Consider the following 72,089-nt stretch of genomic DNA (forward strand, 5'->3'; position numbering starts at 1 on the left):
AGAAATGATGAAATCCGGTCATTTGTGACAACATGGATGGAAATTGAGGGTATTATGCTAAGCGAAATAAGTCAGAGGGAGAAAGACGATCACCACGTGATTTCACTCATATGTGAAATATAAACAAACACACACATCAATATGGAGAACAGATTGGTGGTTACCAGAGTGGAAGGGGGAGGGAGGGGTGCAAAAGTGGTAAAAGGGTACATGTGTATGACAACAGACGGCAACTAGATTTTTAGTGGTGAACATGATGTCGTCTATACTTATGTTGAAACATAATGATGTTTAACTGAAACTTATATAATGTTATAGAGTAACCCCAATAAAATAAATCAAAATATAAAAAAGAAATGTGTAGTAGAAGTAGAAATTAGGAAAGAATTTAGAAATGATAAAGAAGTGCTAAATGCTAATGACAATTTACTAGGAAGAAGGAATACGAATAAGAAGTGCAAAGCTCTCTCTTGAAACAAACCTACAGGGAAGATCTAACAGAGTAGAATATGAGCAGAAATTTAAATACAAACCTGATTTGAAAGTGAAAGGGCACTCACCTGGAAATCAGAGGCATGGTTTCTGATGCCTGGCTTTCTCTGGTGATTTCTCGTTGCGTGCCCTTGGGCAAATTACAGTCACCCCTCAATCCCTGGGTTTTAGCATGTGCAACTGAGTGACTAAAACAAGTGGTGTACATAATCCATCCTAGCTTTAAATGCTAAAATTCTAACATAGGATTAACAATTTCCCAGATTGCCAGATAGAAGAGCCTACCAAGGAGGCAAAACATGTAGAAACTGGGGAAATAAGAAGCAAACAGAGTTGGAACAAAGAGAATTAAAATCAAGATAGTTAGGTAATAAGTAGATGAAAGATAATACAGGTACGTAGTTTGTCTATCAATAGAATAATCTAACATAGGAAAAAGATAAAATATTATGAGTTGTTCAATTACATGGCCATCTCCTAGACTGTGCAGGTCACAAAGAACATATTGATTTGGTTTTAAACACTTTGATGTACAAAGTATTAAAGGATGACATCACTTTTAATTTAATGGTGAAATAGACATGATAAATTAATAAAGAGTAGATTCCTAGGCATATAACACTGCCTAATCTTGAGTATTTCTCTGAAAATGCATGTCTTTTCTGCAGCTAGCATAAGGGAGAATCTATAGTTCCATGTCTTCACAGCGATCTGTTTACCAAATCTTCTTGTAATGCACAAGATGACCACACAATCTGCCCATTGCCACTTTCATCTGTTTGTTGCTGAATATATCGATGACCGGATCCAGAAAAAGAGTGATAAGTACATCAAAAATAGAGCCCACCTAGTGGCACAGTGGTTAAGTTCATGGACTCTGCTTTGGGGATGGGGTTTGCTGGTTCCAATTCTGTGTGTGGACCTGGACACCGCTCATCAAACCATGATGTGGCCTCATCCCACTTAGAAGAACTAGAAGGACTTACAACTGGGGTATACAACTATGCACTGGGGGTCTGGGAAGAAAAAAAAAAGAGGAATATTGGCAACAGATGTTAGCTCAGGGCCAATCTTCGTCATCAAAAAAGCAAAAAAAGAAAAACTCCCCCCAAATCCCAAACATCACAAATAGCAACATATTTATCCAGGTGTTATTGGAGAATGACATGTGTAGAAAAACATGACTGTCCCAAAGAACAAAACCACCACCATGGTATGAGCTGACAAAGTGGATAGGGCCTTGGATGAACCACCAGAAGAATGTTTCCAAACAGTGAACAGAATGAAGATGTAGGAAACGACCAGAAAGACAAAGGAGCCCACAGAAATAAGCCCACTATTGCCAGTGACCATGCACTCTAGTTCTTGGCTGTTTGTTCAAGCAAGTCTGAGGAGCTGGGGAAAGTCGTAGTAAAAACTGTCACATTAGGGCCACAAAAAGGCAAATCTACCACAAAAACTAATTGAACCAATGAATGGATAAGGCCAATGATCCAGGAAGTGACTAAAAAGCATAGACACATTCTTGGACTCATGATGGTCTGGTAGTGGAAAGGCTTACATATGGCCACATGTCTGTCAAAGGCCATGGCTATGAGCAGCACCATCTCAGTGCCCCCAACAGCACAACCAAAGAAGATCCAGGTAATATAGCCATAAAAGGAGATGGCTTTTTCCTTCTTGAAAACATCGCAAATCATTTTAGGGTCTGTGACTGAGCAAAATAACATATCAACGACTGACAGCTTGGCCGGGAGGAAATACAACGGGGAGTGCAGATGAGCATCCAGGGTTACAGTGACCACAATGACAAGGTTTCCCATTGTGCTTGCAAAGTAGAACAAAAAGGAGAAACTGCATCTCTCATGAACTTGGGAGTCCCAGGAACACAAACTCTGACACTATGGAGTGATTCCTTACATCCTCCACACACCAGGATCAGTTTTCATCTTACCTAAAAGGCAATGCAAATGGATAGGAATTGCCTAGACAAGTATTAGTGTCCATGAAAGAAAGCCTCCAGTCCATGAAAACAATTATCATATTAACATCTCAAACAGCCAAATAATCTTCATCTCATGCATATCTGACTTCTACTTAGAGGAATCAGCTGATTCCCAAATGGCATTATCATTCACAAAATTACTGTTACTAAATTAATTACTTCTCTGGACCTATTTTCCTTCTGCTTTCTTCTAGTATTACATGCGTATTTCCTATTTTTTCCTGCTTGGAGTGTTCAACTTCATAACACGTAAGGTCATCTTTAAACACTTTTGGCTTTGATTTCTTATGAATGGATATGATTTCAGCCATTATTTGAGCCATGTAATAATTTCACATACACAGCATACAGTTTTCAAAGTCCATGTTCTGTTATTCGTATTGCTCAATTAAATTTTCAAATTTTCTTTCTTTCAACTTTCAGAATTTCTCTCATTCAATTCTTCAATTCACAAAACCCAATTCTAAACATCTCAGCTCAGGTACTTCCTCATTTGTGAAATCTTCCAAACCTGCCCAAGTCTCTATACTCCCTCTGCACTGTTAGCATTTATCTTACTCTGCATCTGATCACTATATAAATTTACATATTTTCAATTAAAATGTAACTTCTTCAGTTTAAGAATCATGTCCAGTTCATATGAGTAGCTTCCCCTCCATCACAATCACCAATAGTAACTAATACAACCAGTTATTTAATGAGTGCTTCACACTTGTTGAATGAAGGATGAAATTAATGAGATCGAAGAATGACCCTGGAGTCAAGAGAGTATATCATAACTCAGTAAAGTTCAAACTAATAGAACGTTTGTGTTGCCAACTAGGAGTTATCAGAGGACCCCAAGACTCATTCCCACAGTGGTTTAACTACACAAAGTACAATTTGCACAGGAAAATTCTGTCCTAAAAAATGTGGAGTATCAATTATTAAAATAATCAATAAAAGGCCTTTGATATATTTCAAAATGAAAAAAAATTTATTTCATAAATGATGCTCACTTTTCCCCCAAAATTTCAATTCCTAACATAAAATATGTGATGAGCTGAGACAAATAATGTCCTCCTCTAGTACGTATATGTACATATATATATATAAATATACACCCACACATTCATTGGATCTCCAAAGATAAGAACTCTGCCACATAAAAGCAGTTTCTTTTCTTTTTCAAAATACATTTGGAATGGTTAAAAGAGTGACAGAAATAAAATGCTGGGTAAAAAGAGCCAGACAGTGTCTGTGTCTGTAACTGAGAAAGACTGATGATTGAGTTATAAAGTCCAGAAAAAGAACAAAAAGACAGTAGAGAGATCCCAGCATGGGGAAGTAAAGACAAAACTGCAATTCCTCAGGGATAAAAAGTTGCCAGAGATAAGCCAGGGGTCCACTGTCTCATGGGGGGTTCCTGATTTAGCACAACATCCATGCTTTACCAGTGAAATAATTTATATAGAAAGAGATTTAAGAAAGTGAGCTGCTCTTTATCGCAAAGGTAACTGGTGGGAGAGTTTACACTAGGACCAAGAACCAACCCCTGGCTCCCACTGAAAGTTCTTTGCATTAAATAGACTTTGTATTAGTTCCCTATTTTCAGCTGTAACAAATTAGAAACTTAGTGGCTTGAAAAAACTCAAATATGTTATCTCACGGCTCTGGAGAAGAGAAAGCTGAAATGTGTCTTCTGAGCTAAAATCAAAGCATCAGCAGAGCTGCATTCCTTCTGGAGGATCTAGGAGAGAATCTGTTTCCTTGCCTTTCCGAGGTTGTCTGGATTCTTTGGTTCATGACTCCTTCTTCCCTTTTCAAAGTACATCAGTCCAAATTCTGCCCGTGTCATCACATCTCTCTGACTCTGACCTTCCTGCCTTCCTCTTTTAAGGACCTCTGTGATTACATTGGGCTCACCCAGATAATCCAGGATAATTTTCTCATCTCAAAATTCTTAATCACATCTGCAAAGTCCCTTTTGCCATGTAAGGTAACATATTCACAGGTCCAGAGATTAAGACATGGACATCTTTGAGGGCCATTATTCTGTGTACCACAACTTTCTTACATGAGAAAAAATATTTTGGGAGAAAAAGGAAAATCTTAAAACTAAGCAATGAATCTGACAGAGGGCATTTCAGATAGCCTGTTAGGAAGACAGAAGAGATATTGAAGGAGGAAGGATAGATAGTGCATCCTGACTTGTCCCCTGAAACTACATGACTTCTGACTCCAGCTATATTGAAGAACAGGTCTGAACAACTAATGTCCACTGATGATAGGGAACCTATGATAATCAGCCACCCAATATGTTCTTGGACAAGTAGGTATACAATTGACTCCTGAGTGGTTCTCTGAATGTTTTTTGTTCATTAATACAATAAATATTGTTGAGTGCCCAGAATCCCAGGCACCATTCCAGGCATTGGGATACAGCAGTCACAAGAATTCCTGCCTTTATGGAGTTGATATTGATAATGGAAAATGCAATTTTTGTCTGTTACATGCAGATCTTCCTTCTCCAGAAAAGATAAGAACACTTGAAAAAATGCTATAGTCATCAAATCCCTGGGGAGTGTCAAACACTGTGCCTGCTTCTAGCTGAGTTTCCACCTTCAGGAAGTCTCTTCCCGCTATTCTGACTTCTTCCTTTATCTGAAGTTTTACATCTATAATTTTTATCACACTAATTTTTTTCAGTGGTTTTCTAATAAATATGCATGGGTTTTTTCCTTCTCAAATATATTATCTGACACTTGGGGAAGGCTTCATATATGACTGTAAAGCAGCTCAAAAATGATGCTTGGAGGATTTCTTGGTTTAGTCACTCATTCATTCAACAAATATTTATGCAGCCTCTATAAAGTGCCTTGTACCCTGCTAAGCCTTAGTTCTGCAGTTTACAAAGTTTGAAATTCATTTTCCTCCTTGATTTCCTGCTTTTTATTAATATAATATTCCAAAGGTTCTTCTTTACACAAAGAAAATTTCTCATCCTTTCTCTTAAGCCAATGTCCACTTAAATCTTACTCTGAATATAAATAAGTTGTCAGCAACTCTTTCAGATGAATGTTTAATGTCCGTCAATTTAGTAAAAGCAAATATGATAACTCATCTGTACTCTCTAGTTTTAATCATGTCAATTACTTCAGCCTTTTCTCATAGCTCCATTTTCTATCCCTTTATCTTTGTCACTCTGTCTAACTACCCCCATTTCACCACTAAACATCTCACTGTTGTGACATAGAAAAAAATTCTAATAAATAATAAATGCTTAAAAAAACATAAACAAAAATAGGAGGGGTGATTGTTAGTTTTCAAACATTATGTATTTAGTTTCTTACATTTTTTCTTCATTCTTCCATCACCTAATTTTAACTGACATTATGTTATTTTCGTTTATGGTGAGTTCGATCCCTAGAAATTTTTCTTTGAAGTAAGTTTTCAATCATCCTTTCTCCATCTTTATTCTATGTAATTAAAGGTTTATTTTTTAAAACTTCACTTATCACTAGTACCTAATGTACTTTCTCCTCTTTATATCTTAGTTCTCTAAACATGGAAGTAAAGCTGACAGCAAGCTTGTTATGAGGACAGTACATATATTTGTCTTTACTTTTAGTGCTAATAAATTTCCCCAAAAATCCCTAGGTACAGTTGACAACTCAATCTGCTTCCTAGTCTTGACCGCAGTGTGGACTCCAGACTCTGCAAAGTATCTACAGTTGCACCTTTGGCTCTCCAAGTCATTTCCACGTTCTAGTTAAAAATTAAGGTTAATGCTTGTTCTCCATATCCACAACCACTCATGTTTATTCTCCTGTGTGCTTGTGATCTCACCACGACAACCTGTTTCCTCCTGCCTCCAGGATGAAGCCTAATTGATATATACAAAAAGCAAATCATTATGTGTGTTTTCCTTGTCGCTAAGGTTTATCTAGTTTAATATCTTCCTCCTGTTGTCAGCTTACCCCAGCCTTCCCTTGTAGCTATTCACAGCTAAGCATACAGAGGTATATATGTCTATAAAGAGAAAAAGTAGCTAATTAATTACCCTGGAGGATAGTGACCAAATAAATGCTATAGTGATGTAGGACTGTAAAACTAAAGTGAATTGGTCAAGCAAATTGTCTTCTAAAAATATATTCATTATGATCGAAGCAACAAGGAGAAAATGTTGATAACGAGTACAGGATGGAGGAATGACACTGGAATCTTTAAGAACAACCCTATTTGTCATTTTCTTTGCCAAGTTAAACTGTATCATGATGAATGAAAGCATGCCTGGGTAATTTTTCTTCTCCCCAAAACCCCCCAGAACGTGGTTGTATATTCTAGTTGTGGACCCTTCCAGTTTTGCCATGTGGGACGCCACCTCATCATGGCTTCATGAATGGTGCTAGGTCCCCGCCCAGGATCTGAACTGGTGAAACCCTGGGCTGCTGAAGCGGAGCAAGTGAACTTAACCACTGGGCCCTGGGGCTGGCCCCATCCTGGATAATTTGATATTCGCTTTCTAAGAGATTCATATCAATTTTATGGAAGAGACTTATAAACATCAGTTTTCACTACACATAAATAAACTAAGCAGGTGAAAGAATAAGCTACAGGGGCTGGCCCCGTGGCCGAGTGGTTAAGTTCGCGCGCTCCGCTGCAGGTGGCCCAGTGTTTCGTTGGTTCGAATCCTGGGCGCGGACATGGCACTGCCCATCAGACCACGCTGAGGCAGCGTCCCACATGCCACAACTAGAAGGACCCACAACGAAATATACAACTATGTACCCGGGGGCTTTGGGGAGAAAAAGGAGAAAAATAAAAAAAAAAAAATAAAAAAAAAAAAGAAAGAATAAGCTACAAAAACTTAATTTAAAAAATAGCTTATAATGTGCCTTTTATAAATAATAAATCTACCACATTGTATTAAGTACTTTGAAGATACAGACTTTGTTTGACTTATATTTATTTCTTCCAAAACAACTTGGATAGTTTCTTGCAATCAAGGGGGCCTAATATTTATTTGTCGAACTTAACAAAAGAATCCATTGAAATAATTCCATTGTCCCTTACTGTGCCTATCATTTGGAGGTAGAAATAATATGAATAAGGAGGTTCACTTCAAAATATTGAGAGGAAGTAACAGGTTTTGTTTGCCTCTGTCATTCTTAGCCTCAGGTGCAGAAGACTGAGGTGACCATATTCCTCAGTCCATGGTACATTATCTGTATTGGTTTACAGAGGGCCTCTCTCTTATTTACTGGTTTATTTCCTTTAATCTCCAGTCTCCATTTCCAGTTTCTTTCCCTCAGAGACAATCATTCTAGTGTTTTTAAAATGTATCCTGGTGTTGTATGTTTTAACATAAAACATGTATATTATTTTGTGTGCATATACATATAAAATATTATTAACATACCATTTCTATTCTTTTTTTTTTCAATTATCCCATGTTGCTACCTGTACATCTAGTCTATTATTTCCATGTGCTTTGTAGTAATCCATAGTGGGTATGCACTACTTTTTTCCTGTCTGATCACCTAAGGGCTGACACTCAGATTTTCTCCAGGTTTTTCAGGGCCACTGCATATGACTGTACAAGTATTGGATTACTCTTCAACTTCGACTCCCTATCCCAATAATGTGAATATTCAGCTGGAACACACACAGCATGTGATAAAACTGGTTGTTCAAATTCTAAACTATGTGCACACTGGTTAGAATATAGCCACTGTCACAAGTCCCTTGAGGTTCCACTTGACACCCAAGTTCTTTCTCCAGAATTCTTTATGAATCAGCTACTAAAAGTTAATGCCTGTGAAAGCGGGGGTCTGCAGGACCCTGCTCCAACTCTGTGGCAAGCATCTGCTCTGATGGATCAGTGCTTAAACCATAGTTATTTCACATTTGGAATCTTTCCCTGTGCTAAAATCAGCACTAGAACGAACACCATAATACTTGTCTCCCTAAAGTTGAGGCATGCCCATGATCATGTCTCTTGATGCCTTAAGAAGTAGTGACTTTTGAACTAGAAATCACTATTTTATTAATCACTCTTTACGGCATAGAAAAAATAATACCAATAAAGCAAATGGCTGATCTAAATAGGGAGTAAGCTCCAGCCCTAGAAAAATATCCGGGAGGAAAAAGACAATTTTCCTCTGCACTGCCCTGAACCCCAGCTGAGGGTCATTAATTCACCTGTGTTGCTGTGGTCACAGTTATGCATCAAAGATTCATGGCAAAATATTTAAATGCTCACTCAAGTAGAATTAGACTAGAGAGTTTAGATAAAATGTTGGGGCACCAGGAACTGGCTAAGGCAATTACACTACAAAAAACATTCCAATGAGAAATTCTGAGGAAAACAGATGATGGACAGAGGTTTGAGATACAAACATCCATTCTAAAGGCATAATATCTGGAAACTCAAAAAGAGAGCGATCAAGAATTCTGTATGGATAGAAGCAAAAAGAAACTGAATCAAAGAAGGAATAAGGGAAGAGGAACATAAGCAATTGTGTACACAGCTTGCCTTTATAGTCCAGCCAAGGTGGGATGGGGTTGAAATTAACTCCTGCTTAGACTCCCAAGAAATATATGTTACATACGCAAAAATCATAACAAACCATCGTCAAGCCCATAGATAGCTTGGGGTAAGGGATTGAGTACTCAAGTAGGAAGAAAGAATGCAAATGGCAGAAGTAACATCTAATAAGTCCCGTCTCTTTTGTTAGGATCAGATAATAAAACAACTGACCAAATTTAACATCATTTACAATGACATGTGAATATTATGTACTCCTGATAAGTGGAACAAAAAAATAGCCGCTTCACCTCTGTGGTATTCATTACAAAAACCCAGAATGCCAGTCTAATTATGAGGAAAAACTCAACAAAGCCAAATCGAGAGACATTTTACAAAATGCCTGACCAATACTCCTCATAGCCATCACCGCCATGACAAACAAGGTAAGACGGGGAAACTCACAAACCAGAGGAGACTAAGGAGACAAAATAAATAGTGTAATGTGGTATCCTGGATCCACTCTGAAACAGAAAAAGAACAGAATGGAAAAACTGGTGAAATCTGATTAAAGTCTAGTGTTTAGTTAATAATTACATACCAGTGTCGATTTCTCAGTTTTGGAAACATAAGATGATAACATTAGAGGAAACTGAAACTAAAACTGGGTGAGGGGTGTATAGGAACTCTCTGGACTATCTTTGCAACTTCTCTGTAAATCTAAAATTATTCCAAAATAAAAGCTTCAATAAAAAAATAAGATGATAAAAACAAATTTAAACTAGGATTGAATAGATTTATTAAGTGAAAGTCACTTACAAATATTTGTTGAAACTCTATTTGACAAATGGACATTCAAGGTACAAAAGGCGTAATATAATGATGCACGTCACTGAAAAATTAACAGTCCAAGGGAGACATGACACTCAGCAACTGAGGGAATAAGATCTAAAATGACAGAAGACAGCAAATGACTAAGTCTGTTAACCTAGATTTGGATCTTCCATATATTTGTTTTATGATCTTGAGCTAAGTAGTTAATTTTCCAGTAGCTGAGTGTTTCTAAAATAGAGAAACTCTGTGAGATGATTTATAATTTAACATTCAAAAACTGGATGATCTTAATTAAATTTTAATAATTTTCTAAGCAACTACATGTGCTGTATAAGCTGTATAACACATATGCTGTATAAGCTTTGCAAGTACATGTCCTATATTGTCTTTCAGCTCTAAAGTACCTGTCTACGACGCTGTGTGATGCAGGAACTGGGGCTCTGCAACTACATTTCTTTTTTGCCAGCTCTACCGTTACAGGGCACTAGAGGGAGATTGCAAGTCTGGAGGAGGAAAAAGGGACTTGCTCATTCCTGTTTGCTACCTGTAGGCTTTCTCTCTGCTCACTGAGCCTGTGAGCATTACACAGCCAGGCTCTTCACCTCAGCAACCTTGGTTTCTTTTCAAAGCAGGAGCTGAATCCAGTTACCATTTTTCCAGCACTGGAGGAACTCCTCTCATCACACTCTCCTCAGGAACACCTGTGTTACCCAGCGGCACCTCTTCCTCAGGGGTTGTGTCCCCGCCCCACAGGCCCTCCTCTAAGCTCAGAGACTCTAGCACCAGCCAAGCAGCATTCCCTCCTCAAATATTTGAGATTCAAGTCCACAGGTCCTTCCCTCAAGCTTTGAAAAATTTTTTTGTTTAAAGTTGTAGTAAGTCTAACTTCTTTCTTTATTTTCCATCCCTAAGGGTGAAAGCTGCTTCCTAAAATGCTATGTCTGTGACATCTTAGAGTTTGTTCTTTTTTTAAATAACTAGTTAACAACTTTATATTTAGTTAATGATTCTTTATATCAAATTTTCTCTGTTCAGAAAAACTGGTATGGTTTCTGTCTCCTTACTGGCCCCTGAAAAAGCCAGATTAGGAATAAAACAATGAGGGAAGCTAACAGATAATGAGCTGAAAAGATAGAAAACGAATCAGCTGTATGGTAAGACAAATCAGATGAAATAAAATTTAACACTATTTTTAAAGTAAGATAGTTTATTCAACATAGGAAAAATAGAAAATAGATAATAAGGCACATATTGATATTCAAAAGGGGTTGTTTAACATTTATACCAGTTCTATTTGGCACTATCTTGGTGTAAGACCACTGGTGAGATAAGAAAGCCACGACCTTTAGTCTTTAAGTCTCTTCTATAAGCAGAGTCCAGAGATTGATATCACAATTCAATTAGAGGAGGGAAAAAAAATAGGATACAACAAATATTAGTATATAGTGACATTCTGGTTAAATTTAACTACCTTATTCAGTACATATCCATCTGAAATTCTGGTATACTTTTTCTTTTTTATACATCCTCTGTATATCTAAGAGATTTTACTGTAATTGATGACCTGAGTGCATAGTCTTCTCATTGCCACTTTCATCTCTTTATTCCTAAAAGTGTAGATGACTGGATTTAGAAAAGGAGTGATAACTGAATTAAAGATGGCGAGGAATTTATCCAAATGTGATGTGGGAAATGGCCACACATAGAAAAAGATTAATGGCCCAAAGAACAAAACAACCACAGTGACATGAGCTGACAGAGTGGAGAGGGCTTTGGATATACCACCTGAAGATTTTTTCTGAACAGTCACCAAAATAAAGATATAAGAGATGATCAGAATTAAAAAGGAGGCCACAGAAATCAAGCCACTATTGGCAGTAACCATGAATTCCAGTGTGTATGTTTCTGTGCAAGCAAGTTTCACAAATCGAGGAAGGTCACAAACAAAGCTGTCTAGTTCATTAGGACCACAGAAAGGCAAGTCTACAACAAAAACCAATTGAGTCACTGAATGAATAAGGCCAATAACCCAGGAAATGACTAAAAATATAATGCACCTTCGTGGGCTCATGATGGTCAGGTAGTGAAGAGGCTTACATATGGCAATGTATCTGTCAAAGGCCATGGTGATGAGCAGCACCATCTCAGTGCCCCCAGTTGTGTGGGTAAAGAACATCTGAACTATACAGCCCCAAAAAGAGATGGTTTTGCGCTTCCTTAAAAGATCATAAATCATCTTGGGAGCCGTGGAAGAGCAAAATATCAAATCCATGATGGAAAGGTTGGCCAGCAGGAAGTACATGGGGGTCTGTAAATGAGGGTCGGAGGTCACAGTTAGCACAATGAGGAGGTTTCCCATCAGGCTTGCCACATAGAACACAGAGGAAAAGAGGAAGAGGAAGAGCTGGATCTCCCAGGAGTTGGAGAGTCCCACGAACACAAACTCAGACACAACAGAGAGATTGGCTTCATCCATTACCTCTGCCAGCAGTGACTCTCATGCCACCTGAAAGAACAGAGTAAGGAGAAGCTGATGTAAAAGAAATGGCACCAATCTTAATCTTGGGAAGTTCAACAGTTGTCAGAAAACTAGGCAAAGGCCGATGTATGCTTTTGGAGACCATTTTAATCACAAAGCAATATACATATATTCCTCTGTCGTATATTTCATTGCCAAAATACGTTACATAGAATAAGGATCCTTTTACTTGTTCGAATGGGTAGTTCTGTTGTATTTTTAACTGTCATTGTTTCATAGTCATATCTCATATATGACTATAAAGTAAAAGGATTTTATAAGTAACTATGTGAAATAATTAATTGAGTAGATTTCCAAATTTGGACATCTCTCAGTATATCGATACCATAGCTATGATCACATTGGCAAATTCTTTCAAAATCCTTTTGAGCATTTTTTAAGACCTGAGATGTAAATTTCTCTTCCCTGTAAATTAGGAAGACAAAATGAGTTATTTAGAAGAGTGAGGGAAAGGTAGGCATAGAGGATGTCAGAATAAGGCACTCACCATCCCAGAAGGGGAGGATAAGTGAGAGAGAAAGTGACCCAATTATGTGTTCTGTGGAGGAGATTCTGACTAGGGGTTCAGAGAGGAAAGAATGTGGAACCAGAATGACAATGATGAGTGATAAATCCCAAGCAGAAGTGAAAGAGTAAGAGTGAAAATATCAGAGGCTTTACACATGGCTCTGTTTACTTACATATAAAAATACCTAGCCTCATTCACAATTAAATAAATGCATACTAAAATAACAAGACACTAGTTTTGTCTTATGAGGTTGGCAGAGACGTACACATTTGACAAAATTCAGGGCTTGAGGGGAAAGATGGAAACAGGTAGTCTCTTAACTGGTGGTGGGAGAGTAAGCTGGTAAAACATTTATCAACTTGGCAATACTTTCCAATTTTATTTGCTCATACACTTTGATTCATCTATTCTACTTCTAGAAAAAATCTCTGGATATATGTATGTGTGCATATGAACAAAGCAGACAAAGAAAAGATACAGAGATGTTTAGTGAAGCATTGTTGCCTCTAAGAGCAAAAATATGAAGAAATCTTAAATGTGTAGAAATAGGAGACTAGTTAAACAATTTCTCTTAGATCCTTCCCATGGAATACTATGAAGCCATATAAAATGCTAAGGTAGACCTAAATATACATACACAGGGTAGATAGTAAGAAGGGGGAGGGAGCACTTTGCATTCATCTTATCCCATCAGGCTTTTAAAAAATTATATAAATAAATTACATATGTAAAATGACATAATGAAACAATAACTGGATAGAAAATGCCTGGGTGGATACACACCAAAAACCTGTTAACAATAATTGTCTCTAAGAAGTGGACTTGATAAAATGATGCAGGAGAAGGGATCTTTCACTTTTCACTTTGTGCTCTTACCTACTATCTTAAATTTTTGCAGTAAACATATATTTATTTCACTTTTACAAGAAGGTCATTGTATGTGAATATGGAAAATTTACACAATTTTTATCCTCAGAGATTTAAAGCTTCCAAAGATAGAATCATAACGTGTTGTGTTTCAAAATTAAAACAAGGATCAAAGCTACTCCTAAGATATTCAGAATTAACTGTGTTACTCCACTCCTCCCCAGACCCCGCAGCCTAAGCTGAACTACTTCCTCTTCCCTGGAGGCATACTCAAGCAGTAGCTACCCTCCCTCAGACACACACTCAAATATCCCAGCTCACGGTTTGGCTTCCCTCCACATTCTTCACTCGGCCTGCAATGCCCTTGTCTTCATTACGTTTCTCTGATTCTTCCCATTCTCCAACAGCCCACTATGCAAAGCTCCCTCCATGACATCCTCTTTATACTTTTACTTTTACATGCGTTAGGTAAAGATACATTTTTCCTAAATTGTAGTAACAAAACCCAAAACACTAATAATAATAGTGTTATATTAGTGGTCTAACAAAGACCAGTATTTTAATTTTCTATCACTTAAAGTCATTTAAATATGATTTTAAAATGTCTTTTTTATACATTTTCTTGATAATGATATAAATGATATTCATATTCATAAAAGTAACTTAGCTTGGAATCAGTTTGGTTCTTTTCACAGGGATTATCATCAGTAACCTCCCCAATGATGCAATATATCAAGCAAATAATTGAATTCTAAATTACTCACCTGAAACCTGAAAGTTATTCTACCAATTCTTCCAATTCCCAATCATGTCCAAACACTTTTTAATTTTTACATAAGACTTTATTTATCTTACAAAAAATGGATCATATTTTTAAATATCAAATTAGCAAAGATTAAAATTTAGATAATTCCTAGTATTGGTAATAAGTTGGAGAAGAGGGTTATACATTCATTGGTGGCACTGCTTCCTAGCAGTCTTCCATCCTCTGTCTACACTGAAAACTTGAGGTCTCTAGGTGCCGTACTTTGTATCTGTCTCTACCAAATATCTTCTCTTTTAAACAGGGCAGAATAATAGTTTAAATCTGATCTTCCCAGTGAAGACAGGGAGAAGCTGTCCGCTTAACTCACTTCTGCAAAAGGAAAGCAGCTCATCAATAGCGATCAGCAACTAAAGCCCAGTGTGCCTTTGTAGTGTCCTGAATCCTATGATTTTCTTTCACACAGAGCACTCACTTCTGCTCACACTCTCCACTAAAATAGAAGAAATCAGAGGTTCCTTAGAGATCATCTAGTGACCAGTTGACTCTCTTCCCTGCTCAGGTCTGTTGATCCTTGTGCTGGCTACACAATAGGAAACAAAGTATAAATACTATGGACTTACCACCAATTCAAGCAAGGCTGACACCTCCGAAGTATTTTTTAAAGTAGATCATTATTTGGAGTCACTCAGATAAAGATTTGTAATCCTCTCTTTCCTAACCTTAATCTCAAATTACTAACAAGGTTTAGTTTAAATTAGAATTACTGGAAATAATAAAATTGGCAAAAAATCTCAATCGGATCATCCTAGAGGTTTCTCCACTAGTTGACTCTTCTTGAGATGGGTAGAAGGAGCCCATGACACTATTCAGAATTACAAAAAGATGTACAAGAATGGGCACTGGAGCTACTTGTGCCCAAAATGGTGGTTGCTGCTATCAATGAAGCAAGCCTTGTAGAAGGTTGTTTTGCCAGGACTTGAACGAAAATTTGCTACTGACCGTAAAATCCTCTTCTTTTGGAGTTAAGGAGATCAAGGTACAGAGAGGATAAACAGCTTTGCTGAAGCTAAGGAACAGGTTGCTAGCAAATTTAGAATTAATATATTTGACCCTTGGCTTCCAGGAAATCTAGGTTATTTCCACTACACCACATTTTTGTTACTGTGGTGGTCTAACATTTGCCTCTGGTCTGTGGCCCAGGAAATCGTAAGATATCAAAGCTGCTTTCTTCAGCACTGCCCAAAATTCCTTATGTTTTACTCCCATTGGACTCAGATCTTCTGCTCCTACTTTATTCTTTGCCTGGAGTTCAATGCTCAAGCCATCTGTGCAAAAGTCACCAGAATAACTTCTCCAATATGGAACATGAAGTCATGATTTGACTTCACTCATCTTACTGTCTTCTGTATTTTGGTTGTGATTTTATCTGTTGCAATCTCCCTGTTGGATAACAGAATTGAGTCATTTTTTCTGGTTAATTAGATTCCACACCCCCCTCCCCCCCCAGCCCCGTGTAAGTCTTCACTTGAAGTTCTGATCTGCATCAAAGACCATTTCCATTCATTTAACCTACCTGGACCAGCATCCAAATGATCGTGAGTTAGAGAACCACAGAATACAGAGCTCTGTCATTGAAATGTTATCAATGCCTGGGAAAAAAGTGCCATACATAACACCTCCATAGCAGGAAAAGAAGCTAATTAGCAGCACTAAAAAGCTACTTAAATGCTGCTGTAGAGACCTGAGATTGCCATCCTGAGTGCGTTTAGCCAAGGGAATTGTTTCCTAGGACCACAGAAATCAGGTCACAACAACAAAAGGAAAATGCTCTTAATGGGTCACTAGAGGGCAAGGAGGAAGGGAGACTATGGATTTTTTTGAAAATTACAGATTTTTATGTTATTACCTGCTTGTTTTTCTTATTTGTGAAGGAAGAAACTCCATAAGAATAAAAGTATATACCTTCAAACAAGTGAAAATAATGCTTATTGTCTCCATAGGAAGGAAGAGAGGGAGAGAAAGAGGAAGAAAAACAGGCCTCCAATGTGGCACTAGAATGTGATTCATGTCCCATTAAAAAGGATAACTAAATTAGAGGTAATAGGATATACAGATGGTCTATCAACAGTTAGTTAGTTCTTTATTATGTGTGTGATGCGGAGAGATGAAGAGGATGTTATAACAGCAACAAGAGAGGATCAACTAAAAATGCTAGTGGAGCTAGAATGAAGTAAATCACTAATAGTTCAATCTCTTATAGGTCAACTTCTTAAAAAGAAGCATCAACACAACAGAAAATGTGCTCTCTTTATATTTTATATCTTTACATCAAATTACACAGAGAGTCAGTGAAAGGGCCACTGATGAACTATAATCATAAAGAGTACTCTACATCAGTTATCCATTGCTATATAACAAAGTAGCTTAAATCAATAACATTTTACTTGCTCATAAGTCTGCAATGAGGGCTAAACTCTGCTGGGGAGGCCTTCTGCAGTCTCACCTGGGCTTTCCCATGAGGCATCAGTTATCTCGCAGTTGGACTGGGGTTGGAGGTTTTAAGATGGCCTCCTTCACATATCTAGGGACTTAATGCTGGATATTAGCTGGGTCTCTCTCTCCGAGGCGTCTTTTATCATTCAGTAGTTTTGTCCAAGCTTCCAAACAGGGTGGTAGGAAACTTTACAAGAAGACGAAGGCAGAAGCTGCAAAGCAAACTATGCTTAAATTTTGTAATTCATGCAACATCACATTTACCACACTCTGTTGGTCAAAGTAAGACACAAGACCAGGCAATTTAAGGTTGGGGAAATAGACTCTTGGTAAGAGGAGGTAAAAAATATTGTAGCCATGTTTTTCAATCAGCTGCAGATTCCATAACTGCCCATTCTGGCTGTATTTTGCAGCTACATGTCAGTTAGAAATAACTTTAATATAGGGACCTGTTTTGTGTCGATACGCTCTAAGGTGCTACTGCTCCGACTTTACTAACTCGAGGAGCATCAGCTCTCTTCCTTTCCTGATTTTGACTTAGATTCAACAGATTCGTAATAATTTTTAATTTTCTTAATGAGTTTACTTTCTGATACTATATATGAGACTAGGTTATGCCACATGACCTTCTAGAGTCTTCTGTGCCCAGGACAGACCAGCCTCCTAACTGTCAAAGAAGATTCAAGAACACTGAGGCAGAGACAGAGTCACATTACTTGATTTGACAAGAGCCTAGAGATCCTGTGGGAAAGAAACTTCTCACCGCCAACAAATGAGATGGGATATATACAGAACTGTCTGATGAACTTGAGGTGTCCAAAGGAGGGCAATCTGATGCATCTGAGAGAAAGTCACTATGAAATCAGAGATGTCTGCCAGAGTAGGGCAAACTAAGCAACAAGGCCTGGTGCTACAGTGGACAGTAACTCAACGTGCAGAGCAAGGGTGTGCATGACCACCCTCTAACACAACGTCTCTATCCTTTCCCACACCACCCCAGATTCCTGCATGTCCCTGTGCTCTCTGGAAATGATAGGGCTGTGATACAAGGAAAGCCCTGTGAAGCTAAAGCTCAAATTCCTTTTGTGGGAATCACTTCCCACAGAAGAGGCTGTGAGGAGAAGCATGCAGCAAGAAAGGGCTGACAATTCAGAACAGGCTCACAGTGTTTCAGGCCATGGTATGTGGACAACTCAGAGATCAGCAATTGGAGAGAGGTGGGCAATGACCCAAAGAGATGGTCTTGGACCACAGAGTGGCCTCTCTTCTTGAATCAGAAAATGGCTACAGCGTGGCCATCAGAGCAAAGGGTCTGCCCTTTTTTTTTTTTTTTTAAAGATTTTATATTTTTCCTTTTTCTCCCCAAAGCCCCCCGGTACATAGTTGTATATTCTTCGTTATGGGTCCTTCTAGTTGTGGCATGTGGGACGCTGCCTCAGCGTGGTTTGATGAGCAGTGCCATGTCTGCGCCCAGGATTCGAACCAACGAAACACTGGGCTGCCTGCAGCGGAGTGCGCGAACTTAAGCACTCAGCCACGGGGCCAGCCCCAGGGTCTGCCCTCTTTACATGATGACTGTCCCATCCCACTACACTAGAGAGAATACCTGAGGAGGAGACCCTAAGAAAAGGGTAAGTTTCTGATTCTCAAGCAGCTCAGAGAAATGAGACTTGGAACGTTGTGGTAAATGGGACACATTAGTACTCTGCAGATCCTGCAGCCTGGTATTTTGATTGTCTTATTTTCACTTTGTTGACTTGATTTTGTGCCTGGTTATAAAATAGTGTGATGACATTTATTAAAATGTTGAATGCCTAGATAAATATTTTACTTACCCCAATATTATTCTAACTCTTTACCAACAAAGATATTCAAAGCCCACATTTACAAAATGTATGAATTAATGTGGGGAAATCAATGAAGGCTTTCCTTACAAAATCCTTCATTTATGGCTGAGAACATTTGTGGCCATAACTCATATAAATGCCCGTGAAGAAAGCCTACTAATATCTGTCCATTTAAGACTCTATATATTTTCCTTAGTAGTGCCTTATAAAGCAGACATGCACAATTATTTTTTGTTATTATATGTGGCAGCTATGATTATTAATTGTAGCCATAATAAATCAGTGGGGTTTGGGGAAAAATCCCACTTTCTAGTTAGTTCCTACTGCCAGTTGGTTCACTTAATAAGTGAACATTTCACTGTAATCAAAGCAAATTCACAGTAAATTTGTCTCTTTCTGAAAAATATGTTCTAAATTAAACAATATTTAGCACCTGTGTTGTTGTCACCCTGGGCAGAGACATTGTTGATTTGCACCAGGGCAACTGCAACAGCCTCCTTTTCCTAATCTTCTCCCTTAAGTCTATCCCCAGGAAGAAGTCGGAATGATATCTCTACTTTGAAAGTGTTTCCGATAAAAAAGCATAAGACAAAGGGAGAGTGGCAAAAGAGAAGGCTGAAGACTACACAAGGGCCAGATGATGAAGGCTGTGAAGTCTCATTCATGAGTCTAAACTTTCTCCTGAGGGCAATGGGGAGGCGTTGAAGGAATAAACAGGCAGTGATGTGGTAAAATCTTAACGGTAGAAAGCATAGTTGGTGGCTGGGTGGGGGTTGGATAGAAGGGAATCATACTAACTACAGAGAAATCCATTATGAGCCTACTTCAATAGTTTGATAATGGTCCCTGAGCTATGAAAGTGACACTGAATAATGAAATAATTGAAGAGACTCCAAAATATTTAGGAAATATAATTTATAATCCTTAGTAAGTGACTGGATGAAGAGGATATTTTGCCTGGGTAACTAGTGGGACCAATCACTAAGATGGGACACTAGTATAGAAGCTAGTTTTGAAGAGAAAAGTGAAAAATTCGACTTGCAACAGGTTGGGTTTTAGTTATTAGGCATCCAAGTGGCAAAGTCCAGTAGGCATCTATATATATAATACATGGCAGTCGATTAGCAGAGATATCTGGGCTCAATATTTGTATTCTGGTGTCATAAGTACACAAGTATATTTGATGCCAAGGAAGAAGGTAAGATCAATCAAGGAGATTGTTTAAAATGAAAAGAAAACAGGCCTGGGAGAGAACCCTAAGGTACACTAAGATTTAAGGGATAGTCAGAGGAACAAAAAGTGACAAAGAATACAGAGAAGAAATAGTGACAAAGAATACTGAAAGAGCCAGAGACAGAAGGAGGAACACTATGAGAGTGATAGGGAAACGTACATTTTGAAGAAGACAAAGTTATCAACAATGTTGAATTCCATTAAAAAAATCAAGAAAGAAAAACACTGGACTAAATTTCAAGGAAGGCATTAACCAAGAGTAGCAAGGAAGAATAGTAAGGTCACAGCAAGGGTTTAATATTCTCTCAAGGTAGGGGCTGGCCCTGTGGCAGAGTGGTTAAGTTCGCATGCTCTGCTTCAGCAGCCCAGGGTTTCATGGTTCGGATCCTGGGCACGGACATGGCACTGCTCATCAAGCCATGCTGAGGCAGCATCCCACATGCCACAACTGGAAGGACCCACAACTAGAGTATACAACTATGTGCTGGGGGGATTTGGGGAAAAAAAGCAGAAAAATAAAAGATTGGCAACAGTTGTTAGCTCAGGTGCCAATTTAAAAAAAAAAAAAATTCTCTCAAGGTATTTGCCTGGGAATGAGGGAAACAGAGATTGTGGTAGGCTAAAAATGACTCCCTTCAAAAGATATCCACATCTTAATCCCTGGAACCTGCGAATGTCACCTTTATGGTCAAAAAAAAAAAAAAAAGAGGAAGTCTTTGCATATGTGATTAAGTTAAGGATCTTGAGATGGTGAGGTTATCCTGGATTATCCAAGTGGGCCCTAAATGTAGTCACAAGTGTTCTTATGAGAGATGATCCACAGAAGATGCAAGAGAGACAGAAGAGGAAGAGGCAATGTGATCACAGAGGCAGAGATTAGAGTGATGCTGCCAGAAACTAAGGAACACGTATGATCACCAGAGGCTGGAAGTGGCATGGAAAGGATTTTCCCCTAGGGCTTCTGGAGGGAGTGTGGCCCTGCTGACAGCATGACTTCAGCCCAGTGAAACTGATTTGAGACTTCAGGCCTCTAGAGCTGTGAGGAAATAAATTTCTATTTTTTTTAAGCCATCAAGTTTGTGCAAATTTGTTATAGCAGCCTTAGGAAACTAATACAGAGATTAATCTACAATTAGAAATAAAGTAGATTTAAGGGAGAGGTTTTGTTTTGTGATTTTAAGCATAAGAGAAATGTGGCCATATTTGAATACTGATATAAAGAAACCAACAGAAAGGGTGGGTTAAAGATGTGGGACTGAGTGGGAGTAATTGATGGAGCAAGGTCCCTGAAGGAGTAGAGAGGGATGAGATTAGAACTCATTCACAGAAAGGGCCCTGTGCCTTGATTGTCCTGACTCCGCCTAGCCAGTCAAATTCTCTTTCCTTGAAATTTGAAATTTGCCACGCCTGTACTAGGTCACAACAACGGCTGCCACCAATGTCTCAGTCTCCAGAGGGTCTCACCTTTCACCGAGAGGCACCCACAGCCTACGAAGGAGAAGTGAGTGATGAGGTGGGTGGCCAGGTGTGTCTGGGAATAACTATACAACTGGAAAAGGAGGACACGTCAAAAGTCGCTCATTCCAAATGAAACAACAATACAGCCTGAATGAACGCCTAAGATAGTGAGCATGAAACACAAAAGTAGTAAAAGACCAAGAAAGGGAATCCAACTGTAGATAATAGACAGAGAGAGAGAAGCAAGTTGAGTACTAAGGAGCTGGAGGGTTTACTCTGGTGTCTGATATAACAAATGTACCCTTAGGAGAGATGCATTGGGATCTCAGGAGAAAAATATATTCTAAAATATGGTCAGCGCAAAACAGGAATTCCAGGAAATCCTGACCCTAAAATTTTTGTACTTCCAAGAATTGCCCAACCAGAAGAAGAGGCTATGTTCTGAAAAGAATGACTAGGAGAGATGATGAAAGTGTGAGGCAGAGCTCTCTAAGAGATCCTTGGGCAATGCTGGCCAGCCCTCAAATAGGTGCACAGTGGCCATAGGGGCCTTGCAGAAGGGAGACAAAGCACGCAGATTTCCCAACAGACAGTGACGTGAATGTGAATTTGGTTTTGACTAATGTGAGAAAGACTGCTTCTTGAATTATGGTAAATCTGAGTTTACTTTCTTATACATTGCTGAATATAAATGTGACAATAGTGACAAGCTAGGGTTTGTTACAACTAGAAATAGAAATCTTCAGTAAATTTATTATATATATATATATATATATGTAATTTGTTATATAATTATGTATACACAATATATAATCACATATAGGATTAATGGTCAAACAGCAAGGTTCAAAAAAATGACTTTAAAGCCAGCTTTGTCAGAAATACTTTCCTGTGAAAGTACTTTTACTTTCTCAAACAAAACTACCAACTGTTCTTGTCAGAAGATTGACAGTAACAAAAATGGAAGGTTTACCCAGTTCTGATCTGAAACGTGTATTATTCTGCAATTCTAAATTATGCTAAGCTGTGCTTTGTGTTTATGATTCTGAGTGAAGTTATTTTCCATTGTTTTGACTATGAAGCAATGCAGCTGTCTCATTGTCCAATAAAATTGCTTATACGTTGTCTTTCAGCTGACAGTGTGTGACTACACTGAACAATATGGGCTGTATTCTCTATATAATATACATGGTTTTGATTAATCAAAGCTTCCTGTATTATACAAAAAACTATTTGAAATTATCTAGATATTATTTTTCCTAGACATTTATAAATATGGCCTAACCCAGGTATTTTTCTAACCTATTCATAGTGTTTCTGTTTTAGATTGAACTTCTTAAAAAAAATAAAAATTTAGTACAACTGAAATGGGAATGCCCCACAGGCTTATGCGTACAGACAAGTAGTGTCATTCACAAGTCAAACTCTGATCCTACTGATTCACATGTTAAAAAGGTTAGATTCATCATTTGTTAATTGATTGGTCTGAGCTTAGAGTTTGACCATTGTAAGAATGCACAAAATAAATGGATTAAAAAAAATTAATCCAAACACTTGGGAAACAACTAATTATTGTCTCCAGACAGATGTTCCAAGCAGCCTCTTGGTGGCTGTTCAGCTGAGACATGTTAACATCTCCAAGCTGCCTTATCATCAACAAAATAGAACTTAGAAGATTAAAATAGATAACCACATAAATGTCTTAGCATATTGTCTGGTATATAATGAAGCATATTACATTTAATGGTAAAAATTACTAAAATGATTACTTATTGTCTTTCAAACTTAGGATCCAACCACTTTCTATTGTTTTTTCTACTTGACAGATTCTGGAAAGTTCACTTTATTTTTCATCATGCTTTCATTAAATAGAAATCATCATAATTATTTTTTCCTCTTATTATGTACATTTCTTTCTGAGTTTATTAATCTAATAAGTATTTAATTGAATTCCTACTATGTGGAAGAAATTACACTGGGCACTGGGATAAAAATATGACTATTATATAATCTCTGTTGTCAGTCCATTTGCAAACATAGACCCAAATAACAGGTAAATGATGCGTTTGTTTACCAATGGACACCTGCATAAACACCTCTCCTCTGGGATGCCCATTCATATTTTTTTATTCACTCATACTTCAAATTGTAGTTGAGTCTCTACTATGTGTATAATATTCTGGAAGGTAGCTTATAGGTATAACTAGGATGCGTACCTCAAGAATTTAAATAAAAGGAAATCTAGAGACCACTCCTTGGTGAAAAACACTACAGGATGAATAGAATGAGATCAGAAACTTATTGAGTCATCTTATAAATACAGCATTGATTTAATTCAAGGACAATACCAATCCAATTAAATAGCATTTTCTGAGAAATAAGTTGTTTTCATAATTAACCTCACAAGTGTCCTACATATACAAGCAACACACTCTCATAAAACAATATATAAAATATAATAGCATGAAAACTATAAATGGTCTAGAAATAAATCTAAGAAAACTTATATAGGACTTCTTTTTTTTTTTTTAAAGATTTTATTTTTTCCTTTTTCTCCCCAAAGCCCCCTGGTACATAGTTGTGTATTCTTCGTTGTGGGTCCTTCTAGTTGTGGCATGTGGGACGCTGCCTCAGCGTGGTCTGACGAGCAGTGCCATGTCCATGTCCGCGCCCAGGATTCGAACCAACGAAACACTGGGCCGCCTGCAGCAGAGCGCGCGAACTTAACCACTCGGCCACGGGGCCAGCCCTAGGACTTCTTTATAAAATCGTATATAACACTATTGAGAGAAATTCATGATGATGTAAACAGATGGAGGGATATCACTGGCTGTGATCATGAAGGGGGTAAGTCTGCAAAGGGAAGTCCAAGAACAGAGCCCTGGAGTACCAGTGCTTGGAGATCATGCAGAAGAGGAGAAAACATCAAATGAGACTGAGTAGGAGAAGCCAAAGAAGTAGGAATAAAGTTAAGATAAATATGATATTATGAAAGTCAATAGAGTGTTTCTAGAACAAGAGATTGTTTACCCTTATCAAGTGCTGCTAGGTCCAGCGAGATAAGTCCTGAGCACTCACCACTGGAATTTACGTCTATTTTCACGTAGTCAACTTCCATATGGAAGTAACTGGAAATCTTTAAAAGAACAAATAAATGACATGGAGTATTCAAAACAGAATGGAAGTTTTGCTCTAAAACATAAAATGCACTTCATGCCCGAAAAGCAGGCTACAAAGACATACGTAAATAATTGTGTAATGACAGGATTTTATATGTGTATTCACATATATGTGAACTATATGATAGAAAAAAAGAAATTTTAAATTTGATATTCATATATGCTGGTCAGACTCTGCTATACACTTAAACTAAAGTGATGTAGCTACAGGGGTGAGGCATAGAGAGAGTACAAAAGTACATATGAGAGACCATGCAACCTCAGGGAGGTGGAAGAAAAAGTGATTTTAGTTCCCTATGCCAGTCCTATTTCATTCCAGTTCCTGATGGTTCTGCTCTTGGGTTCCACAAAATACATCTACATGAAAATAACTCCTCTCTTCTTGTTTCTGTTACTTGCAGCTAAAAATTTTGACTAAGAAATTGACAGGATTTGATTTTGATCTTGACTTATCATTTTCTAGGCATGTGACTTCTAGGCTGAAACTTCTTCATTTGTGAAGTGGGGATAACAAAATCTACCTCATAGGGTTCTATAAGCTTCAGATGAGAACATATGTGATGCCGTGGAGTGTCACAGTTGTTCATTTATTATTGGTTTCTTCCCCTTCACCTAGAGATTGGTGGAGGAAAACAGAAAACTCTGCCCATATAGTTCATTTTATATATGGTACTAAGCACTTGGGAATAGAGACTAAAGAAAATCCCATGATCAAATGTGGTAGATTATAGAGAAGTCTGAAGCTTCCCTTGGAAATCTTAGAAAAGATGAGGCATAATGCAAGATGACCTTTCAATCTGACAGCATATCAGCATCTCTTTCCTGTTTCTCTGCCAATCACCCTTGCCTCTGTTTCTGCTCCCACCCCACCCCCAGATAGTCATAAAATAACAATTTACCTAGAAACCTATCAAGGATATTCTTCAAAGCATTCTGGTTTCTCTCTTCAACCTAGGACACACATTCCTTAAATTGTACTCTCCATAAGAAACAAAGTGTGTCTCTTATCTTACTCTTCACAGCACCTAAAAATGTAATTCCTATAACAGGAAAACTTTGGGCAAAATAATAGAGAAGTCATTTTATCTCCCCAAGTTTTCTTTTCTTTTCTTTTTGCACTTCTAAAACGGGGATAATAATAGCACCTGCTCCATAAAATTGTTGTGAGGAATAAATGAGCTGTTCTTTTAAAGTCTTCAGTAAGTATCTCACCAATGATGACAAAGATGAGGGTGACAGTCCTATAAATCACTCTTAGCTTTTATTCATTCAGTGGAATACTTGGTCAAGAGATTTGATGCTGTCTCAGGTTGATTTTACAGGGGAGTTCTAAGAAATCTGTTTTATTGTTGTGACCATTGTTAAGTAACTCCAAACGCTTTTATATTAAATAACAAGTTCTCTTGCTATAAATGTGGTTCTGAAACTAAGATTTGCACGATGCAAGTTGCCAAAATTGTCGTGTATTAAAGTAGGTTGCATATGTCTAATTTTAAATCAAATAACATGTGAAAAGAAATCTATTTTGATTCATTATATAATCTTTACTCCATCCAGATTTAGGGATATGACTCAGAAACGTATGACTTACACTCAACTCCACGTTCTCCTTCACTACTAACAGCAATGATTACTAAGTTAAAGCAACGTATCTTCAACTATTCTCACTTGCCATTCCAACTTCTGCTCCATTAGTTCATGCTCCTGTAATTTCTTTTACCTGCACTACAGAAGCCCTTTCCCCACAACTGGCCTACCTGCTGCTAGCTTTGAACCTCTCAAATTCATCTCCTATATTATCTTCAAAGTGATCTTCTAAAACACAGAACTGATCATGTTACTCTTCTGCTCGTTACTCCCATTACTTACTACTGCTAATAATCCAAGTCATTAAATATGTCTATATTGCACCCTCCATCATATGATGTCTGCCTAACTCTCCAACCATATCCATACCTTATGATCCAGAAAAAAGAAAACTTTGAGAGCTCACTAATTATGCCTGCTCTTTTACAGTACCCCAGAATTTGAATGTTGTTTGCACTGCATGCAATGTCCTTCCATACCTAGCTGACAACCTCCTATTCAACTTTCAACAACAAGCTCAACTTTCTTGTCCTCTGAGACTTGTAAGCAGAGTTGTTCATTTTCTCTATGTCAGCACTCTACTATAGATATAGACATAGATAGAGGCATCAATAGGTACAGATGTACAGTATAGATATGCTTCACTTGTGATATTTATATGTTGTATTGTGATAATTTGTTTCCAAGTCTCTCTCCTCTGTTATGCAGAGGTATTCTAGAAATCTGCAATTGTGTATTATTCATCATTTTGTCTCCATTCCTAACTGGGACATACCAAGTTATTCTGAATACTGCTTAATGCCTTTAGACATTGAGCTTACTGACCTAACTCCAACCTTCTAATTATAATCCAATTTACTGCATCACTGTTCCTAGGGAGAGAATGAGCTAACCAGAGGCCTCCAGCATAGGACACCCTTTGGCATTTCTTTCTTCTTACAAATTAATAAATAGTAACTATAGGTTACACATTAGTTACTGTGAGTTTAGTAATCAGGAGTTATTTCTCCAAAGAGAGTTTGCTTCTGGAAATGTTAAGAATATTGTTTCTAGGTAACCAAATGGAGATCCAGTTCTTACAGTGTAATGAACCTACAAAGTCCATCCAGAATTTCTAGATAACTCTTCTGTCTCTTTACACTGTAATGTCAACTTTGGTTAATTATTAGTGAGAAATTTTTAAAGCTCTACTCAACTTTTCCTATCCATATGTAGTTCTGTATTCCCAAGACAAATGAGAGAAAGGTTGAATGTTACTCTGTCTCCATATATGTTTTTTATCCTTTTTATTTATTATACAATTGGACTAAATCGAGTCTCTTTCATTATTATTGCCATCACAGGCTTCATAGCATATAAAGCTAGAATAAAAACAGTTATGTTTGGGCTGGCCCTGTGGCCGAGTGGTTAAGTTCATGTGTTCTGTTTCGGTGACCCAGGGTTCTGCAGGTTTAGATTCTGGGTGTAGACCTAGCGCTGCTCATCAAGCCATGCTGAGGCACTGTCCCATATGGCAAAACCAGAAGGACCTACAACTAGAATATACTGGGGGGCTTTGGGGAAGAAAAGAAGAAAAAAAGAAGATTGGCAACAGATGTTAGCTTAGGTGCCAATCTTTGAAAAAAACATCAAAAAACCCAAGTTATGTCATCATCATATAGGCCAAAAATTTCTTCCAAGGTTGATTTGTTACAGCAGCATCATTAAAAGTGCCTTCCTTAGAAACATTTGATATTGAGTTTTCAGCTGTAGCCCTTGAAAAGCCAACAGAGGCACAAAATTAAAGAAATAAAAATATTAAGAAAACAATCCCATTTACAATAAGCCAAAAAGAATAAAATACTTAGGAACAAATTTAACCAAGGAGGTGAAAGACTCGTATCCTGAAAACTATAAAACATTGATGAAAGAAACTGAAGAAAACAAAGAGAAAGAGTTCATAGATTGATGACTTAATTTTGTTAAAATGTCCATACTACTCAAAGTCATCTATAGACTCAATGAAATTGCTATGAAAATTCTAATGGCATTTTTCACAGAAATAGGAAATAAATCCTAAAATTTTTATGGAACTACAAAAGACTCAAATAGCTAAAGGAATCTTGAATAAGAAGAATAAGGCTAAAGGCATCACACTTCCTGATTTCAAATTATATTTCAAAGCTATACTAACCAAAACAGTATGGTACTGGCATACATAAAAGATATGAATGTGACAAAATAAACCAGTAGAAGAGCATAAAGAGCCCAGAGATAAACTCACACATATATGGTCAACTGATCTTTGACAAAGTCACCAGGAATGCTCACAGAGGAAAAATAGCCTCTTCAATAAATGGTGTTGGAAGAACTGGATATCCACATGCAGAAGAATGAAATTGGACCCTTATCATACACCATGCACAATAATCAAGTCAAAATGAATTAAGGACTTAAATGTAGGACCTGAAACTTAAAAATTCCTAGAAAGAACATAGGGGAAATTTCCTTGATATTGGTCATGGCAATTATTTTTTGGGTTTCACACCAAAAGCATAGGCAATGAAAGCAAAAATAAACAAATAAGACTGTATCAAACTCAAATGTTTCTGCACAGCAAAGGAAACAATCAATACAATGACAAGGCAACCCACAGAATGAAAAAAAAAATTGCAAACCACATATCTAATATGAAGTCATACCCCAAATACATAAGAAACGCATAAAGCTCAATAGCAAAAACAAAAGCAAGATTAAAAAATCAGCAAAGGACCTTAACAGACATTTCTCCAAAGGAGATATTCAAATGGCTAACAGGTATGTGAAAAATGCTCAACATCACTAATCATCTGGGAAATGCAAATCAAAACCACAATGAGATATCACCTCACACACATTGGAACAACTATTATCAAAAGTCAATAGATAACAAGTGTTAGCCAGAATGTGGAGAAAAAGGAATCCTTGTACACTGTTGGTGGGAATGTAAGTTGGTACAGTTGCTATAGAAAATAGTAAAGAAGTTTTTCAAAAATTAAAACTAGGTCTACCATATGACCCAGCAATCCCACTTCTGGGTACATATACAAAGGAAAAAGATCACTATCTCAAAGAATATCTTCACTCCCATGTTCATAGTATTATTTACAGTAGCCAAGATATGGAAATAACCTTAGTTCTTCGATAGATGAATGGATAAAGAAAATGTGGTACATAGATACAATAGAATATTACTTAGCCTTAAAAAAGAAGGAAATCCTGCCATCTGTGACAATATGGATGAACCTGGAGGAGATTATGATAAGCGAAGTAAGTTAGACACAGAAAGACAAATACTGCATGGTCTCACTTATATGTGGAATGTAAAAAATGAAGTAACAGAGTAACAAAGTAGAGTGGGTTTTACTAGGGTCTAGGGGTGGGGAAAATGGGAGATCCCAGTCAAAGGGTACAAACTTCCAGTTACAAAATGAATGAGTTCTGGCAACCAAATGTACAGCATGGTGACTATGGTTAATGTATTACATACTTGGAATTTGCTAAGAGAATAGATCTCAAGTGCTCTTACCGCAAAAAAACGAGGGAGGTAACTAAGTGAGGTGATGGGTCTGTTAATTAACTTGATTGTGATAATCACCTCACAGTGATCAAACCTTCACATTATGCAACCTAATACATACAATATTTATTTGCCAATCATACCTCAATAAAGTTGGGGGAAAAAAGAAATAAAAATAAATCTTTGTCCATTGGTAGACACCTGTTATTTTGACACCTCCTAATGTGATAGAGAAACCGTCTCAAAATGCCTCTTACTAGTTAAATATATTAACTAAGAAAGGAGAATTTTGTCTATGCCAGAAAGAGCTGTACTTAAAACTTAGTGTTCATTTTGTTTTTTCTTTAAGCTCTTGTTGGAGTATTTTGGAGGAGCCTCATGGTGTACAATCTGGAAGCAGTGCATCATTTGTTAAGTCATTTCCTGTTGTCAATCGAAGTCATTAAAATTCGCTCATCCTCTGCCTGGACTAATACAGACTCTCTGGTTCTGTGAGAATGAAGGAACTACATGAGGTGTCTACTCAGCCTTCAATTTTCTCCTCAAACAACAAGACTCTATCACAGACTAAATATCTCAAAGAGTAGATGGTGCAAGCCCTCCACTCATGCATAATTGTATTTGATTATGTGGAAGTTATAAAGTCATTTTATTACATAAATCTCCTCTGAGTCTTAACACCTTTGAATAGTAAAGAGATGGATATTTTAATGATAGATTAAAATAACAGAACAGAAATCTTGAAGAGCATTATATTGTATTGAGTTGATGCATGTTTTATGTTTGTTATTTTATGTTATTAAGAGGGGAGAGGGGGAGTGACATCAGCATCATGGAAGAGTGAGCTGTTCCCTTTATTTCTTCCCCTTTGAACTACAACTAAATGACAATTATGGACCAATAGTACAACAGGCTGCCTGAGAGACCCATGCAGCTATACATCTGAATGTGGATGGACTGACCATCTGTGAAGTGGTGGAGATAGGTGAGCACTTCTGTTCTTCCCTGGAAGGCAGCCCTGTGCATGGGTGTGAATAATTTTCTAGCCGGTACAAGTTCCCATAGTACCACTGTGCCCCAAAAGTGGAAATGTGCCTTGGGGTGACTGTAGGAAAAGATAGTGGCAGCCCTTAGCCTGTTTTTGATCACTTTCCCAGCAATGAGAGAGCCCACCATGCTGCTGCAGCCCCAATAAGTGGCCTTGGCTTGGACTCTGTGAGGAAGTTCTGCCCACCAAGCACAGTGGCTGGCAGAATCATAAGAAGAGGTAGCAGCAGATCTACACATGAGGCCAAAAGCTACCTGGCTTGTGCAAGCACCCATAGTTCCCCCACAACTTCAAGCAGGTGGGATGGGATAGGAAACTCAGCTCCTGCTTCATCCTAGCAGTAGCAGGTGGACTCTGTGACCTAATACTACCACAAATTCACTGACAAAAGATAAGTTCATCAAATACCATGAGAAACTACAGTAACAATTCAGACCAGAAAGAAAAGGACAATCTCCAGAGAATTAAAAACAGCTGTCATAAAGAAACTCAATGAATTACAAGAAAATTTGGAAAGACAATCCAATAAGCTCAGGAATAAAATTAATGAGAGGAAGGCATACTTCATCAAAGAGATTGAAACTACAAAAACAAAAGTCAACCAGAAATTCTGGTTATGAAGAAGACAATTAATGCAATAAAAGGTAATTTAGAATCCTTAAAAAATAGAGCTGATATTATGGAGGAAATAATTCTTGATTTAGAGGACAGAAGTTTAGAAATGCTACAGGTGGTGGAGGAGAGAGAACTAAGATTTAAAAAAAATGAAGGAATTCTTCCAGAAATAACTGACTCAATAAAGAAAAGCAACATAAGAATTATAGGTATTCAAGAGGGAGAAGAGCAAGAGAAAGGAGCATAGAGCTTGTTTAAAGAAATAGCTGAAGACTTTCCAAACCTGGGGAAGCAACCAGATTTACAAATACATGAAGCTAATAGAATGGCTAATCACATAATGCTAAAAGACCTTCTCCAAGGCATATAATAGCAAAAGTGGCAAAAGTCAATGACAAAGAAAAAATATTAAGGGTAGTAAAACAGAAGGAAAAAACCTACAAAGGAACCCCTCTCAGGCTTTCAGTGGATTTCTCAGGAGAAATTTTACAGGCTAGGAGAGACTGGAATGATATATTTGAATTACTGAAAGACAAAAACTTTCAGCAAAGAATACTCTATCCAGTGAAACTGTACTTCAGATACAATGGAGAAATAAGAGCTTTCCAAGATAAACAAAAGCTGAGGGAGTTCATCACCATTAGATATCCCCTAAAAGAAATGATTAGAGATGCCCTCATACCTGAAACAAAAAGGCAAAGGTCTACAAAGCTTTGAGCAAGGAGATAAATAGACAGATAAAATCAGAAAACTGCAGCTCTCTTTCAGAACATGGAAGCAAATACTAAATTGCAACTTAAAAATCAAAATAACTATAAACACTTCAACTTAGTCATAAATTCACAACACAAAACAGAATAGTTTGTGGCAACAATAACTCATAAGGGGCAGAAAAAAGGAATGGAACCAGCTTAGGCTAATGGAGATAAGACGCTATCAGAAAATGGGCTATCTCATCTATGAGATCTTTTATACAAACCTCATGGTAACCATTAAACAAAAAAATCATAGCAGAGCCACAGTTCATAAAAAAAGAGAAAACTGAGAAAACCTCCACAGAAACCACCAAAATGAAATGGCAGTCAGAAATACAAAGGAAGAGAGACAATGGAAACATAGAACAGCTGGAAAACAAGAGATAAAATGGCAGTATTAAGCTCTCGTATATAATAATCACTCTAAACGTAAATGGATTGAATTCTCTGATCAAAAGATACAAAGTGGTTGAATGGATTAAAAAACAAGACCCAACAATATGCTGCCTCCAGGAAACACATCTCAATTCTAAAGATAAACATAGGCTCAGAGTGAAAGGATGGAAGACGATACTCCAAGCAAATGGCAAACAAAAGAAAGGAGGTGTTGTCATATCAGACAAAGCATACTTCAAGATAAAAAATATAATGACAGACACAGAGGGGCAGGATATAACGACAAAAGAGATATTTCACCAAGAGGACATAACACATATGAATGTATATGCACCTAACACAGGAGCACCAAAGTGTATAAAGCAACTATTAACAGACCTAAAGGGAGAAACTAACAGCAACACAATAATAGTAGGGGACCTTAACACCCCAGTTACATCAATGGATAGATCATCCAGACAGAAAGTCAATAAGGAAATAGTGGATATGAATGAAACAGTCGATCAGATGCACGTGATATATATAGGGCATTCCATACAAAAATAACAGAATACATATTCTTCTCAAGTCCACATGAATGATTCTCAGTGACAGAACATATTTTGGGAAATAAGTCAAGCCTCAATAAATTTAAGAAGACTGAAATCATCTCAAGCATCTTTTCCAATAACAGTAATATTAAACTAAAAATCAACTAAAAGAAAAAAACTGAGAAAGTCACAAATATGTGGAGACTAAACAACTCGCTATTGAACAACCATTGGATCAATGAAGAAACCAAAGGAGAAATTAAAAAATAGCTGGAGACAAATGAAAATGAAAATACAGCATACTAACTCTTATGGGATGAAGCAAAAGTGGTTAGAAGAGAGAAATTCATAGCAGTACAGGCCCATCTCAACAAACAAGAAAAATCTCAAATAAGTAATCTTAAACTGCACCAAACAGAACTAGAAGAAGGACAAAGTCCAAAGTCAACAGAAGGAGGGGAATAATAAACATTAGAGCAGAAATAGATGAAACAGAGACTAAAAAAACAGTAGAAAGGAAAAATGAAACTAAGAGCTGGTTCTTTGAGGAGGTAAACAAAATTGACAAACCCTTAGCCAGGCCCACCAAAAATGGGAAGAAGGCTCAAATAAATAAAAATAGAAATGAAAGAGGAGAAATTACAATGGATACTGCAGAAATACAAAGGATTACAAGAGAATGCTATGAAAAACTATATGCCTACAAATTAGGCAACCTAGAAGAAATGGAAAAATTCTTAGACTCGTATGACCTCCAAAAACTGAATCAAGAAGAAATAGAGAATCTTAATAGACCAATTGCAAGTAAAGAGATTGAAAGAGTAATCAAAAATCTCCCAAAAAAAACAAAAGCCCAGGACCAGATGGCCTCTCTGGAGAATTCTACCAAATATTAAAAGAAGATTTAATCCCTATCCTTCTCAAACTGTTCCCCAAAATTGAAGAAGATGGAATGCTTCCTAAGTCATTCTATGAGGCCAACATTACCCTGATACCAAAACTAGACAAGGACAACACAAAGAAAGAATATTACAGGACAATATCACTGGTGAACATTGATGCAAAAATCCTCAACAAAATACAGGCTCACTGAATAGAACAATACGTTAAAAGGGTGGTGCACCATGATCACAGGAACACAGGGATGGTTCAACATCCACAAATCAACGTGATGCACCACATTAAGAAAATGAGGAATAAAAATCACATGAACATCTCAATAGATACAGAGAAAGCATTTGATAAGATCCAACATCCATTTATGATAACAACTCTCAATAAAATGTGTATAGAGGGAAAGCATTTTAACATAACAAAGACCATATACAACAAACCCACAACCAACATCATACTCAATGGTGAAAACTCGAAAGCGATCCCTCCGAGACAAGAACAAGACAAAGGTGCCCACTTTCACCACTGCAAGTCAACATAGTACTGGAGGTTTTGGCCAGAGCAATTAGGCAAGAAAAAGAAATAAAAGTAATCCAAATTGGAAAGGAAGAAATGAAACTCTCACTCTTTGCAGATGACATGATTCTATATATAGAAAACCCTAAAGAACCCATCAGAAAACTATTAGAAATAATCAACAATTACAGCAAAATTTCAGGGTACAAAATCAAATTGCAAAAATCAGTTTCATTTCTATACACGATTAGTGAAGTAGCAGAAAGAGAATTCAAGAATACAATTCCATTTACAATTGCAACATAAAGAATAAAATATCTAGGAATAAATTTAACCAAAAGATGGCAGACCTATACCCTGAAAACTATAAGACATCATTGAAGTAAATTGAAGAAGACATAAAGAAATGGAAAGATATTCCATGCTCATGGATTGAAAAAATAAACCAGTTAAAATGTCTGTATTTCCTAAAGCAATCTAAGATTCAATGCAATCCCAATCAGAATCCCAATGACACTCTTGACATAAAGAGAACAAAGAATCCTAAAATTTTTGTGGAACAACAAAAGACCTCCAATAGCCAAAGCAATCTTGAGAAAAAAGAACAAAGCTGGAGGCGTCACAATACCTGAATTCAAAATATACTACAAAGCTATAGTAAACAAAACAGCATGGTACTGGCACAAAAACAGACACACAGATCAATGGATCAGAATTGAAGGCTCAGAATTACAACACACATCTATGGACAGTTAATCTTGGACAAAGGAGCCAGGAACATACAATGGAGAAAGGAAAGTCTCTTCAGTAAATGGTGTTAGGAAAACTGGACAGCCACATGCAAAAGAATGAAAGTAGACCATTATCTTGTACCATACACAAAATGAATTAAAGATTTGAACGTAAGACGTGAAACCATAAAACTCCTAGAAGAAAATATAGGCAGTACACTCTTTGACATTTAGTCTTAGCAGCATCTTTTTGAATATCATGTGTACTTGGGTAAGGGAAACAAAGGAAAAAATTAACAAATGGGACTATATCAGACTAAAGAGCTTCTGCAAGGCAAAGGAAACCATAAACAAAATGAAAAGACAACTCACCATCTGGGAGAAAATAGTTGCAAATCATATATCCAATAAGGGGTTAATCTCCAAAATATACAAAGAACTCATAGAACTCAACACCAAAAAAGCAAACAACTCCACCAAAAATTGGGCAGAGCATATGAACAGACATTTTTCCAAAGAAGATATACAGATGGCCAATAGACACATGAAAAGATTTCCAACATCACTAATTATTAGGGAAATGCAAATCAAAACTACAATGAGACATCACCTTATACCTCTCAGAATGGCTGTAATTACCAAGACAAAAAACAACAAATGTTGGAGAGGATGCAAAGAAAAGGGAGCCCTCATACACTGCTGGTGGGAATTCAAACTGGTGCAGCCACTGTGGAAAACAGTATGGAGATTTCTTAAAAAATTAAAAGTAGAAATACCATATGATCCAGCTATCTTACTGCTGGGTCTTTATCCAAAGAACTTGAAATCAACAATCCAAAGTGGTTTATGCACCCCTATGTTCATTGCAGCAATATTCATGATAGCCAAGACATGAAACCGACCCAAGTGCCCTTCTATGTATGAATGGGGAAAGATGTAGTAAATATATACAATGGAATACTACTCAGCTGTAAAAAAGATGAAATTGTCCATTTGCAACAACATGGATGGAACTTGAGGGTATGGTGTTAAGTGAAGTAAACCAGACAGAGAAAGATAAATCCTGCATGATTTCACTCATATGTGGAAGGTAAACAAATACATGGAGAAAGAGAACAGATTAGTGTTCACCAGAGGGGAAGGGGCTGGGGGTGGCCGAAAGGGATAAAGGGGCACATATGTACAGTGATGGATAAATATTAGACTACTGGTGGTGAGCATGATGAAGCCTATATAGAAATGGATAAATAATAGTGTACACCTGAAATTACACAATGTTATAAACCATTACGATCTCAATAAAATAATTGGAAAATAGGCAAAGAGGAGAGAGAAAAATAAGTTCAGGTTTCAGAAGTACCGGTAAGAGGGACCCATCAAATCTGGAGGCAGTGGAGTACGGTGATTAAAAGCAGAGATGCTGGAACAGAAGTTACTTGGATTTACAACCCAGCTGTACCAATTACCAGCTCTGTGTCCCTGGGCTAGTTACTAAATCTTTCTGTGCCTCAGTTTTCTCATGTGTAAAATAAGCATAAGAATACCTGGTTGTTGTGAGAATTAAATGAGTTAATGTGTATGAACAACTTAGGATAGTACCCGCCATATGATAAGTGTTCAATAAATGTTGGTGATGGTGGAGGTGGTGGTAGTTGGACAAAAACGATGAATGGGCTTTAAAAATCCTGTGAGAACGCTGATAGATGGGAGAGAGTTATGACAGTTTCAACCGGGCTTGTAAATGAAACAGTAAAGGACAAGCAGAAAGATGACATATCTGACGTGAATTTTATTTAAAGTAATTGTGTGTCTAAGTTTCCATTATAAGTTTCCAAATAGAAAGTCAAAGAATCACATAATATTTGTAAGGCTGATATCCAAAGAAGCACTGTATGAGGTCATCTGGAGAAAGCGAAGTATAAAAAAAACTTGTCAGGAGGAAAACGGAATAATTTCATACATATGACAACATGCAACCAAAGGCTAATTTTGCAAAAAGAAATTTCTCTCACCTGGATAACCTAATGTCTTAGTCTATACTTGTCCCAATAAATATGCATTTTAATAACAAATTAATAATTTTAAAGAAGTCTAAAACAAAATAAGAAGAAAAATGAATGTAAAATAACTTCCTAAAAGAAATCTGAAATCTGTCAGTGGTTTAAGAAGATAGATTTATTACAAGGATCTCCCCAAAATTGCTAACCTGCAGGGATATGAGTATATAAGTGACATTTTTAAAGAGTCTTTAAAATAAGTAGGAATTATCACAGTTTTTAGTTTGTAAATCAATAGCTTAGTTTGTTTATAGATCAGAATGATTTCATCTCTGGTCTATATTATCTTTGGCCCCCAGAAGTTCTAATGTGTCTCAGCTATTCAGTCCATAGTCACTAGTAGAAACAGATAAAGGAAAGAAGTAATATTCATAAGTGAAATTCTAGAAGCTTGCTTCAGATTACTTCTGAACCTTGGTAGTAATAAGAAAAATGGTGAATACCTTCAGAGTGCTCATTAGCATAAAAAATGGTAGAGACACAAGAATACTGTTTAATTGTGGATTGCTATTAAGTGACAAATAAAATCCATGGATGAGACAATGGATGAGAGTGATAATATTATCATTTGGTTATAAAATAACCAGGAACATATTTAAGAAATTTCTTCTTGGGCTGCAAATAAAGAAGGAACTTGGAAACAACAATCATATGAAATCGATGCCAATGAGAAGATAATGATGTCACTGCTATCATCAGGGACAGGAAGAGAAAGACAATAGGAGGCCAGTGGTGTATCTGTTAGTTGAAATCTCAAGAAGCCAAATTAACAACTGGACTTCGAGTTTTCTTCAATTTTTTAAATCTAAAGTGAGGAGAAAAGACTTAACCATACGAAGTGATGGGTGTGTTAATTATTTTGATGTTACTAATCATTCCACAATGTATATGTATATCAAATCATCATGTGGTACACTTTAAATGTATACAATTATATTTTTCAATTATCCCTCAATAAATTTGGAGAGGGGAGTGTAAGACCTGATTTCAGCCCTAGATGTCTCATTTAACAACACTGTGCCTGAGTACTATCATCTATAAAATAAATAGGGTAGAACAAATCATCTCTCAACTTCCAGTTCTGAAATTCCACAATTCTATTGTACAATCAACAGTTCTCTAGATAGCCAAAGGATGTGGGCTAAGAGGAAGCAAACAGATACTAAACTAAGAGGAAAAAGAAACTAATTTGATACTACTGCAGTTTGGTAGGTAGTTTGAGAAAAGGATATCAACCAATTCAATGCAGGGAAAGTCCAACAGTAAAGGAATAATAGGCTAATTTCCAACACTGAATTATTGAACACATTCTCTGTTTGGCACCTTTTGAGGGATAAGACAATTGGAAGTGGTGGATTAAGATGATAATCAGTTTTGCTTTGAAAAATTTTATATAGTAATTATAAGGACACGAGCAGAAAGCATTTCTTAATTTATCAAAAATAATCAAGATAAAAGTGCCACACAGAGATATCACGAATATTAAATAAAATAATTTACATAAAACATCTAGCAGAGGGTCTGAAACACAGATGCCTCCTATGTTAGCTCCTTTATCTTTATCAGTTAGGGTACTAGAGACACACAGCAACAGGGTAAATGCCTAAATGTAATCAAGTACAAAAAATTAATAGAGATATAAAATTTCAATGACTTTGTTTTCTCCATTGTTATTGAGGGTAGAGCTAGTTTTTTCTTAATCCTTAGAGTATTTAGGACATCTTCCTGTAACCCACAAGCTGATGGCAGAGTTTCTTCATTGCTGCCTTCATCTCCTTGTTCCTGAATGTATAGATGACTGGATTCAGAAAAGGAGTGAGGACTGCATCAAAGATCGCAAAAAACTTGTCCAAGCGTGATGAGGGGAAGGGCCATGTGTGGAAGAAGATCAACGGCCCAAAGAATAAAACCACCACGGTAACGTGGGCTGACAAAGTGGAGAGGGCCTTGGTTAAGCCACCTGAAGAGTGTTTCCAAACGGTGACCAGAATGAAGATGTAAGAAATAATCAGCATGAAGAAGGAGCCCACGGAGATGAGTCCACTGTTGGCTGTGACCATGAACTCTAGTCGATTGGTCTCTGTACAAGCAAGTTTAATGAGTTGAGGGAGGTCACAATAAAAGCTGTCCAATATATTAGGACCACAGAAGGGCAAGTCTACAACAAAAGCCAATTGGGCCACTGAGTGGATGAGGCCAAGGACCCAGGCTACAGCCAAAATCAAAATGCACATTCGTGGGCTCATGATGGTCAGGTAGTGGAGAGGCTTACATATGGCAACATATCTGTCAAAGGCCATGGCAATGAGCAGCACCATTTCTGTGCCCCCAATAGCATGAATAAAGAAGATCTGAGTTATACAACCTGTAAAAGAAATGGCTTTGTGTTTCCTGAAAAGGTCATAAATCATTTTGGGGGCTGCAATAGAGCAAACCCCCAGGTCAAGAAAAGAGAGGTTGGCCAGTAGAAAGTACATGGGAGAGTGTAAGTTAGGGTCAGCCCTCACAGAGAACACAATGAGGAGGTTTCCCATCATGCTTGCCATGTAGAACACAGTGGAAAAGAGAAAAAGAAGCAGCTGGATCCCCCATGAATTTGAGAGACCTAGGAACACAAACTCAGACACCACAGAGTGGTTGGCTCCATCCATTTCCTCTGCAAGTGGAGGTGACATAAATTTTACCTGAAATAGATAGTAAAGAGAAAATCAACTTTTTGGGGAGTTACTGACTGCATGAGTTTCAAATCTTAAAGAAAAAATATTGCCTTACTTCACGCAGCCAAAATACCTCTAATATAACCCCTTAAACAGTTTTTGGAGAAAATGGGCAGTAACACACTGCTAAAAAGCACCGCTTCTAATTCACCAGTCTCCCTAAAATTACCTGGGATTTGATAAGAGAAGATTAGGCAAAATCTTCTGCTGAATCAAAAGGTTATGAGAGGCAGACTAGGAATGCCCTGGAGTAACACGAAAGAAGAAAGAGGAAATGGAAATGAACTCAGTGATTTCTCCCTCACAGTTTGTTACTCATGCCCATGGAGATTCCCAAACCTCAGGCAATTTCTGATGACTTTCATTTTCCTTACTTCTTTGATTGCCTCCTACATGTAATGCTACCAGTCTCTTAATACTGACTCATGCTTAGCCTCATGCTATTGCAGTTGTATCAAATAATATTCACCTTTTCCTCACAAGGAGAAAAGTTAATGTAGAAACTTTAAAGGTATCCAGCTATTGCACAGCTCAAGGATTGGAAGTGATCACAAAGCTTGAGCTGTGACAGCATAGGATAGAGTAAGGACAAGCCAGAAAAGAGATTTATGCTGCAAAATCTGAGCATAGATGAGCTAATGCAATGTAGCAAACAAAATCCTATGTGATTGATATTTGCAGATCATTGTCCACACCATGTTCACTCTTCACTGTTCATGAAGTGGTGGAAAGAACGGTGCACTTGGAATCAGAAGAGTTGTGATGAAGTCCGATCCCTAAGTCTGTGGGAACTTGAGTAAGTTCATCTCCCATCCCTTCCACACTTGACTCACTTCCTTTCTTTTCCATTTAAGAAAAACATTTTTATTGCAACAAAATATACATAACATAAAATATACAATTTTAACCATTTGTAAGTGTACAGTTGAGTGGCATTAAGTTAATTCACATTTTTGTGCAACCATCACCACCATCCATTTCCATAACTTTTTCGTCTCCCCAAACTGAAACTCTCCACACATTAAACAACTCCCCATTCTCCTTTCCTCCAGCCCTGTACCTCATATAAGTGGAATCACACTGTATTTCTCCTTTTGTGTTTGGATTATTTCACTTTGCATAATATCTTCAAAGTTAATCCATGTTGTACCATGTATCAGAATTTCATTTATCTTTTTTTATTGAGATATAATTGACATATATTATATTAGTTTTATATGTACAACATAATGATTTGACATTTGTATATATTGCAAAATGATTCCCACAACAAGTCTAGTTATCATCTGTCACCATACACAGAATTTTTTTCTTGTGATGAGAACTTTTAGGATTTACTCTCTTAGCAACTGTCAAATATGCAATACCTTATGATTATTCAATTGATTTGAACTCAGTTTGATCATCTGTAAAGGGACTAAGGCAGGTGATGCTATGTAATCCTTTCAAGTCTAAAGCTTCTGTGATTTTATAACACAATGCTAACCCAGTATGTAATGAAGTTCATCACAATGATGGTATTCTCTATATTAGACTGCTACCACATTCACCATCGTTTCCCTCATCTGAAGTTGGTGATAAGTCCCTTATCCCATAGAAAGGCCTCTCTTCATATTAATCTTCCTCTTTTCTAATTCCTTTTGCACTATTTATATGACTCATTTGGCATATTATTGTAAATTTGCTATATCATTTATTATTCCCTTTATCATAAACATCTGTAATCAATCAACAAACATTTACTAAATGCCTACCATGCATAATGCATTGTTCCAGGACACTATAGATTTAATGAAGTAGTAAAGTACTCATTAACCTTAAGACTTTTAGCACTCACAAAAAGTATACACAGTAAAAACTGTGCTATGTAAAGAATGTCTAATAAGTAGTATGATTATAGAATATTTGAAGCAGGAAAGATAGCCATGAGCCAGGGTATCAGGGCTGTCTTCAGAAAGAAATCAAGACCTATGGTGCACTTTAAGATATAGATGTAGTTTATTTGTATACGTAGCTTCATATCTGAGTTTAAAGAATTACTGAGACACAATCAGGTAACATCTCCCAGTCTTGAGCAGTGGTTGATGAGCTATCTATGGAAAAAATAACACCAAAAACCACAGAAAAAACCAGTGGCTACTATGTGCAAGACACCACAATGACTCCTTTACGTGTACTGTCTTACTTGATACTTACAAAAGCCATGAAAGCTGGTATTATTAGCTCCTTTTTACAGAGAAGGAAATTGAGACAAGGAGAGGGGCAACATATTATAACAGTAAGTGGTAGAACTGATATGGATACTCTGGTCTGCCTCTTAACCAGTATGTGAAGAACACTTTGCTTTTGTCTCACGACTCTGCTTGTAGGATACACCTTAGTCACTTTCTGGATGCCCCACGTTCTACTCTCAGCAATCTGGGAAGATCTAAGTGAGCGAGAAGGAAGCTTGTCCTCAAATATTCATAAGCGTCTGTATCTCTTAAACTACTTCAAATGCATTCATAATTCATTCTGGACGTTTAAATAAGCATGGTAGAAGAAGCCAAATCTGTATAATACCTGCATCTCAGAGCATCTTGGTTGAGTTTCCAGATCACCACTGTCTTGATCCACATGAATTCCTTTAGCTTCCTATAGAAGAGACAGTTCTCACTAAGCTCTAATTAATAGAGAAAACAAAGGTGCTCTGTTTCCAGGTCAAGAAATGAAATAAAACCTAGAACTAAACCAAGTCAGATTCCATTCCCACTTACAAGGTCGCCTCCTAACCATTCTGATTCCCCTTTTTAGATCTCAACCTTGGATATCAATGGGTAGAAAAAAAAAAGAAAAGAGAAAGACTTGAGTTTCTGACTGCAAGCCTTTTTTTCTTATCATTTGTATTGACTCTTTCTCATTAAGCTAGATGAAAGCTACATCTGTTGGACAACGTAACATTTACTTCTCAACAAAACAATCCAGTCACCAGAAAGATCTATTCAATACTGGCCTTTGGGGACTTCAACATTGTACACCGATAGCCCTAAGCTAGTTCTGTATTTGCCACCAACCCACTCATTTAAGGACCTCGTATGTGACTGCTTCCAAACAATTTGACACGTTCAACCTTCCCTTGGTTAAAACTAGCATTACTTCATGCACAAATAGCTATAAAAATGCTATTATTGTAGGAGAAATGGCTAATTGGCACACAGGAGAATACTGACCAAATGATACTGCGGAAACTTGAGATCGCCAACATGAGTTCATTTATCCAAGGGAATTGTCACCCAGAATCCTGACAGACCAATAGAGGAAGCTATTAAGAAGTCACAAAAAGGAGGAAAAAGAGATCAAAAAAATTTTTTAAGAAACACCATTTTCTTTCATACTTTGAAATATTTATCTTCTGAGTAAGGTTAAAGAAGGATTTCCAAGGAATATAATTTTATTACATTTATACTAAAATCAACTCCAATAAAGTACCTTGGCAGGTAAAACAGAAAACTTGATGGAAACCTTCAGGATGGTTTCGAGTCTTACGTTCAAGTCTTTAATCCATTTTAGGTTGATTTTTGTGCATGGTGTAAGGTAATGGTCTACTTTCATTCTTTTGTGTGGCTGTCCAGTTTTCCCAACACCATTTATTGAAGAAACTCTCCTTTCTCCATTGTATACTCTTGGCTCACTTGTCGAATATTAGCTGTCCCTAAATGTGTGAGTTTATTTCTGGGCTCTCGATTCTGTTCCATTGATCTATGTGTCTGTTGTTGTGCCAATACCATGTTGTTTTGGTTACTATGGCTTAGTAGCTAAGTGAAATAAATCAGAGGGAGAAAGTCAAATACCATATGATCTCACTCATAATTAGAAGATAAAAGCAATGACAAACAAACACATAGCAACAGAGATTAGATTGGTGGTTACCATAGGGAAAGGGGGAAGAGGGGAGGACAAAAGGGGTGATTAGGCTCACATGTGACGTGATGGACTATAATCAGTTTTGGAGTGGGGAACATGATGTAATCTACACAGAATTCAAAATATATTATGATGTACACCTAAAAGCTATATGGTATTATAATCCAATGTTAGTCCAATAAAAAAATAAATATTAAAAAATATATTAAAAAAGAAATCCCTGGGATGCATGTGTATGTGTTTTAATTATTTGTAAAGTTATTCTTCTCTACAATCAAAAGCTAGCATATACATAATTCACATCGAACTGTTTAGGTATAGATTCTATTACATCATCCATAATACTTTTAAGTCAGAATCAACTGTAGTGTGTTAGAATTGGTTATAGATTATGAATTGGAAGTTTTAAATTCTATGCAAGTTTGGCCAATAACTCACCCCATCGCTTTGGATAACTCACTTGATATCTCTATAGTATTATTTCCTTATTTGTAAAATGAGCAGGCTATAGAAAATGATTTTTACAGGCCCTTCCAGGTCAAAAGCTATGTTCCTATGTTACACGCAGCTGTAATATTCCCATTGATTCAAGGGAGAAAGGTAAAGGGTACAAAAAGAAGAGACAAACATCAAAGAAAAGGTATCAGATAGTAGGTCTACTGTTGCATATATGACTTAGCAAACAAAAGAAAAAATTTAGAAGATAAATACAATTAAATCTTGGCACATTTTTACTAATCATAGAAGTAGAAAATGCAAATTGTAAGAAATCGTATATCTGTTTGGTGAGAAAGAGAGAGAGAAAAAAAATCTTTTTGTATTATGTACAGCCCTATAACTGCCCGACTAACTCCACTGGCTCATAGAAGCAAAGGGGAAAAAAAGCTTGCACAGGCAAAGAAAAACAACTAGCTAATGAGAAAAAAAATCCTGTTAAGCTAGAACACATTTCCATTCACTCACTGACATGAAACTACTACAAAGAGTTGGTGCAGGAAAAAATATACCGCATTTTAAGAAGTCAGCAGCTAACAGAGTAGACTTTTAAAGTACTCACCATGAAAAGGAAGAAATAAAGGAAGAAAGGAAGGAAGGAAGGAAGAAAGAAAAAAGAAAGCAAAGCAAAGCAAAGCAAAGCAAGAGTACATTGCCCCTAGAAGCTAGGAACACGGGGGAAAGAGAATAGATAGTGTGAGTCTATAGTGCACAGGGCAATATGCCCTCGTGTGTGGAACATCATTCTGCCTTACATGTGAGGTAATGTTTTAAAGACAGATATTTAAAAACAAATTAAAAAAATTAAAAATGAAAAGAGCCAGCACGAGATCTACAAATTGAAAAAAGGAAAATAAGCATGAAAACAAACGGGAGAGAAAAGACTCCAGAAAAATATTGCCACAAAGCAGATCAAATTCGGGACCAAATATTTCACCATGAATTTTTTAAATTTACGGGATTGATCAACTGTAGAGAGACATAGAGATTTAAAAGCTCAAAAAGGTATGACAGAAAAAGAGATTAAATATGAACAGACACATCTCAAGATGGAAATAGAAGGAAACAATTATTCATTACTGATAGTAAGGTAAAATTGGAAAGAGACTGGGGAAAGAAACCACTGCTGAAACACACCAGGAGAGAGAGAAAGACACGCATGAGAACCCAATGAAATGGAAATAAATTAAGAGATTAAAAGGTGTAGAGAAGTTATAGATACGGAAGATTCAATATACAGGTCCCTAAGAAACACAACAGAAGAGAACACATCTCTGAGGCTACCACTTGAGAAGACTTTCCAGAAAGAAAAGACTTGACTTTCCAGACTAAAAGAACACTCCATCCGAAAACCAAAAGCAAACAAAAAACACTAACACAAGATGTTCGAGAAATAACATTTGACAAAATACAACACATTTTCTTGATAAAAACTCTTAGCAAACCCGGTGCTCTAAATTGGAAAGAGGTAGAAAGCTGTTAAACTTGAAATTTATAAAAGAATCAAGGAAACTTTGAATATGTATTGATTTGAATGAAAATGAAAATGGTTAGGTCAGTGTTTAAGTTTTTAAACAAAATCCTCCTCATTCAGGAAGACAATTAGTAATATGAATCAAAAGCCTTAAGGATATGGCTGCTCTTTGCTCAGTAATTACATATCTAAGATTTTGTTCTAAGAAAATAATCAAAAAAGTGCACAGTGGAGGGGCTGGCCCCGTGGCCGAGTGGTTAAGTTCGCGCGCTCCGCTGCAGGCGGCCCAGTGTTTCGTCGGTTCGAATCCTGGGCGCGGACATGGCACTGCTCGTCAGACCACGCTGAGGCAGCGTCCCACATGCCACAACTAGAGGAACCCACAACGAAGAATACACAACTATGTACCGGGGGGCTTTGGGGAGAAAAACGAAAAAATAAAATCTTTAAAAAAAAAAAAGTGCACAGTGATGTATTATAGCACGTTTCCCATTAGTAAAATTTGATGACTCGCTATATGTGCAACAAAGGAAAGCTCATTTAAAAAATTATAGTACAAACTTCCAGTTATAAAATAAATAAGTCCTGGGAGTGTAATGTACAGCGTGGTGACTACAGTTAATAATGCTGTAGTGTATATTTGAAAGTTGCTAAGAGAATAGATCTTAAAAGTTCTCACCATAAAAAAAATTTGTTAACTATATGTGGTGATGAATGTTAACCAAACTTATTGTGGTGATCTTTTTACAATACACACAAACATCAAACCATTATATTGTACACTGAAACTAACATAATGTTATATGTCAATTATATCTTAATAAAAAATAGGATGAAAAATTTTCATACACAAAGGCAGGAACTACAAAAGAGGAGTGTCAGCACATCTTTCCTCAGGCTTCAGAGGATCTGATCTTTCACCTGAGATTCACCAGCAAATTTGTGTGGGGAAGAGGGTCAAAATTTGTCATTAATTGCAGCCTTGAATATTACTCTTCCCATCTTTTCTTAATAATCTATTACTGCTGCTGGTCATTTGGATGCTCATAGATGGCAGGCCAGTTTCACAACAAGTCCCCCAACCTACAGGTGAATAATAATGCCTTCGCTCAACATCTGCTGCTGTTCATTTGGTAACTCAGAAAGAAAAATGAGGTACACTTTGATTAGTTATTTATACCATTTCTAGGCCGTATATTTATTTGTCAAACTAGTTACTAGTTGTATGTAATATATTTTATCACATGAAAGTTTAATATATTTTTCCATTGTAGCTTTCTATCTCCAGTTTTGTAATAAATTTTCTTTTGTAGTATCTACACTTTGTATTTACTTTTAATTAGCTACAAAGCTGGTTCACATAATGTAGAAATCTTCTGTATTTTTATTCGTTTTGTCGTAAACCAGTGTCATCTCTTAGCTCCAAAATATTCAATCCATTTATAATTTTTTAATATGCACATAGTTTTCTTTGCAATATAAAAACAATCAATATAGTTTAGGAAGTAATTGTTGTAAAACTAATTATCATACACACTGAGTGGTGTAGGAATTCATATCTTCTGGTCTCAAAACATTTGATTAATTAATAATTTTAGAGTTTCCTGAATTGCCACTCTATGATTTATCCCAAATTTCACCTTTCAATTCTACCAAAATCTAAAACCCTTAGTACTAAATAATTCTGAGTGTGGATTGGCAAATCCAGATGTTAGAAGCCTCAAATTCTTAAAGCTACCCAGGCAATTATCTTCATTTTGTTTATTCTTCCAGGTAAATAGATACTGAAAAACTCAAAGGGCATGCATAAACAGTACATATGTAGATTAAAAGAGATGTGTCTTTGTGATTCACTACCGAAGAAAAAAGTATCCAACATTTTGTTTTAAAGGAAAACGTGCCCAGATGTGAGATTTCAGCCTTAACCAAAGTCTTCAGTTGTAAACAAGGACACTACCTTCCAAGGTTGAATTCACTCCTCCTCAATATTTTTAGGATCCTTAGAGCAAAGGTCCCTATGAAAACCGACCAGATCAGAACAGAGACTTTGAGGAAAGATTTCACAGTAGCTGTTGAAATCACTAACTAAATTGAAAAGATTTGTAAAGAATGTAAAGAGATTAATTTCCAAGGGTAGTCAAGATGAATCTGAATTTCTTTCTGAATGAAAGAACTCTTCCTGAAGTTAAACACCTTGCCAAACAGTCTTCTCATTGCCACCTTCATCTCCCTGTTTCTAAATGATAGATAATGGCACTCATAAAAGGAGTGTTAAGGGCATCAAAGACGACTAAAAATTTATCTGTGGGTAGGGCAGGGAATGGCCACACATAGACAATAGTGCAAGGACCAAAGAAAAGATCACCACAGTGATGTGAGGTGAGAGAGTAGAGAGGCCTCGGATGAACCACCTAAAGAGTGTTTGCGAACTGTGACCAAGATGAAGATGTAAGACACAATCAAGATGAAGAAGGTGCCCATGGAGATGAAACCACTGTTGGCAGTGACCGGAGACTCCAATCTATTTGTGTCCATACGTGCAAGTCTGATGAACCGAGGAGAATCACAGCAAAAGCTATCCAGTTTTCTGGGACCAGAAAAGGATAAGTTTACAACAAAAGCCAGTTGGGCCACAGAATGGATAAGTCCAAAGGTCCAAGCAATAGCCAAAAGGGAAAGGCACATTCTTAGGCTCACTATGGTCAGGTAGTGAAGGGGTTTACAGATGGCGATGTATTGGTCATAGACTTTGACTACAAGCAGCACCATCTCTGTACCACCAACAGTGTGAATAAAGAACATCTAAGTAATACAGCCTTTCAAGGAGAGGAGTTTACCTTCTCTGAAAAGGTCATAAATCATCTTTGGGTTTGCAGTGTTGGAAACACCTGTGTCAATGAAGGAGAGATTTGTCAGCAAAAAGTACTTAGAGGAAAGTAAGTGATGGTCTGCTGTGATTGTGAGCACAATGAGAAGGTTTCCTAGCATACTTGCTGTATAAAATACTGTGAAAAACAGAAAAGGAAGAATCTGAATCTCCCAGGAACTGGAGAGTCCCAGCAACAAAAATTCAGACATCGTTGGGTCATTTCCTCCACCCATCAACTTCGTGTGCGAGAGTGACCCGAAGTGACCTGAAGAGCATAAGAGGGAAAAAAAATATAATTTTTAAGTTGAAGGAAGTCTTGGTTACAGAGTGACACAAATGTGAAAAACTTAAAGATCGTCTTGCCATTTTACACAGTCGCTTAGAATGTACATAGTACAGGAATCACAGAAAACCAGCATCAGAAATTTTTCCTTGCCTAGATCTTTGGTATTACTGAATCATATGCCTCAAATTTAGTTTGAGCTTTAGTGTACTATCAAGAAATGAAATTATAGGCAAAGTCATCTAAGAATTTAAGTAGGAGCACATCAGGAAATAGAGAGACTTATGCTTCCTAATTTCTACATGAAATATGCCACAATGGAAATATGTGCAAAAGGCACAGAGAACTGTCTGGCAAGGTGCTCTAATTTATTCTTTCTAATGGCTGCATAATATTTATGGAGTGGATATGCCACAATTTGTTTCCTTCTTTCCCTATTAGTAAGCATTTTCCTTTTTTCTAGTTTTTTCGCCCTTACAATGCTGCAAATAAATATGTGTATACATACATTCTTGTGTATTAATGATTTTCTTTCTATGTCATAGATTCCCAGGAATGGGATTGCTTGGTCAAAGTACATATATTTTTAATTTTAGTAGTTTTGCCTGATCGCTTTCCAAAAAGGCTGGAACAACACGTATTTACACAGGAATAAATTTTAACCCTTTTTAAAATTGTTGCCATTATAGTGGGAATAAAGTGATAGCTCATTGTTACTCTAATTTTTTTCTTTTTTTTTCTGGGAGGAAGATTGGCCCTGAGCTAACATCTGCTGCCAATGTTCCTCTATTTTATGTGGGATGCTGCCAGAGTGTGGCTTGATGAGCGGTGCCATGTCTGTGCCCAGGATCCGAACCTGTGAGCCCCAGGCTGCAGAAGCCAAGCCCATGAACTTAACCACTACACCACTGGGCTGTCCCCTTGTTACTCTAGTTTTCAAATTTCTAATTTCCAATTCTGTGACCACCAATAAATTTGAACATGTGTTTTCTTGCAGTTTGAATTTGCTCTTCTGTGAATTGTCTATTCATTTCTTTTCCCATTTCCTACTGTGCTGTCCTTTTCTTGTCAATTTGTAAGTTTTCTTTTTATATTACAGATATTAAACTTTTGTCATTTGTTACATATTTTTTCTAAATCAATCATATTTTAATTTTGTTTATGATGTTTTTTGCTATACCTAAGTTTTAATTGTTATATGATTAAATACAACTATTACTTATTTTATAGCTGTTGAGTTTAGTCTTAGTTAAGGTTGTACTAGCTCCTGGATCATATGTATACACCCTTAGATTTTCTTTTAATATTTTATTATTTTTTGTTTTCTATTTAGAACTGTGCTCTGATATTTTTGCAAATGTTTTAAAATATAAGTCCAGTTTTAATTTCTTCCAGATGAATAGGATTTAAATGGCACCACCATGTGTTAAATGATCCATTCTCTCTGTACTAAATTTAACTACCATTTTTGCATTATACTGAATTCTCAGATATTTTGGAATCTGCTTCTGAATTCTTTATTCTGTTTCTGCTGATATATTTGTCTACTTCTGTAGAAATATCAGCGTATTTCACAATGAATTTTTGCTAGTCACTATGTCTGATAAAGCAAGGCCCTCCTTCACTGTTCTTATATTTCATATTTTCTTGGCTATTGTTGAGCATATATTATTCGATATAACCTTTAAGGTCATTTTATCCAATCCTCCCCCAAAATTCTGATAGACCTCTGATTTGAATTGCATTAAATTTATACATTAACTTTGAATGAAGTAGCATTATTATGATGGTCTCTTCTCATCTAAGAACATAGTTCACCCATCTAGTTGTTCAAATCTTGTTTCATGTTCTGCAATAAGATTTTGCCTTTTTTTCATGTATGGTCTATGCTTTCTTAGTTAAAATTATTCCTATGTGTTTTATAGCCCTTTTTCTTGGCATTATGGATGGAACATCTTTTCTTTTTTCTATTTCAAAGTTCTTTTTGCTAGAATGGAGGAAATATTTCTTTTTGTTTGTTCTGTGTAGCCATATTCCTACATTCTGTTATTGAGTATAACAGTTTTTTACTGAAATGTCTTGGGTTTTCTAGGTTTATAATAATGTAACCAACAAAAGAGATAACTTTTTTTGTATTCAATTTTTGCTGTTTAAACATCCTTAGTGGCACTAAACTCTCCTGGTAGTCTTAATTCTCAAACTGCTCCTCTCGTCATTCCCTGGTTTTTCATCCTTCGTTCACTGTATAAATAATAACATTATTTATGATGTTACCTTAGTCTCTTCTTTTAATAGGCTTTCTTTGTATTTGAGTCATACCCTTCCCAAAAGCTTGACCACTGTGTGAAAGGCAATATATGTGAAAAGGTCTAGTAGTTTTGTTAGCATTTAAATGCTAGTTGAATCTGAGTAGGTATGTCATTAATCTCCTAATTCTATCCTAAACAATATAGTCATATTTTCCATAGCCTACCAAGCATTATCAGCTAGATGCTTATATATTAATCTTGTGCATGTGACATTTCAACAGAACTCATAATCATCTACTCCCCAATGCAGCTTTTCCTCCAGATCTGTTATATATAATATTACAAACATCTCATCCATCCCGCACTTCTCAAATCTTCCATTTGCTTTCACTAACCATTAGCAAAATCCTACAGTGCAGGGCAACTGATTTCTCCCCATCTAATCTGAACATGGCCATCAGATTACTTTCCTAAGTATCACTTTGATTATATCAATATAATTGCCTCTGAAAGCACAAATTCCTAACTTAAAATATGCTGCTATAATTTGGCTCCCTACCATCTTTCATGAATGTTCTTCCTCTGTGCTCCTACTTTCATGAAAAGTTTATTCCCCCTTAATACTATCTGCTCCACCATCCCTCAATGACTTCCTTCTTAATTCCTTGCAGTCTGACAGCTGTCCCCTCCACCTTCTTAAAACTGGTGTCCTGAAGATCACTAAATACCTCAGAGTAGCTAAATCTTTATCCTTATGATCTCTCTGCATCACTTCATACTGTTCACCATTGCTTGCATTCTGAGAAGTATTGTAGATAGTGGGGTGTGCAAAGACTCTGTTATCTCTCCCTATTGGTAATGTCTATTCTACAGGCTCGATCTAAAGAAGATAACTCTTCAAATAAGAATTCTAACTAGAGTCATTAACTTAGAGAAAGACTTAAATCTTTGCAGGTTAGAGGTCAAGGAGCAGATCATCCCTAAATACACAATACAAAACTCAACTTTATATTCAAATGTGTAAATTCTAAAATCTGCTTTGGGCATCCTGCTGAATGTTTCAAAAATGATTTTCTACCCTAAAGAATCCATCGGAAAACTATTAGAAATATTCAAAAACTGCAGCAGAGTTGCAGGGTACAAAATCAGTTTACAACTTACAAAAATTAGTTGTATTTCCATACACAAATAACAAACTAGCAGAAAGAGAAGTCAAGAACAATCCTACTTACAATTGCATCAAAAAGAATAAAATATCTAGGAATAAGTTTAAGTGAGGAAATGAAAGACCTATACAATGAAAACTATAACATTTTTGAATGAAATCAATGATGACATAGAGAAATGGAAAGATATTCCATGCACATGGGTTGGAAGAATAAACATAGTTAAAATGTTCATACTACATAAATCAATCTACAGATTCAATGTAATCTCAATCAGAATCCCAGTGACATTTTTCACAGAAATAGAACAAAGAATCCCAAAATTCATAGGGTGAAACAATAGACCAGGAATAGCTAAAGCAATCCTGAGGAAAAAGAACAAAGCTGGAGGTATCACAATCTCTGACTTCAAAATATACTACAAATCTGTAGTAATCAAAACCGTATGGTACTGGTACAAAAACACAACACAGATCAATGGAACAGAATTGAAAGAACAGAAATAAAACTACACATCTATGGACAGCTAATCTTCGACAAAAGAGCCAAGAACGTACAATAGAGAAAGGAAAGTCTCTTTGATAAATGGTGTTGGGAAAACTGGACAGCTGCATACAAAAGAATGGTACGTGAATCAAAACTACATTGAGACGTCAGCTCACTTTTGTAAGAACGGCTATAATTAACAAGACAGGAAACAATGTGGATGTGGAGAGAAGGATGTCAGAAAAGGATGCAGAGAAGGATCTCCAGGATGTGGAGAGAAGGGAACTCTCATACACTGCTAGTGGGAGTGCAAACTGGTGCAGCTACTATGGAAAACAGCATGGAGATTCCTCAAAAAATTAAGAATGAAACTACCACATCATCCAGCTATTCCACTGCTGAGTATTTATCCAAAGAACATGACAACACGAATGCATAAAGATACATGCACGCCTATGTTCATCGCAGCATTATTCACAATAGCCAAGATTTGGAAGCAACCTAGGTGTCCATCAAGGGATGAATGGATAAAGAAGATGTGAGATACATACATAATGGAATACTACTCAGCCATAAGAAAAGTGAAAATCGGCCGTTTGTGACAACATGGATGGACCTTGAGGGTATTATGCTGAGTGAAGTAAGTCAGAGGGAGAAAGTCAAATACGGTATGCTCTCACTCATAGGTTGAAGATAAAAACAATGACAAATGAACACAAAGAAACAGAGATTAGATTGGTGGTTACCAGAGGGGGAGGGGAGAGGAGGAGAAAGGGTGTGTGGCACATGTGTGTGGTGATGGATTGTAGCTGGTCTTAGGTGGTGAACATGATGTAATCTACACAGAAAAATTAAAATATAATGATGTACACCTGAAATTTATATAATTGTAAAACCAAGGTTGCCTCAATTAAAAAAATAAAATGTTGAGAAGATGAAAAAAAATACTCTATTCCTGTTAGGACAAGAACAAGTTTTTGATCAATGTCTGATGAATGGAGTTAGAAAGGAAAGAAATAATTTGTAGACAGCATGAAAAAAGATTATCAAAACTGAGAAGCGGTTTTAATATTTTATTTCATTTTTTTGAACAGGCACTTAACACTATAGATGAATTGTTTAAAGCCCTTTACAAGTATTAATTCACTTCGTCCTTATAACCTTATGAGGAAGGTACCTTTAATCATTTTTGTGAGTCGAAAACAGTCAAATTTCAGACGGTTCAACTTACATCTGTTTTACAGAGGACAGAATTTAGGCATAAAGAGATTAAGCAATTTGTTTATTAGTGAAAAGCAAAGTTAAGCTTGAAGTCAGGTAGTCTGGCTCGAGTCTGTGCCTTTAACCATGTCACTGAAAAAGAAAACAGTTAACATAACTCTGAGGAATCTTGCTGATTTCAATATAATTAGGGCAAGGATTATCATGAGCTAGGACAGAATTCTTAAATAGGTCATTGTCTTTGCCCATTACCTGGCCCCATTGTTCGAATCCCCTGACAGTACAGGAACACAGCTTTTGAAAGAACTGGAGTATTTACAAGGCTTAATTCCTAGTAACTACTTGCACTAGCTGAACTGTTTAAGAAATCATAACCCAGAGATCCAATTTTAGGCTGATGTTGTGATTAAAAAAATAAAAAATAATTCAAAATAACTTTAGGTCTTTCCTTTCATTTACTGAAGGGCAATATATATGGAAGGGTTAAAGATAGTCAACAATACCTCTTTAAAAGCCCCTTTTCATCTTATTTCTTTACACATTACAACTGCTCCCACACATGTCTCACTACAGAACATCAAAAAAAACCCACTGCTAATAATTTCAATTTTGTCATATATCCAAAGCACTTTTCTTCAGATTCTGCATCACAAACCCTGAAAATCAATCTAACAAGGGAGGATCCTTCTCAGAACACAGAGTAAGAAAAGAGATACAAGAGGCCAGTCCAGAATCCTCCTTATGAAGGAGGGGCAAAAAATTGTGGAAACAGTCTCATATTAATACTTCTTATTCCATTAGATTTCACAAGAAAGAAAAATACCATATCTTCCTTGGTTATGAGCAGAAAAGACGTTAAGAAAATCCAGGACATTGGTAGGTAAATTAGTAAGTAAAGCATCGCTGGTGCTGTGCTTCATGGGATTCGTGTTGGCAGCATAGGCAGGGCATGTTAGAGATGTTTGTCTTTCTTAATATCAAAACCACTTAAAACAGCTTCCTGAAACTCAACACCTGACTGAATATTCTCCTCATTGCCACCTTCATCTCTTTGTTCCTAAAGGTGTAGATGGTGGGGTTCAGAAACGGTGTGATAATTACATAAAAAATGGCAAGGAACTTATCCACTGGCACTGTGGGAAATGTCCAGGAGTACACAAAAATACATGGGCCAAAAAACAGGACCACCACAGTGATGTGAGCTGACAGTGTAGAGAGGGCCTTGGACAAGCCATCTGAAGAACGTTGCCAGACAGTGAGCAAGATGAAGATATAGGAGATGATCAGAATGCAGAAAGTTCCCAGGGAGATGAAACCACTATTGGCAGTGACCATCAGCTCCAATCTGTAAGTGTCTGTGCAGGCAAGACTAATAAGTCGAGGAAGATCGCAGTAAAAGCCGTCCAATTCATTGGGGCCACAGAACGGTAAGTTTACAACAAACACAAGTTGGATCAAAGAGTGGATGATTCCAATGGTCCAGGAAGCCACCAAGAGTAAAATACAAGTTCTGAAGTTCATGATGTTCAGGTAGTGGAGAGGTCTATGTATAGCAACATAACGGTCAAGGGCCATGGCAATGAGCAGAACCATCTCAGTTCCTCCCATAATGTGAATAAAGAATGTCTGAGCAATGCAGCCTTGGAAAGAGATTACTTTTCTCTCCTTGAAAAGATCAGAAATCATCTTGGGGGCTGTACTGGAGGAAACCCATATGTCAATAAAGGAGAGGTTGGCCAGCAGGAAGTACAGGGGGGAGTGCAAGTGAGGGTCAGAGATCACTGTGAGCACAATGAGGAGGTTTCCCAAAATACCTGCTACATAGAACACAGAGAAAACTAGGAAGAGGGCTAGTTGCATCTCCAAGGAATTGGTGAGTCACACCAACACAATCTCAGACACCACCGAATGATTTCCTCCCCACATGTCACTTTGGGCTCCAAATTTGCCTGAAAGAATGGGAAAAATAAGAAATTGGAATTACCGGCAGTATCAGTCAGGGTTCCATTAAAGAAGCAGAATCACTAGCGGATAATGTACTCAAGGATTTGTGACAGTGACTTGACCTTACATAATCATTGAGGCTGATTCAACAGTCTCTGTAAGTCTGTTGTCTGTGCATCTGATACTGTAGCTTAAAGTCCACAGCACAGGCAGTCAGGAAGGGAAGATGGATGTAAAATGTGGCAGAACAAAAATCAACTGGAACCTACAAGCAAGAGCTAAAGACTGCAAGGACAGACTAAAACCAGTGTCAGCGCTCACCGTCTCTGACCTTGATGGTAGGGTGCCCTGCTGAAGCCAGGGCCCTTCACCACAGAGCTAAATACACACCTGGCCCACGAGTCAGAGAAGCTAAAGAGGGATCCAAGGAAGGTGCAGCACTTGCAGTTCCGGTCACTGCCTCACACCAGTGAGACAAGCCAGCAGAGAAGTGACAAAGTGTGTGAACTACAAATATGGCTTCTTCTTCACTTCTGCCCTCCAAATATTGCCAAAGAATCTCTCTTGCAACCCATCCTAGTTGGAAACATACAGGAATGGGACTTCTGGGGAATTTAGCTCAATCTAGAAAAGTTGACATAATACAAAGCCACCACACTGGCTATTTAAAAGAATGTACGAATTTCAAAAATTATGTTGATACTAAAATTTGACTAGGGCAATATGAAAAAAAATTTTCAGGCCAATATCATCTATGGATTTAGATGCAAAATTGACAAAAATGATTTTGCCAAAAGGAGGAAAAGGGGCAGTGTAGCAGTTAGGTTCCCCAAACGCAAAAATTGAGGTTGAGTTTGGGGTACAAGATGCTTATGAGAGATCAACACCTTTAACGGAAGTCACAGGAAGCAGGATTGGGCAAAGGAAGAAATCTAATTGCAATGCAGACCCCACAAAGCCCTGTCACATGGAGCTCTTGGATGAGTTTTGCTCCATCAAATTGTCCCACGTCGGGTGGAAAAGCTCCCCCTCGCTTGGTCATCCACCACGTGTGGATTGCTCCAGGCACGGTGTGACTTTAGGGCTCGCTGCTGCTGAAGCAGATGCCAGGGAGCTGACAGCTAGAGGCTGTCTGTTAATGGCATGCCCCACAGCTGGGCAGCGTGTCCATCCTTGAAGGGAAATCTGGTGGCAGGGAGGGCAGGAGATGATGGATTTTAGTCTAGATACGTAACATTTGAAGTGAGAGGTGGACATCCAGGTACCAGTGTCCAATAGTATACATCGTTAAACTATATTTATGTATATATTTTTCTTTGCCTATGTTGCATACATCGATGATAAAAAGAAAATGAAAAATCCACAGACTTTCAGACAGTAGATGTGAAAAAATCAAATCAGATGGTAGTTAACTGTAGAAGGGAGGGAGGGGAATAAAAATAGAGAAACACAGGCACTTTCTAAGGTACTAGGAAACTCTTTAACCTGGGTGATAACTGCACAGGAGTTCATTTTATTATTTAAATACACACAGATGTTTTATATGCTCTTCTGTCTGTAGAATATATTTCATAATTTAAAAAAAATAATGAGAAGATGGATAGGGACATTCCAGAGAGAGGAAACAGCATCTGCAAAAGTACAGAGGTGAGAGTGAGCAAGCAGTCTTTTGATACAAATAATGACTTATTTTGGCTTCCACAAAACGTTGTGTAGGAGAGACATAGGAGAAAAAAATGTAAAGATATGTGGACAACAGATTGTAGAGGTCCTGGAAAGCCAGTCTATGGAGGATGAAATCCTGTGTAGTGGAGTAGCTGCCAGGTAGGGTTTTTAAGTTGAGAAGGGCTTTATTTATGTAAAGTAATGTTTTTAAAAAGAAGGTAAGGCTACAGGGGTAGCTTAGAAATCATTTGCTTAAGTATAATAATTGAAGCCACAAGAAATATATATCTAGAGAAAAGATCAGAAGACTACTGGAAAAGCCCAAGATTTAAAGTCTGTGAAAAGGAAACAAAAACAGTGATGCAGGCTGAGAAAGGGTGCCAGAGAACCAGGAGAGTTCAGGGCTCTAGCAGCCAAAATATGAGATTATTTCAAGAACGTGAAGAGTGTTGCAATGGAATCAGGCAGAATAATTCAGTGTTTCTGGATCACTAATACGAAAATGGATATTTGAAGGCAATGTATTCCCAATGCCTAGAACATACCTAACTCATCAGATATGCTCAATAAATATTTACCGAATGAATAAATGAATAATGGAGGGAGGAACTCAGGTTGCTCAGGGTTAAGGTAAAGGTAGGTTGTTAAGAAAGTTAGTCTATTGAGAACATACAATTTAAAAATAAAAAGGAGAAGAATACATAAAGAGGGTCCAAATAAAGAACTTTTTAACAACTAAATAAATAGCAGAAATGAGCGTTTCACAGGAGCCAGTGGAGGAGACTATGAAAGGGCATAAGAATCAGATGTAATTGATCATAAGGTTCTAGATTAGCAGACATGGATGAAATAAAAAATAAACATAAGAAGGGTTAGCTTTGCAAAAGAAAAGGTCCATGTATTGTTCTGAATCAGGAGGGGAAAAGGCAAAGAATGTGTGAAGATACAAAAAAATGTTATCTATAATAAAGATTTTTTGTTATAGCAACAAGAACACTAAAGTAGTGACAGGTGAATTTTAACTGCACCAGAAATCAGAAGGTCTGTCTTTTAGTGGCTATACTGTCAATGATTGGATGAACTTTAGATTTTCAAGGAGATGTATAAAAATATTTCTGCCTATTACTATCCCTTTCTTCATTTGATCATATCCTCATAAAATAAACAAAAGGAAAACCCAAAAGCCAAGGAAAAGATCATCAGATGTCCTGGAGTTTGAGTATTTGAGAAAGAAAATAACTCAAAATTTTCCATGATTTATTTGGAATCTGGTTGTGATGGAGTAGGATCTAGGGAGGCAGGGAAGAGACACCGAAATAAGAAGCAAGAAATGAACCATCAGAGCCTCAGGATGACACAGTGGTGAGTATTAACCAGCTAGAGACAGGAAATCCGGGGGTCCTGCAAAATTCAAAGTGCCCTCAGTCCCCAGGCTCTGCCCACCCCAGCCCATTCTACAGAAGATAAATATTCCAGAAACACTAGCTATGCCTTTCTACCTTAGTCAAAACTGGTGATTTCCCACTAGCTAAAGAACAAGCATAGTGTTCTAGGGCCTCTGTGTTTTGGCCCCAGCACTGTCTCACCCTATCTTCAGCTAAATCAGTCCCTTCACCATCTCTGAAAAGTTCTTTTCCTCCTTTTGTTCAAACTATCCCCTCCACATAAAATACTCTGCCTCATCTATCTTGAAATGTTGCTCATTTTTCACAGCCCAGTTTAAACACCACACATCTCATGAAACGTCTCCAATTCTCCTCACTAGAAAAAAAATCTGTTCCCCTCCTTTCCCATAGCGCTTTGTACTTATCATAGTACCTTTTGTCCTGTGTTACATGTGTAGGACTTATTTCCTCTGTTTCCCAGCACTAGAAGTAGGGCTCCTGCATTATTCATCTCTGTCTTCATCCTCAGCTCCTAGGATACTTTCAGAAGGTAGAATTATCTGTTCTTGGAAGTCAATAAGTGTTTGCTAAATTAATTTGAATTAATGCCTTGGCAATTTTAATTTAATTGTTTAAAATAATTTAGAAGATGAAGACAAAAGAAGCATACAAAGAGAAAAAATTGAAAGATGGTAAGGGATAGGGAGAAAAACATGATAGGTAAAGAAAACAAGAAAAATTATGCAAAGGAATAAGAAATAGGGCAAGACAGAGTGATGAAAAGAATCATGTAAAAGAGAAAGAGAAAAGAAAAAAGAAAGAATTTTCCCTCAAGTTCTGAGACTAGAGACCGACATGCCCAAACGGAAAAATACAGAAAAGGAATAAAAAACTAGCTTCCATCTTTAGAATTCCAAAAAGCCCTAGACACACACCCAGTGAAAGGCTTTAGAAGGAAAAGCTAACCTCACAAAGACAGAACTTGAGTTTTCCTTCTCAGAAAATATTTGACAGAAAGCCTCATTTGCCATAGAGAAGGGTAGATCCTTAATTTTAAACCAAAGTTTCTCCCATTCTGGCCACTTCTTTTCTAATGAGACACATCACTAAAGAATGTTCCTCCTTTACTTACCTTTCCACCTTTCAGTTGTTCCTGCTCCAGGTGCACAATGATGCAATAGAACTTTCTATTTCTGAGTTTATCTCCTAGACCAGGCTATGAAATCATGGTGAGAAGTTGTGTCATTTTCTTTGTATTCCCAGCACCCAAGACAATGCTGGAAACAACAGTAGCTGAAGAAGAGTTTTTTGTTGAATGGAAAAATGGATGTACAAATAACCCAGATATCAAGTTACTACGAATATTTCAGGAAGAGTGGAGTCCAACTGAATGAATAAAGAGAGAATATTTGGCCTCAGTAATCACTTCAGATTTTTCTCCTCAGTCATTTATTATAATAACTGATTAAATGGTCAGTGCAGGAAGAGAAAACAAGCAATTCCTGCATCTTACACTGCCTCGATTGTATATTTCTATGTGTTTGGTCCATGTAGAAGTTGCCTTCCACAACCAAGACCAAATACTATTTCCTGCTCTGGAGTGGATGTTTACTGCCAAACTAATCTGAATCAGGAGCTAAATCTAAATATTCCATAGGCATCCTAACGGTATTTACACTCATGTGTGCCTCCTGGATCATGCCTGACTCTCCCACATCATGGTTCTTGTCTTTGAATACCTGATCCCCTCTCTGTCCCTGTTTAAAGACCAAAGTACGTTCCCTGCCAAGCATATCTCAAATTCTGCCCATTAACTTAGCTACTATTCTCAACTCTTTCTCTTCTGGGTAACCTCCTCTCCTATTCCACAACTAAATCACAGTTTCAAATCTCCAGTGGTGGTTTCAAACTGTGATTTATTTACAAGAAAATATCTTAGTCAACCAAACACAACAATCTGGTTGAATCTGTTCTGCCTCTCCTCACTGCCTTTTTGTCTAGCAGATCTGAAATAGCAGCATCTTCAGAATAGTCACATCTGGCACATGGAGCTATTTGAAATTTCCCCCACAGTAGAAAGAGATAGCTAATTAAGAATAAGAGGGCAGTAAAAAGTGGTACCAAATAGACCAGGGAAGGCCAATATGACTTCAATCTGTGCTGGGAATGGTCTCAGACTAAGATTGATTTTCCCAGAGCAACATAAGAGGAGGTAGTTAATGGGTCACCTAGGGGGAAGAGATCCATCATGAATAAACAAGCTTTATCAGGTTATTTTCCTACCTCAGGGCTTGAGGAGAAGATGAAGTCCTAAGATTCATGAAAATATCTTTTAATTACTTTTTAATGAAAATCGTCTTTATTGTTCTCCCATATACAGACATATAAGACAGACACGAATATTTATTTTTTAGACACATGAATTTTTCACAGAAAAATGAAAAACAAGCATATTCTGGGGTTTAGCAAATACAACAATCCAAGAAAAAAAGCCATCAAAAATATCAAGACTTGTTCTTGAAGCTGTCCTGGAGCCACTTGTTGATCTATCTGAGGATTTTCATCAATATTCTTAACTCTAAACGCCCATTGCACTGCCAAATAAATATTTATAAGATTTTTACGAGTGGGGGTATATTTTGTTTCGGTTGTGGCCTTTGCAGTGTCTAGTTAGTATTCTTGACAAAATATTTTTCTTTAAATATTCGTAGACCATTGATCAAGATGATAGAGAAAAAGATGAGATCATGGAGTTCAAATCACTTCCAGAAACACTAATTTGGAGTCAGGATTATATGCTTAATTTCTGAGTATATCAATTAAAAAATAGGTAATATCAATGTAAATTTACTCTCAGTCAGTGAATCATTATGGTTAATGTGGTCTGAGTTAGTGAGATCTCATTGTGTTCTCAAAAGTGTTAATGAGGTTATTCTTGGTAAATTAAAAAAAAAAGTCTATAGAGATATGTGAGAGTAAGAGAGAGCACTTCTAACTGGAAAATCATGATTGATTTTCAGGGGGATGTGGTGTTTGCAATGGGCCTTGAAGGATGTGTGACTTTGGGGCAAGTACATACATTTGAGGCAGGTAACTACTGTGATTTCAGATAGAGAGGATGGCATGAGCAAAGAGGTAGTGGGCAGAAGTGGCCATGGGAATTGCGAGCAGTTCCAGGCTGAATTGGAGGATTTTTGCATTAATGTGTGCAGCCCTGGAGCGTCTGCAGTTGACCATCTGTTGTTCTGCTTCCACACATCCAATGTGCCTTCCCTTAAAAGGAAAGGAATACTAGTACAACCAGAGGCACTCACAACTAGAATATACAACTATGTACTGGGGGTATTGGGGATAAGAAAAAGAAAAAAGGAATACTAAATCCCATTCATGAGGGTTCACCCTCATGAACTAAGCACCTCCCAAAGGCCCCACTTCCTAATATCATCACATTAGGCATTAGGATTTCAACATATGGATTTTTGGGGGACAGAAACATTCAGACCATAGCAATCAGGGAGAGAGATTTTCAAGTGATCTTTGTGAGTAGAATGTAAGATTGCCTGGCACACAGAGAGGAAGCACTGGAGAAGATGGAAAGGAACACACTTAGGTGAGATTGCGGGGTTTTAGACCAGCAGGATAAATTTAGGTGTGTGACTTCTCTAGATAGGGTTTCCGGCTACTTCAAAACCTCTTGTTGATTTTCAGCTTCATTTTTTGTACTGCACACTGTATGTCTTCCCTGGGCTCCCATGGACATCACAGCTTCAAACTATGCTTAATTAACTAAATCTAATTCTATTCCTCTCTTCCCTTTATTTCTGTAATCAACTGCAACACCAATCACCTCGTCATCCAAGAGAGAGAAAAACTCCCATGAACTCGGATTCTGATGTCCCAAATTCTGTTACAGATGATAATTATACAAAAGAAGAAGGAAGAGGAGGAAAAAGAGGCATGGACTCTCCCTCAAAGAATTCATAGTCTGTAGATGAAAGGTAAAGAAATATTTTAGAGTGGTAAGTGTAGTATTAATAGGTCAACATAGAAGATAAATAATAAAGCACAACTGGAAACTATGAAAAGGCTTCATCAAAGAGGTGCTAACTTGGTGATGGATTGGCTTTGAGCAGTGACAGAGGAAGAAGTGTATGCAGAGATATGAAAATTTGAACTAACATGGCACATTCAGAGGCTTGCTAGCAGTTTTTGCATGGAAGGCTGTGGTTTTTGAAGAGAGCTGAGGATTCTTGGAAATAACTGCGGTCATCTTGGGTTAATGAGAGAAGATATGACCACAAATCACAGACCACCTTGTTATCAAAGGGCACAGAGAGTGGATACAGCAGGAGGACTGGTCACTTGGCAATATAGAGCCAAGTAGGACTGTGATTCTGAACCTTGTGTTCTTATTAGAAAAGGCTGAATTTTTGTTGGCTTTGAGGAATTGTGAGTGGCAAACCCCAATATCCTTGACTTAACATGAGTTTGCAGCCAATATAATTCTTTCTCATTATTTAATCCTAAACTCTTCTCACTTTTTACCTTTTCTGTCTAAATCTAAGTCAATGGTAAAATTGTCAGAAAACTACAAGAGCATAAGTGTATGCTTCACTCTGTGCAATACTCCTTAAGTTGGTGCTTTATGGATAATGTGTCCCTGAAGTTTCAAATTCACCTAATTGTGTTTCCAGAGAATTCAGTTTTTAATTTTTTATTATGAAAGCCTGAAAGACACCTTATTTAAATCTATATATATATCATGTCTTTCTCTTTTTCTTCTATATAGAACAGATTAACTCATATCGACAGAATAATTTCAATCTTGACTGTGAGCTCAAAAAATTGCAGTGAAACTTTACCATTGCTAGGCTACCACATAGCTTTACTTGATAAAAATCCATGAATTAACAATGGTTAAGTCCACAAGAACGAATAGTTTCCCTTTGACACTATTGGTTCAATAAACACATGATAGATTCACCTGCTGATGACTAATGCAATCAATAACCATAGGTTTTAAACATCTTACATTTTCACGAGCTTTATAACTTTGTCTAATGAAGGCTTTTCCTGCTTAGGCATATTTTTATCACCATCAATTGTAACACATCTTAGCAGATTGCACTTCAGGTTGTACTGAATTTGTGTTTTCTCAACTTCTTAAAAAATATACCACCTATGTTGTAGTAGTTCCACACAAACTATTCACAGAGGCTAACTTTTTAACCATGTCAAACTCAGCATTGACTTCTAAAATAAATGACAACTGAGAAGTAGCAGTAACATCTGTAATCTTATCAACAGCCAAAGGAAACCACTTGAAATAATTTGCCTTGTGTTTCAATTGACTATTGATGTTGTCCCAATGTCCCCAAGTCTGCAAACAACTGCTCTCACTGAAAGGCTAATGGTAGTCTTTAAAAAGTTTATCTTATCTGAATATATTTCCCTGGCTGCTACACTCAAACATGGCTTCATTAACTCACCTTTATAAATGGATTTCCTTGCTTGGTTAACAAGTAAACCACTTGGAAATTTAGTTTTGTTGTAGCCTCGTTTTTATATTTTAATATTGGGGAGAAAAATTCTGCTGTACTGAGATATTTCATTTTAAATGTTCTAAATTTTCTGACCACTGCTTTCTTGTGAGTGCTTAGTCTGATAATGATACAATATATTGTATCATCTTAGCACAACTAGTGTCATTGCCTAAGAAATACAATGCTTTGCCATCTAACTCAATCACAAAATAATTAAAATAATTCACACTCCACTATGCCTTAACAGCTCACTAGAAGTCCACTTTTGTCTTCTTTTCTTATTTTGGCATGATGGGTATGTACTCATATATTAGTCAGGTTCAACCATGGCAGCAGAACAAGCAGGAGCTAGATTAGATAGACAGATAGATAGATCGATTGATAGATAGATAATCAATAGATTTATTACAAAGAATTGGCTTATGTAATTTGTCTGTGCTTGTTTGTTTGTTTTGTTTTTTCCAGTGGTCACCATAAGGTTTACAGTATACATTTTTAACTTATTATACTATATCTTCAAATAATTTTATGCTACTTCACATATAGTATAAAAATCTTTCATTTTCTCTATCTTGTCCTTTCTGCTATTGTCATACAATTTATTTCTAAATTTGTCATTATTGTTATAACACAGTGCTATTATTTTCTCTTTCACAATATTTTAAAGACATTTAAAAATCAGGGGGATAAGTAATATATTTATATGCATATTTACCATTTCTATGGCTCTTCATTCCGTTATGGACATCTAAATTTCTATCTTGTATAATTTTCCTTTCGCCTGAAGTACTTTAACATTGCTTGTGGGGTAGGTCTGCTTTAGATGAACTCTCTAAGTTTTTGTTTATATAAAAAATAGTATTTCACTTTCAATTGTGAAGTATATTTTCACTAAATTTAAGAGTTCTAGATGACAATGGGTTGTGGGTTTGGGGGAGGGGATTGTTTGTTTGTTTGAAACTTTAACAATATTTTTGCATTGTCTTCTAGATTGCTTAGTTTCTGACGAGGAGTCATTTGCTCTCATTCTATATATAATGAATCCTTTTTATCTAGGTGCCTTTAAATTTTTCTCTTCATCACTGACTTTCAGCAATGTAATTGTTATTTGCTTTGGAAAGCTTTTCACATCCTTTTCTGATAGTTCTATAATTTTTGTCATTTTTGAATCTGTTTCTGTTGATTTATTTTTCCTCTGGGAGTCATATTTTTCTGCTGTTTCTCATGCCTGAGGGCTGTTGCTTGCATACTAGTCTTTGTGCTTTTTACCTTGTTGATCGTTGCATTTTGTTGTATTCATTTAAACATTAGTGTTGGATTTTATCTTAGAATTTAGATCAATGTAATCTTCCACTCTGCTTCTTAAATATCTATTATAAGATTTGGAGAGATATTATGTAAAGAATGATTGAAAAGCATAAACAAGGAAGAAGGAAAATCAAATGTTCCCTGGCTGATTCAGCCCAACCTAGTAGTACTATTTTGCAAGAAATGCAGAAAACTGTAATGACTTTTAAGTTGTTCTTAGTTATTTGGAGGAGAGGAGCTTCTTTTTTCTGCACTATTTTCTTTAAATAAGTGGTTGGTTCTACTTCCTGAAACACTAAGGAGCCCTCTGTAAGCTGAAATAATAAACAGATCTTTTCCTCTTGTTTTAGAATTGTCTTCTCCAGAGTCCCCCTCAAAATATATTTCAGTCAAGGTTACTGACAAAGCAAGAGATATAAATTCCCTAAGCTTCCAGGGTTGCTTGTTGGTCATATAACCAGCCTTTCCCTTCCAGAAAAGTCAGTCCTTAAAACATTGAATTCAAGTAGCTATTCCAAGTGATTTTAAAATCATATCACGAAAATATCTTATGACCAGAGTGAGGTGATACCTCATTGTAGTTTTGATTTGCATTTCCCTGATAGCTAATGATGCTGAGCATCTTTTCATATGCCTGTTCTATCCATATATCTTCTTTGGAGAAATCTCTGTTCAGATCTTTTGCCCATTTTTTAACTGGGTTGTGGGTTTTTTTGTTGTTGTTGAGATGTATGAGTTCTTTGTATATGTTGGATATTAACCCCTTATCTGATATATGGTTTGCAAATATCTGGTCAGAATGGCTATAATTAACAAGACAGGAAACAAGTGTTGGAGAGGATGTGGAGAGAAGAGAACACTCATATGCTGCTGCTGGCAGTGCAAACTGGTGCAGCCACTATGGAAAACAGTATGGAGTATCCTCAGAAAAGTAAGAATAGATCTACCATATGATCTAGCCATCCCACTGCTGGGTATTTATCCCAAGAACTTGAAAACACAAATGCATAAAGATACGTGCACCCCTTTGTTCATGCAGTATTATTCACAATAATCAAGACTTGGAAGCAACCTAGGTGCCCATCAAGGGACAAATGGATAAAGAAGATGCGGTATATATACATGACGGAGTACTACTCAGCCATAAGAACTGATGCAATCTGGACATTTGTGACAACATGGATGAACCTTGAGGGTATTATGCTGAGTGAGATAAGTCAGAGGGAGAAAGTCAAATACCATATGATCTCACTCATATGTAGAAGATAAAAGCAATGACAAACAGAACATAGCAATGGAGATTGGATTGGTGATTCCCATAGGGGAAGGAGGGGGAGGGCAAAAAGGGTCATTTAAGCTGAGACCTGACTAAAAGGAGAGTCTCACAACATGATGAAGCATTTTTAGATAAGGAGAATGTAGGGCCCAGCCCTGTGGCTGAGTGCTTAAAGTTCGACATGCTCTGCTTTGGTGGCCTGGGTTCACGGATTTGGATCACGGGTGAGGACCTACTCCACTCACCAGCCATGCTGTGGTTGTGCCCCATGTACAAAGTGCAGGAAGATTGGGATAAATGTTACTTCAGGGTTAATCTTCCTCAAGCAAAAACAAAATTGGTTGTTAGCTCAGGGAAAACCTATCTCAACAAGATAAAAAAAAAAAAAGAATTAAAAATGTAGAAAAAGAGGAGAGAGGAAAAGAGAGAGAAATTGTGATGAAAAGAACCCTAATACAGTCGAAATAAAAATGGTATAAAAGGTGGCCAAGATTTCCATAATATCTACTTCAGGATTAGAAATCTCAAAACTTAGCCAATTGTCAAAATTATCCTGAACACTAATTACTACATAAGCTTCTATTCTGATAGATGAAGTTGTCAATTAACAGTTCTGAATATAAGTAACAATATGTTCTACTGAGACCTGCAAAATAGCCAATTGTTTTGCCCAGGGAATTGTGTCATGCTGTAACCCTAGGTTTTTATTTACTTTATAATGAAGTACACAGAGGATAAATTCCTCCTGTGTCTGAGATGAGACAGGACCCTGTCTACCAGGAACGGGACAATGTGCAGCATATCTGCTTAGAATGATAGACTCCCTTGAATCACAAACAGCTCATGTCAACCTCATATATACTCACAAAATCAACTGTCTAGGAGAGAAAATCCCCAAGACCCTCTGTCTGACAACAGTAAGCCTAACTACTGGTTCACCTTCTCCTAGCCTGTGGCTAGAGCTGTCCTCTCCTGCTTTCTTGATTTGAGGGCCCCAGGAGACTGTGGGTCTCCATGGTACATCAAACCTCCCCCTTGTTTCAAGATGTCTTAAAAACGAACAAGGATCTTGAGTAGGAACTTGAGACATACAAAACATTATGCCTTTGAGAACTTCTGTTGTACTCCACATTACTCCCTAAAGCTGAGGAGCAGTGGGAGGGAACACAACCATAAATCTGAGAAAGAGCTATAGCAGTAGAAGAAGGCCACCAACAAGAGCTGAGGGCTTTGGTGGAGGAACTGGGTGCAGTAATTGCCAACACAAAGCTCAGAAGGGAGAAAGTGAGGGAATAAATATCCTGATTTCACTTTCTGCCCGTCCTCTAAATCCCTGCATAGGCCCCATTAGCTACACCCAAGCAGAAGCCAAAGGGCAAGAGCCACTGGTTGATTCAGCCCATAAAGTTCAGTTTTACAGGGCTCAGAGAAGAGTGGACATGATGAAAATTAGATATGGAAAGGCAAGTAGAGAATAGACATCAGAACAGTTTAACTCTCTCCCATTAGTGGACATTCGGGTTTTTCCAATGTTTGCTTTTACAAGGTGATAGCTAATGTTTCTACATGTCTTCTTATACACGTGTGCAAGTGCTTCCAAAGGGCAAATAATGAGAAGTAGAGTTTCTAGGAAATACTAGATGCACAGTTTTATTTTTAATATGTACTGTTAACTTGTGGTTCTCATGACCACATGGAAGTTCTTGGCTACAACTACTTAAGTGGTAAAGAGAAAGAATTCATTCAGGATCTAGTCATATGAGATAATTACCAATTAGGGCAAAGAATAAATTACATACTGAGTGGAAACAGCTTATTGGTACTTTCTTTTCTGCTGGGTTGGTGGACCTATGCCCAGTAAGGTGTGTAACTACCAGATCAAAGGAGCACTGGGTGTCATCATTCTAGGGCTTCTATCCCTTAGAAACCCATGAATACCCCATCAGCATCCTAGTCAATAAACCTACATTCTAACTGCCACATCATTTGGATTTTGTTTCTGGGTTCCAAGACTGGAATCTCTCACTATGTCACAAAGCTGAGGGACCTCGCAGCCTAGGTCTTGTAAACTACATATCATATCCCACACGGCATTTGGGCTTTCAACCTAAGGAGTTTATTTAATTTGAATTTCCCTGATTAATAGTGAAGTTCAGCATTATTCACACTGACTGCCTCTTTATTTTAAACTCCTTGAATGTCTTAAGACTGCTTCTTTGTCTAATATACCAAATACTTCTATCAGTTAGTGTCCCACTAGGAGAAACTGCCCCATTAAAATGGAATAAATGGGGAAAATCTAATTTACAAAGGTATAAAGCATTTTTATAAATGAGAGGTAATGTGACTCTAGTTTTATTCCAGGGTTTTGTCTCTTAAAAGATCTGATGTGGTCACTGTGCCTCCACCTATTTATAAAACACTTGCACAAGTCAGAATCATGGAATTGGTGAAATTGAGACGTCCTGAAGAACATTTACAGGGGGATCTAATCTGTCTTGGAAACTGATTCCATAAAAACTTGATTGGAACTAGATTACCCCCTGTTGCTTCCCTCATTAGTGAGCTCAGTAAATAATTGACACATGTTCATTTTATATGGGTTATGTTTTTAACTTTTTGAAAATTATACTTTGGCCACTCTGAAGGTCCCATAAAGATATCCAAGTGGACTCACTTTCTGGAACTAATAAACTATTTCCCAAGGAATGCTTCTCATGGGATGTTTAAGGCTAGGCATGACTCTTCTTGGTTCCCATAATGATTCCCCAGCAGCATTAAAACTACCTTCGCTGACATTCTGATCTCTGTTTTGTTTTTCTGCTTTGGTTTGTTTCCGGTTCTTGGCCAAGTTTGGTTCCAATCCTGGTTTGCATGAGGCAGATAGGTTATTCCTCATTGATGGCAACAGAGATTGTGAATTTGGTTTCAGGATTTGATCATTTGGTAATCTCTCTTGGGATGTGGGGACCTATTTTCTATCAAATGAGAGATGATAGAGAATTTGATTTGTTAATTGGATTTTTTTCCAATCTGTTTTGTTTCTATTGGAAGTAGGTAGAAGTTCCACTGAAGATCCCACGTGAGATTTTGTGCATCCATCTACATTTTTTACTTTTTGATAAATCTGAGTCTTGATTTCTAGCTGAACTTCTAGAACGGAATCTAATAGTCTTAGGTGTGACTGTGTTTCTTCAATTGAGGAGCCTTTTCCTTTCATTGTATGAGTGTGAAGTACTTTTCTACTTCAATGTTGTATTAATAAACTAAATCTAAAGCCTCTTAAAGGAGTTCTTATTATTGCTTTATGGAGATTAGTAAGTGCTGACTTGAATCTAATATTCCTCAAATTCCACCCCCTAAAGAAAACTGAATTTCTACTGTTTGCTGTATGCCATCTTTTTCAGAAAAAAAAGTTTCAAAGAAATTACAGGTCAGAGCATTTTTAAATAAAAATTCGAATTCAAATAATCAAAATAAAGTTTTGGACAATACAGACTGGGTTGATAACATTTTTTATAAAATAGCTATAGGTATTCTCCCTGATATTATCAGAATGGAGCATAAAGCAAGCATTTAAAATTATAGAAAATGTAAAATTATGTGTTCAATAAATTGGAATTATAACTGACAATTTTTTAGTGAGTCCACTGAAATATAACTTCTAAGATCCTCAGTTGTTTCTAGATTTTGGTTTTATGTTAATAAAGTAATTAGTAGATATTCATTAGATAATTTTTAAATAAGACTGAGTAATGAAACGTTGGTCATAGTGTGTGTGTGTGTGTGTATCAGTTTACTTATACCTTTATAGAGCGTCTATATCTTTGGGTCATGTTAGCAAATGTGTTAATTTTGACAACGTTAAGGATGTTTACAATTTTTAAGAAGGTGTAAATAGGATGTTTGTGCCAGTGGGAGGTTATATTTTGAGTGTTCCTGAGCTTTGTTAGTCTTCTAGAATAATTGTATATGACACTACTTTTCAATTACCCACCTTTAGGTTGACAAAGACTCTCTCCTTGACCAGATGTTACTCGGGCTCCTCTGAGCCCTTTTCTCCACTAGATGTCAACCTGGGATCCATCCTTGCTGGGCTCGCATAGTCCAGTTTTAGCAACAACTCTGCTAAGTCTGTTTAGAGAAAATCCCTCATCTTTGATATCTGGTAAAATTCCTAAACATCTACATTTGGTGTCTGATCACCATGGCCTGCCCTCAGCAAGAATCCTGTTAGGTCAATTTAGCAAGAATTCTCCTTACCCTTAATGTCTCCTCTTAGTAAATTGCATCGATTGACTCCTGCCACTCCATCTGCTCTTTGCTGTAAATTCCCACTTGTTCTAATTATGTTAGAAATTAAGCCCAGTACTCTACTGAAGTCTCTTTTTCCCCTATTGCAATAGTTCCTGATTAAAATCGGTTTTTACCACTTAAACTACTGTCAGGCTCTGTATTTTTTAAACGAAGTGATGTCTGTGAAATAAAAGTTAGTTACTTTGGTTAAACTCATAAAATGGGTGATTGAGACTGTAATAGAAGTAACTATAGTAAAAAATGTGATAGGCTGTGCAAGGTAATAGGATCTGGATTTATTTATCAAGGAGAAAGAAAGGATAGCTTTATCCTAAAATAAAACATCTAGTTATTCCAGCATCTGAAAGAGGATAGTAAAAGAGAAAACCCAATGGAGATAGAAAGCTGCAGAA

The 72,089-nt window shown here is 37.0% G+C and overlaps 2 protein-coding genes and 3 pseudogenes across 2 annotated transcripts; all 5 read right to left on the reverse strand.

Annotated features, from left to right (window-relative positions):
* The window catches only part of LOC106835185 (olfactory receptor 4F15-like), a 4,398-nt pseudogene extending 1,590 nt beyond the window's left edge, over positions 1-2,808 (reverse strand).
* Positions 2,809-11,376: 8,568 nt separating this feature from the next.
* On the reverse strand, positions 11,377-12,315 carry LOC106835204 (olfactory receptor 4F6-like). Its single transcript, XM_014847377.3, has one exon. It carries the CDS (start codon positions 12,313-12,315, stop codon positions 11,377-11,379), a length of 939 nt encoding a protein of 312 aa, XP_014702863.2.
* A 26,793-nt stretch (positions 12,316-39,108) lies between these two features.
* LOC106835203 (olfactory receptor 4F15-like) lies at positions 39,109-40,047 on the reverse strand. The gene has a single exon (XM_014847376.3). It carries the CDS (start codon positions 40,045-40,047, stop codon positions 39,109-39,111), a length of 939 nt encoding a protein of 312 aa, XP_014702862.2.
* Positions 40,048-48,207: 8,160 nt separating this feature from the next.
* Positions 48,208-49,063, reverse strand: LOC106835184 (olfactory receptor 4F3/4F16/4F29-like; annotated as a pseudogene).
* A 4,273-nt stretch (positions 49,064-53,336) lies between these two features.
* Positions 53,337-56,185, reverse strand: LOC106835201 (olfactory receptor 4F6-like; annotated as a pseudogene).
* Between the last annotated feature and the right edge of the window lie 15,904 nt (positions 56,186-72,089).

The sequence above is a fragment of the Equus asinus genome, chromosome 2 (assembly GCF_041296235.1).
Source record: "Equus asinus isolate D_3611 breed Donkey chromosome 2, EquAss-T2T_v2, whole genome shotgun sequence".
Classification (NCBI taxonomy): Eukaryota; Metazoa; Chordata; class Mammalia; order Perissodactyla; family Equidae; genus Equus; species Equus asinus.

Excerpts from the sequence above, each read along its gene's own strand:
- LOC106835203 (XM_014847376.3), bottom strand. The coding sequence starts at position 40,047 with ATGGATGGAGCCAACCACTCTGTGGTGTCTGAGTTTGTGTTCCTAGGT.
- LOC106835204 (XM_014847377.3), bottom strand. The coding sequence starts at position 12,315 with ATGGATGAAGCCAATCTCTCTGTTGTGTCTGAGTTTGTGTTCGTGGGA.